The sequence below is a fragment of the Phocoena phocoena genome, chromosome 17 (genome assembly GCF_963924675.1).
Source record: "Phocoena phocoena chromosome 17, mPhoPho1.1, whole genome shotgun sequence".
NCBI lineage: Eukaryota > Metazoa > Chordata > Mammalia > Artiodactyla > Phocoenidae > Phocoena > Phocoena phocoena.
This window is the reverse complement of record NC_089235.1, coordinates 47,417,232-47,481,633: the sequence shown is the minus strand read 5'-3', so window position 1 is coordinate 47,481,633 and position 64,402 is coordinate 47,417,232. Positions and strand designations below refer to the sequence as shown.

Here is a 64,402-nt window from a genome sequence, read left to right as displayed (position 1 = left end):
TCACAAAGTTCAGACAATAATTACAATAACATAAGACAAGAAATTAAAGGGGCTATAGAAAGGCACAAACCAAACCTTGTGGAAACTCAAGGGGAGGAATGAGATAGCACATCTAGCCAAGGAAACCCACTGGTCCTAGCTCTGCTGTCTGGACTGACACTGTAGTTTCTCTTGTCTACTTGTAGAGCTTGACATAGTCTATAGACGAGTCCAAAGAGGCAATATAGTTGAGGGGCTTGAAGCTGGGTCTTGGGCATTAGACATCTTTGGACATGAATCTGGACCTTTTCTTTTTTAGCTGGGTGACCTTGAGCAAGTTACATAACCTCACTGTACTTCTGTTTTTTCATTTGTAAAATGGGCATAGTAAGACCTACCTGACAAGCTTACTGAAGAATTAAATAATAATATAAGGGGCTTTAGCATTAGTGCCTGGCACTTGGTGTATAAAAACTCGTAGATTTTGCTTTTACCTCTTTTTTATTTTCCCTGTTTTTTTCTCCCCAATTTATCTCTAATATTTTTATCACTCCTAATAATATGTTGTTTCTAGATCTCCTCACCTTTATGGCTATCCTCCTCCAAACTATCTCGTTTTCATTCTCCTGTACAATGTGCTACCTAGAACTTTACAACAATAAAAATTTCCCCCCAAAATGTTAACTTTTCCTGTTGGTTGGTTTCTGACCAAAACAGTAAACCAAACCACTACTTCCCTTCTAACCTGTACTTCTATTAATGCATTAATTTATTGAATGTTCAAAATTATTGCATTCAAGTTTTTTTTGTTTTGGTTTTGTTTTTTAGCAATTCCATACATGCCTTATCAGTTCATGGCAAGCTTGTGGCCAACTACCTTCTCTAGGTACTATTTAGATAATTAATGAACAATAGGTCTCTCCTGTCTTGTACTTGTGCTATTGATTTTTTTTTGGCTGGTCAGACGGTTTGTGGGGTCTTAGTTCCCCTAACAGGGATTGAACCAGGACCATGGCAGTGAAAGCACTAACCACTAGACCGCCCGGGAATTCCCGTGCAATTGATTTTTTTAACCTAAGTGAAGGTCTTTTCCTTTCACTCTCTTGTGTAGGCTTTGATTCTTAGTAGCAAGTAACAGAAAGCTAGTTAGAACTAAAAACTTAAGAAAGACAAATTTTTCTGTTGGCATAACTGAAGAGCAAGAAAAATGGGACAACTAGAATGCTGACTATCCCTTCTTCATCATGAGCAGTGGCTTCATTTTCTCACATTGCTTTCTACTGGGACCCTTATGGCAGCGGCTCCTGGCTCATTACTGTCATGACTTGAGCCATAGAAAAAATGATTCCCTCGAGAAAAAATGATTCCCTCGTCCATTCCTCCTCCCTCCAACCAAGGTCTGAATCAAATATATGCCAATCGTTATTGAGCTGCCTCTGCCCCCAAGAGAGGGTGAGAAGTTGTCAACCCTTAAACTGGTTACTTTGTCCCAGCAAGGCAGAAGGTTGAGAAGGTAGCAGTTCCTAGCAGAACTCAGGGTATGGCAGGGGAGATGTTCTCCCAAAGGGATGAGGAGTACATTTTCTAAAAGCAATGGAGGGGAATTCCCTGGCGGTCCACTGGTTAGGACTCTGAGCTTCCACTGCCAGGGTCACAGTTTCGATCCTTGGTCAGGGAACTAGTATCCTGCATGCTGCGTGGCCAAAAAAATTAAATAAATAAATAAATAAAAACAATGGAGGTAGCTTAGAATTAAGTGATTTAGACAAGTAGGACCTAGATGAAATGAAGATTCTCAAACTACTGTTGTTACAGACGGTTGAATGACCCAAAAATATTACTTTTGTGAAATCAAGTCATTTATGTTTCTTCTCCCTATTTAAGTAAAGAAGGAACTAATCTTTTATTGTCTTTACTGCATGGTCTTTCCTCCTTTTAGTTAGTATTAGGTAAAGCAAATTTAGATTGATATAAATGTTTATCCAAGAACTTTCAAAACTTCAAGTTAAATGACAAAGTAACAAAAAATTCTCATTAAATAAAATGTAGCCCACAGTTACTTATTAATAATCATTTAGGTGCTCAGATGACAGCACCTAGGCTAGGTTATTTATTTTAAAAAATAGAGTAAATCATAATTCAGACTGGACAAGAATAGATTTCAGAGCTCCGATCTTCTATATGCCCTGAACCAAAAAGTTTAGGATGTCTGCCAGGAAGTTGTTTTGAGACAGAGAGATACAAGCTTATCTTGCTATGTACTACCCAACAAACAAAACACTTATCAGATAATGCCTGACAGCAAAGTGAAAATGAGATTAATTTTCCAAGGATTTCCTAACTTCCAAGGATTAGAGAAAGATATGAGGGAGTAAACTCATGGGTCACGTCCATTGATTATTCTAGTCATGTATGTTACATTTCTTTTTAAAATTTTTATTTATTTATTTAATTATTGGCCAAGCTGTGTGGCATGTGGGATCTTAGTTCCCTGACCAGGGATTGAACTCATGCCCCCTGCAGTGGAAGCTTGGAGTCCTAATCACTGGAGCACCAGGGAATACTTGTATGTTACATTTAATTTGTAAAACTGGATTATTGCTTTGCCCTTTTACAGAGGTTTCAAAAACAGTCTTCTTAAATTAACAGTGAGTAATTTGCTATTTCTTGAAGTAATAAAAGACGTCAGTGTATTGCTTATGACGTGCTTATCTTAGAAACCATCCAAATCACTTGGGAGATATGCTGACCCATATCTAATGACATACGCAACAATTGCAATGAAAATAGAAAAAAATTCTTTTCCCTCAAACTGGGTTTGTATCTGGGCTCTCTCACCCTTTGCCTGCCAGGCATACCATTCTATAGTTCAAATTGTCCTGTGGACAAAGATATGGGTGATGGACATGAGCGATTTCAAATCAGTGCTGGGATGCAGGACACCTGGACTGGAATGCCACATAACCCCTGCTGACCTGATCCCTACATCTTGTGAGAAAAAGAAATTAAATATGACAATAAAAAGTCTCCTTCCAAATTAAGTGATTCCTCATCTGAGGTGAAAATCAACCTAGGTAAAGGAATTACAACTCTACAAGATTATAACAACAGATTCTTAGCAAATAAAGGATAGCACCTTATATCAATTCTGTTCAAAGAGAGAATGGTGTATAATCTGAACTCTGTGCTCAGCAAAGTAATTTACAGAGCAAGTGAGTAATAACTCACTTTTACCTGTCCGTAAAAGACATAGCACCAGATTCTTGATAAGCAAGTTAGCTTTTTCGAATATTATCAGTGCACAAAAAGATGTGGTAGACAACTGAAATATCATAACATATTAAAGTGTGAATGTTTTAACTATTCGAAATCTATATATTTTGCTTTTCTACATAATAAGGCATACTCTAAGAATGTACCTTAGCAATAGAAATTCTTATTAAGCTCTCTTTAAACATTCCCATTAAATTAGGATTTTCACTCTCAGTTATCACTGGACTCTTTATTTTGTCACATTTATATATGTGACTACAAGATATTTCTATTACAGGCTAGTAATTTTAGGTTTACCTATTGTTTTTTGAGTGACTTGTCTTTATCAACAATCTAATTCACTCAGTCTTTTATATCTACTGGCACAAAGGCAAACAACTTTGAATCAACAGACCAGTATGATCTAAGTGTGAATGGTATTATATCATTTTATCTTAAGGCTCTCTACTTAATGATAATACTTTCTCTGGCACAACCTGTGTTTTTGTGTATGTGTAACCTGACTTGGCAAAAAAACCCCAAACCTCAAACCCGAAACACAATTAAATATCCTGTTCTCATTAGGCAGCTATCATTCTGTTAAAGTTACATACTATGTTGTCTAGTTCATTGAAATACAGTTTTTAAGGCTCTATTGTATTCATTAAAAGCTAGCATTATTTAGATTTGAATACACAAATACTAATTGTGAGGGCACATAGTTTGAATGATAAATTGTTCAGTTGCTTCATTGTATAAATGATGTTGGATTAGGGTCTAATCCAGTTGAAAGGGTGGACATTCACTGACTTCACTTCAGCTGCTCCCCACTGGAACCTCTGCCATGTGTCTGTGCCTCCCACTCCACTGAAATTCAGTTAAAGGTCACACATAACTTGTTTTCAGGCCCTTATCATTCTCCTTACTGGATCCTTATAATAGCTTTCCAAGTGTTCTCCCTGCCACACATGTTTAGTCCTTTTTCTTCTCACCCCTACACTCTCCCCTTTTCTAAAATTCAAATCACTCCCATGATTGAAACGTTTTTGTGTTAAAAATCCAGACTTCTTAACCTGAGTTTGGAGTTGACCAATGACTTGCCATTTTCCTAAATCAGAACCCCTTTTCAGCCGTTTCAGGGATATGACATCCTGATCATTCGTTCTATCTTGAAACACCTTCCTTGAATGGCTTGACATCGTACTACTGTGATTCTCCTCCAACTCCTCTGGCTGGTCCTCTTTACTGGCCTATCTTCTCTCTGGCATTTCTCTAAGTCCTGTGCTTATATCCCTTTTCCTGTAGACCTTAACATTTCCTTAATTATCATGTCTGTAGGAGAGGCTCCTCAATTCACAGCCAAAAGGGCTCCAGATCTCCCTATTTCCAGGGGCTTTTGGACCTTTTTTTTTTTGCGGTACGCGGCCCTCTCACTGCCGTGGCCTCTCCCGCCGCGGTGCACAGGCTCCGGACGCACAGGCCCAGCGGCCATGGCCCATGGGCCCAGCCGCTCCGCAGCATGTGGGATCTTCCCGGACCGGGGCACGAACCCGTGTCCCCTGCATCGGCAGGCGGACTCTCAACCACTGCGCCACCAGGGAAGCCCTGGACCATTTTTACACGGATATCTCATCAACAGCTCAAACTATGCTCAAGGAAGGCTCATAGTCTTCCCTCCGAACTAGGTCATTCTATTTCTATCTCTGTTCATGATTCCAGAATTCTCCCTGTTGATTAGTTTCATATCTCCAAATCATTTGACAACTTCTTTCCCTTGACATTCAAGATTACCTCTACACTTTATTTGACTTTTCCCTCCCATCTATTCTGAACCTCCTGATACTCTTCTTAACTGCTATAAGAGTATCCTTCACTGTTTCCCTCTTCCACATTTTCTGTTTTCAATTCCACTGATGCCAGAGTAATCTTTTAAAAATATCTTTGAGTATATCATGCCCCTGATTAAATGGTTCCAGAATGAAGTCCAAGCTCTGATCCCTTCTTGATCTCACCCTAACCCACCTTTTCCATCTCATTTGCAACACGATGCCCTAAGTTGGAGTCACAAAGGTCACTCACAGTTCTCTGAACTGGCCCATTTCTGTGCCTTCTCTGACATAGTTCCCTTGCCTGGAATATCTGCTCTCAAAATCACTTATTTCCCATGTCTGGAATGTCTGCTCTCAAAATTTATCTCTACCTTTCCCCACCAGCCTTTCTCTCACTTAGCTGCAATCATTTCCCACTTCCACTAGGTTCCATGCAACATTTTATCTATCTGTCAACAATTTAGTTATTTTGTGTAGTTGTTTTATTTCCCCTGCTAGATTGTAAGCAAGATTTCAAGTGGGGTATTCATTTCTAGCCCTCCTCCCTCCACCAGGGAGGGGGTCTAGTAAAGTGCTGTGCTTATAAATGTTCTGAAGCGAAAAGAATTTTTATGGAATGAAAGAGAAAATCAAGAGGCAGCAGAGTGAAATACGGAGATATGAAAACAGGAAAAGAGTCCACAGCTCCTGATTTCTACCTAATACTTTCATCCCAGAGCCTACATTTCAGCGTTGCTACCGTGAACGTTCTCTCTCTTACTTTCGTACCTCATGATTTAGTAATCAACCACAGTGCAGCTCACAAAGTAAACAGACGGTCGGCAAGTACCAGAGGAAAAAAGTCTGGGTCTTTATGTCAAAGATTTTGGAGGGGTGTGTCAGTACATATTGAGTCTCAGTTGCAAGGCAATAGCACGGGAGGACTCAGGGTTTCTGATGAGTAGCGCGAAGACATGTTAAAAAGATGAGAATAAACTAAAAGGCATGCAGGTCGTCCTAGGTTCGCCAGTAAAAATAAGTTTGTTATGGAGTAGTAAAATTCAAATGACCGCGCAACGAGACGTAGGGGGTTAAAGTAATGTGCCCTTGTAACGTCGGTAATGCCCTCTCCGACACTGGTCCTTCATTAATAAGGACTGGGTCTGACTGCACCAACTCTTTTAAAAAGGAAGACATAAATGCCACTCCTTAAAATAAAAAAAAATTCCTACTGCACCACACTGCAACGTGCGAGCATGGGGACATTTCCACGCGGTCACGAGCCTCTGCAACCACCCGAACACTGGGCCGAGCCTTCCTGGCCATTAGGAACTCGCTCCCAAAAAGGAGCGCTGCATCCCGCGGGGACTGGAGCTTCACCCTGGGAGGGCAGTCCCCAGGCGCAGCCTACAGAGCCCTCCAAAGCGGAGGCTCTCGATGGGGGGAGTCTCCGGGGTGGCTGGCACGGACCTCTCTTTCACCCTTTCCAGGCAGTGCTCGCGTCGCGCAGCCCACGGCCCCGGACTGCGCTCGGCGCTGCGGCCGCCCGGCCCAGTTCCTAAAGCGCCCGGGCCCGCCTCGGGCGTGAGCGCAGGCGCCCAGGCGGCAGGGGCGCGGGCGATGCAGCGTTCTGCCGGAGCCACTCCCTTATCCCCCGCCCGCCCACGTCCGCGCGACGGTCTTCCACGGGCGGGGAAGCTGCCGAGGGCGGGAAGCTACCAGACGACCGGCACCTGCATCGCGGGGTCGCCCGGCCCCACCCCCTTTCTCTCCCTCCGCGCCGTACCCCTTTCTCTTCCGCCCCCTCCCTTCTCTCCGGGCTGCAGCCCCGCTCCGCCCGGCTCCCGCGGCGACCCTGCCGCTGCGACGTCACTAGACCCCGCCCCCTTTATATAAATAATGGCGTTTCTGGCGCCGCCTTCTCACACTCGCTGGCTCTTCGCTCGGTTGGAGTGTTTCGTTTCTTCGCCTTCTCTGCTCTTCTCATCCTTTCTCGCTCTCTGCTCTGCGGTGTGACGAGGCTGAATCCTCTCCGCACCCAGCCCTCGCCTTTCTTCTTCTGCCCGCGCTGTTGTTCTGTTTCTCTCCTTCGGCCGCCGCCGCCACTGCTGCACAGCTGGTGTCGGTGCCGCGCTTTTCCCCCCACGTCGTCCCCGCAGCCTATGGCCCAGGCCGCCTTGGGTATTTCTGCTCAAGGTAACCACATCCCTCTTTAAAAATTCCGCCTAAAAAGAGAAGACGCTTTACCCGACTCTTTGGGCCGTTATCTCACGTGAGTACCGACCCGAGGGGCGCGGCCGGGGCCGGGGCGCGGGGCGGCCTTGGGGTGCTGCCGGGTGCCTCCGGCTGGGCCCCGCCGCCCGGCCGGCGTCCCCGCAGCGCCCCGCGGCCGGCCGCCTCGAACATGGCGGATGGCGGCGTGTGTGGCGGCTGCCGGTGCTTTCCGCGGTGGCGGCGGCGCGGCGGACTGGGGCGGCGGGAGGCCGCTGGCCGCCGGGCCGAGCCCGAGCAGCTGCTGTTGGGGCGAGGGGGCGTGTGTGTGGGGGCGCGCGCGGGGGTCTCGCCGCCGGGGGTCGGCGGCGCCTCCGGGCGGCGTGCGGCCCCCACCCCGCTCCCGTGGTGCATTGCTGTTTCCGGGGAGGGGGACTGGTTGCAGTCCTGAGGGGCCTTGGTCCCGCCGCCCGACCCTGAGCGGCGCCGCGCCTTAGCCTCCGGGAGCCTGGCGGGAGCGCGACCGGTTGCAACCGCCGCGGCCTTAGGTTATGAATGGAGCGGGGCGGGCCCGGCGCCGGCCTCCTGTGACAGCTGCCGGAGGAGGACGGGTGCTCGAGGGTGCGGGGAGTGCGGCCCCCCTCTGCTGGAGGAAAGTTGACGCCGCAAGGGGCCAGGCGGCGGGGAAGCCCCGGTGTCAGGTAGCGAGCGAGAGGCCTTTGGCCTCTTCTGGAAGCCTCGGGGCTGCTGCTCCGCCCCCTGCGGCGCTCCTGATTGGGCCGAGTCGCCTTCACTCACCCCAGCCACCTCCTGGAGCCCGAGGATTAGTCACCATGGCTTCGTTTTCCCGGCCGCGCCACGATTCCAGGGCAGAGAGAGGGAGAGCGGTAGGCTTGGGTGGCTTATCAAGCACTGTTTTGGCAGTTAATGATGCTATTTTAACCCTTCCCCAGTGTATATCCTGAACGTGTGTTTCTTAGGCTAAGCTGCTGGTTCGGCGACCTGAAACGGTCGGGAACAGTTTACGGCCCCATGATGTTTCAGCAGATTTAACTGGCTTTTGTGGTTGCCTCGTGGATACATTAAGATGTTTTGTGTCCCGTCTGGTTTCCACCGTTGAACCCCCTGCTTGGATGGGAACCGGAGAACACTTCAGGATGTGTGATCAAGGAAAGGTTGATGTGGACGAGCCTGGCAGAAATACAGCTAATGATTATAGGGCAAGGCTCTAACAATCCTTTGATTTCTTTTGCAACCATAGGAGAGTACAGATGCTGGTTATGAAGGCAAATAAGCCCAGAAGAGTTAGAAGGAAAGATAGGCTCCTGATGATTATAGGTGATATGGTAGGTGCTGGAATCAAGTAATAATCAGTGCCGTCCCTCCTGCCACCCAGGTTTAACTTATAAATTGTCAAACATACAGAGGGAATGAAAGAATTGTACCCTCACCTACGTTCAAGTAAACACTTAACATTTTCCTTTATTTGCCATTCCACTGTGCATTCATCAGTCTTATTTTTCTTTGTATTTCAAAGTAAGTTGGAGACACCAGAACACTTCACCACCCCTCCAACTTCAGTATGCACATATCATTAAGTAGAGTTTAATAGGGTAAAATTCACAAAACAGCAGAATGCACAAATCTTAAGTATATCATTTGAGGAGTTTTGACAGAAATACAGCTGTGTAATCCAAACCTTTAACAAAGGTGAGAACATTGCCATCAAACCCAGAAAATTCTCTTTTGCCCCTTCAAACTCCATCCCTCACTACCCACAGAGGCAACCACTGTTCTGACTTTTTACTAACCATATAGATTAGTTATTATGTAAACCTATTCTAGAACTTCCATAGGCATATATAATGTATGCATTGTATTTTGTGAAAGGCTTCTTTAACTCAGAATGTTTTTGATATTCATCCATTCATCAGTAAATTGTTACTTTTAACTGCCGAGTAGTAGTCCATTATATGAATACCTTGCCTGATTTTTTTTTAAACAACTTTATTTTGGAATAATTTTAGATTTATGGAAAAGTTACAAAGATAACATGGAGTAACTTTGTACTTCTCACCTAGTTTACCTTATTATAAGAGGTATCCATAGTACATTTGTCAAAATTAAGAAACTGACTTTGATACATTACTGCCACTTAAACTCCAGACTTTCTTTGGATTTCACCAGTTTTTAATGTGCTTTCTGTCTAGGGGCCAATCCAAGATACCACACTACATTTAGTTGTCATGTCTTCCCCAGTCATCTCTGATTTGTGACAGTTTCTCATGTCTTTGACAGTCTAGAGAAGTACTGGCCAGATAACCCAGTAAAGTGTCCCCAATTTGGGTTTGTTTGATATTTTTCTCATGATTGGACTAGGGCTTGGGGTTTTTGGAAAGAATACCCAGAACAACTTGAAAAGTCATTGGTAAAGGCAATGTAAGTTGTTCAGAGAAATACTGATAGTTCGGGGGATACTAAGTTTCTGGGTAGTTACTGTCAAAGTGATGGGAGGTTTTTGGTGATTTATTGGCCAGCTGCTGACTCGGTTAACTCTAGTTTTCCCTGTGCTGTCTGCCAAGATAGTGTAGCAACGGACATTCTCTTCAAACAGTTAAGGAATTTGATTGCAGTGTTGTACACGATCCAACTGATAGAAACACCATTCTAAATGTGAAAAATTTACCTTTCCCTATACCTTCTATTTTTCCATATCTTTATTTTTTTATTTTTTTATTTTTTTTAAAGGTAGATGCTATAGGGCCAGAGTCCTGAACACTTTTATTTTTATTTATTTATTTTTTGTGGTACGCGGGCCTCTCACTGTTGTGGCCTCTCCCGTGGTGGAGCACAGGCTCCGGACGCGCAGGCTCAGCGGCCATGGCTCACGGGCCCAGCCGCTCCGCGGCATGTGGGATCTTCCCGGACCGGGGCACGAACCTTCGTCCCCTGCATCGGCAGGCGGACTCTCAACCACTGCGCCACCAGGGAAGCCCCATATCTTTATTTTTTTATAAATTTATTTATTTATTTTTGGCTGTGTTGGGTCGTCGTCGCTGCGCACGGGCTTCTCAGTGCGGTGGCTTCTCTTCTTGTGGAGCACGGACTCTAGGCGTGCAGGCTTCAGTAGTTGTGGCAGGCGGGCTCAGTAGTTGTGGCTCGCGGGCTCTAGAGCGCAGGCTCAGTAGTTACGGTGCACGGGCCTAGTTGCTCTGCGGCAGGTGGGATCTTCCCGGGCCAAACTCACATCCCCTGCGCTGGTAGGCAGACTCCCAACCACTGAGCCACCAGGGAAACCTTCCATATTTTTATTTAACCTCCTCTTATGGTTTATCTTGACTGTACGGATGAACATTCAGTTCATCCTGTATGTAAATGGCCCTGTACCCCTTTTATTTATATTAAAGGGTACCTTTCAAAGTTTAGAGTCTTCATTTCCTACTAGTATCTTTTTCATTAGGTGGAAATATTTTGAGATCCTGCTGAAGAACATTCTTGAATGTCTGAAGTGTAATGTTCTCAACATTTCACAGTACTGCTCCTGGGTTGCATTAAGCAGCAAAATAGCTATTGATCTGTAGCGGGTCGGGGTGGGGGGGGGGAATGGATGAAAATGTCTCAGCCAGGATAATTATCCTATTCCTTAGAACAGTTAAGAGTAAACTCTGTCTCTGTCTCTAGCGTGAGTCGGCTTTTAATTTACTTTTAAAATTACCTTGGTTTGGGAAGAATTGGAACATTTGTTTTGGAGTACTTAGTTGGAATCTAACGTGATGATATAGTCACTGTTGCATATTAGTATGGATTTTTGCCTCATTGTCCATAAGTGTCATTGAGCATGTGAGCAGGATACCCCTAGTAGATTGAAAGAACATTTTACCTCCCCTAAGGGTGCCTCTATGCTTAAGATGTGTCTAGAGTGCTTCTGAAATCTCAGATTCTTCTAATTCCTAAATTTCATTATTTTTCTGGTTCCCTTCTTAACCTATCTTCTAGCAGATACTGTCAGGTTGTATTACTTTAAAGTAGCAATCACTGAGTTACGAATAGAAGTATAGATGTAGCTGTTTAGGTTAGAGGTGATAAGTCTATCCTGTCAAATCATAATAGGTAAAAACCATTTCTAAAACTTATTTAGCATTTTGTAGCGTGCCAAGCACGTTCACATTCATATGTTGTTCTTAGTGATAGTTGAGTGACTTAGGTTGGGAATGAGGAGGAGGTAAACCTTAAGAGGTTACTTGTCGGATACGTAAGGCAAGTCTCAAAAGTTATTTCACATGTGTACTTAGTGTATTAGCTAAGTCACAAAATGTTTTTCTTTTGGATATGTAGTAGGATTTTATACTTAAGCAAAGAAGAACTTAAAATTTGGAGAGTAGAAAAAGGCTTGTGGGTAGTTTCACACTATTAGATATACATATAAAATCTTGCACACAGACCAGGTTAGTGAGGGCACTTGGACATCTTAAAATTTGAGGCCACTTAGAAGTTTGGGTTTTGGAGGACAAATAAAAGCAAAAATGAAATTCGGTGAAGGCTGGAAATTGAGTAGGTAGATAGAGTAACTTGATAAGATGACCATGACCTCAAATTCTGTCAGTTCTGTACTCTAGCAGCTTGGAAATGCTTACTACATAAAAAAGTACTTGGTACTGTGATAAACCCTTTGAAAACATCATTTTGTGTAATGTGCTTTAATGAAACACTTCAAACTAAAACTTCTTCCCGCACTTAATCTTTACATCAGTTTAACCTTCTTGAAGCGCCACCTAACATTTTTTACCACTGGACTTATATATTTTTATTTTCTTCTTTAGGGCGAACTTTCTGACCAAGTATACAACTACCCAGAGGGCCTAGGAGAAGTGCTGTATAGAGAGCAGTTCGACTTCAACGCTGAGCCACCTTGGGAACCTAGCTGATGATAGGGGGGTTCCATCTCCTAACTTGTCCATGTAAGTATTTTCACATCTGCAGAGTGTGAGGGAGGGTCTTGTAAAGTAGAAGTAAAGGAGAGTTCTTGTTGCTCAGTCTTTTTCAAAACTTGAAATTGTATTTACCACTTAACACCCCACCCCGCCCCCCACCTTTTTTTTTGGCCCAACTGGGTGGCTTGAGGGATCTCAGCTCCCCCACCAGGGCTTGAACCCAGGCCATGGCAGTGAGAGAGCCTGAAATCATAACCACTAGGCCACCAGGGAACTCCCCCACTTCCCTTAAAGTTGATTCAGTTGTATGCATTGTTTACTAGTGGCTGGATCCTTATTTACTATATCTAAGTACATACTGCAGGGTAAGTTTTAGGAAATCTTACTATTCCAGATTTTAATATAAGTTGGAGAGGTGGTTTTTTGTTTGTGTTTTAATGAGGTGTGGGTAGTAGTTTAGCACACCATTCAATCATTTAACTTGTTAGATTCAAGTATTTGGAGTATTCAAGTATTCAATACTTGAATTCAAGTATTCAGGCAAAAAATTCTGCTCTCCATTCCACTCAAACCTCTACCACAGAGCATGAGATATAAGAGGTGAATCTTAGTTCTTATTTTTCTAGTTATGAGCATCTTGCCAAACACAATGTAATTTCTAAGAGTTTATGTTCTTTTTCACAAAATGACTTTGTATAATACTCACCTGGTAGAAAAACTGGTTGTTTTTAGAGGTATTACTGAGAGATGATACATGTTTATCTCTCAACCGGCTACCTTCCCAAGATATTTTCAGGGATAGTTTTTGACTATACTTGATTATCTGTGTATGGATTTAACTTTGAATTTAAACCTCTGTGCCCAATGCAGTTCCACAGTAAACTGTTGTTCGAACTTGTGCTGCTAGATTTGTGTGGTTCATTTAAAATTTTTTATTATTGGTAGATTTCTTGCAATTGAAATTTGGGTTTTGGTGTTGAGGTTTGGATGTCTTTAAGTGGGCTAGAGACTTGGAGGGAGTAACATTAGAAAATTTCAGGAAAGAGATCTAATTGGAGGGTGTATGTTAAAGCAGACCTTTTCAACACATTTACTGTTAACCTCAAATTACAATTTTAGACTTCTTTTTTTAAGTCTAAAGAGAAAGGGGGGAAACAGTTTAAATAATATGAATTCTTGAAAGTTCTGCTGACTTGGAACCCAGGCTGGAGGGTTTCCTGTACTCCCATACTGGCTTTCTCCTAGCTGTGTGAATTTGAGCATATTGCTTGTTTTTTAAATCACAGCTGTAAAATAAAGTTGAACTAGAACAGTTCCTTTAACTGTAAATTGATACAATGATTTATCTTTTTTTGAGGGTTTTAATCGCCCTTTGTTAATGCAGTGTGTGTGGTCTTTGGAACAGTAGCATTAGCATAACCTAGAATAGAACTGCAGACTCTCAGCTCCACCCAAACCTGAATCAGAAATCTGCATTTTAACCAAGTGGCTTGTATGCATATTAAAGAGAAGTACAGTTGCCACCAGTTCACTGCCAAGCCAGTTATCTCTTTAATTTTTGTTAGTCATCTATTCTCCTTCCAGCATATCTGATGTTTTCTCCCAAGTTGGCTTAGAGATATAAAACTTTTCTGAGTGGGGTGTAGTTGACTCCATAGTTGAGAGGGGAATAGATTCTAAGTTGGAAGTTTCATAACAAGGTTCATGTTTTAAGCGCGACCATATTAAAGGATAAGATTTTTATTTCAAGTCTCTTTTTTTTTTTTTTTTTTTTTTTTTTTTTGCGGTACGCGGGCCTCTCACTGTTGTGGCCTCTCCCGTTGCGGAGCACAGGCTCCGGATGTGCAGGCTCAGCGGCCATGGCTCACGGGCCCAGGCGCTCCGCAGCATGTGGGATCTTCCCAGACTGGGGCGTGAACCCGCGTCCCCTGCATCGGCAGGCGGCCTCTCAACCACTGCGCCACCAGGGAAGCCCCAAGTCTCTTTAATGGAAACCTAACTTTGCATTATATTTTATATTTCTACTGGTGTTTCCTCTTAGACTTGAGAAACATATTAGCTCATACATTTATAAATGATTCTGCCAACTCAGGGAAAAGTCTTTAAGGTAATTAATATTGTAGAACTCAAAAAGTCTATAATTTCCGTGTCTTTTTTTGATTGTGGAGGCGTAGTGTATATAGGCACAGATAGAAAATGCTAACACTTCATTCTGAAGGTTCTGGCAGCCAAAGTGACTGACTTATTTATTATGCCCAGGTACAGTGTATATTATGTTAAGTGAAACTTTAGTTCTTGGTGCTTTGCTATAAAGCTACAGCCACAATCCCTTATTCATGTAATTCCAAAATCTAAAAGTTAAAAAAAAATTATATAGCTTCCTTGATGTGACCTAACCTGATTTGGGAACAAAAAGTTGACCTGAATCTGAGCTAATTTGAGGCTACTTTTATTTTGACTTATCCCGTTTAGTGCTAATATTCCTAATTCTGCTGCCTCCTGGAGAGCGTTAAATAATATATTAAACTTATATGTACTAAATTGCCATTCTAAAATCTGAGAAATTTTGAATCCAAAAAGATATCTTGACCCAAAGGTTTCTTGACTAGAATTAGTAAAGGTGGCAAGAGAAATTGTACATTCCAGAAATGTCCTTAGATATCAATATCTGTTTGCAATACTAGACATTGAAATCCTGGTATTTCCTGTGGAGCAACAATACTGTTTGGAAAATTAGAAGTTAAAGGATTTAACACACTGGCCTTCATGGAAAACACTTAGCACATAGCACTGCAAAATGTATAATTCCATGACCCATGTTATGCTTCCAGCACTCCAGTAGGATTTCTGTGCAGGTGGTCTAAGCTCTAGGATTTGGCTTCAGAGTTAGGTTTTCAAATCCAGGTAACCATCTGAATTTTTAGGTAGTTCATTTCATTAAGTATATTGAAACTATAAGCTGCTTGCATAGTAAAATTTTTTCTTTGGATATGTGTGCGGTGTAATGTGTGAGCACTGTAAAGATATCGTCACAAATGCTTAAGCTTAATAATATCTCAGATTACTGAAGGGCTCTAATTGTGGAAAAGTTTTTGTGTACGTTTTAAATTTCTTAGGCTCTGTGCTGCAGTAGTATTTTCAGTGGGCTATATTTTCAAGTTATTTTAGCTAGAGCTCCAATTATAATTAATAGATCAGCCTAATGGAAAAATTTTAAAGGCTGTTTCAGGAAACTAAATTCTCTTGTAACCAGCTGCTTTTATTAGCAGATCTAGTGATGATGTCAGGTTGAGTTAATTATTAACATATAACTTTTAATGTTTTGTTTCTAAGAATAGAAAAGGGATTCAATTAATTGATTTGTCTAAATGGACAAATTTTGTCTAAAATTTTAAATATTTAAATTACCAATATTTGGTAATTTAAAGATTGTGTGATGTAAGCAAATTCACAGAACTTTTATTAATGGTTTTTGGTGCTCTTTGACCACGAAGACAAATAAAACTATCATTGAAAATACACAGATTTAGGGACCAGTTTTTAAAGTATGTGTATCCCCTTGGCATGCAAAAAGTAGTATTTAGTGGTGCCTCATTGCTTGTGTAAAGTAGCAAAAAAGCATTCTATAGAAGTCCAATGGGAATAATAGGATGTTAATGGATAAAACGGTTTGGGGGACATGGTATTCTTTCTTCAGGCAAATTTAGGCTCTTCTGGGGGGCCAAATAGATTAGAAAGCAGTGTAGACCATTTTTAAAGGGAATAAAATTGTTCTTGCATTTATTACAGAAGATAGTGAGCTGAGAAAGTTAATAGTCACTACCAATCTGTGTATTCCATTACACTCCCTTTGGTCTTAAATTCAGAGTTTTTGAGTTTGGGGTTTTTCTTCTCTGCCCTCAAAAAAGCATTTAGAGACACTTAATTCTTCTGATTAGGAGTAAATAAGATATTGTGTAAACTGTACGTCATAAGCTATAAAATCTAGGTAAGTGGTAGGCTGCAGGTTTAGGCTGGCTATTATTCAGACCGGCCTAAGGAGGCCGTTGCAAGTGCAATGCTGTCGTGTTGGTAAGGCCTAGAAGACACAGATGCTTTTGTCCTTCACCTCCATTCCAGGGCCATCCATGCACACTGAAGCAGTTTGTCACAACCTAACCGAAACAAAGATTTGGCCATCCTTTTTTCTAATCTAGGGAATAATGTGAAGAACATGATGGCATAAGTAGAAAATATTTGTGCAGCGTACTGAGTTGCAAGGATTAGGCTGATGAAGTTCAGCCTGCCCAAACCATACCCAGCCACCATGAGGTCTTAAATGCCCGTAACTGAGTGAGTTGCAGCAGGAGTCAAGATGATAAAACCCTTTTGGGATGCTCTGCTCTAAACTTTGCCACCTTTCTTCATTATCTTATGTAAGCACACATTTCATTTCTCTAGGATTTACTTGGTGTGGAGTTTTGACCTTTCTTTCCTTTACTGTCTAGTTTTGTAAACGTGTGAATTGATCTTTGTTACCTTGAGCAAAATTATTTGGGGGTACGATGGTTTTCTTGTTTTTTTATCTGTGATGTGTGTGGACTTGATCCTTAGAAGTTTAAAATTTTTTATGAAGACAGCATTCTCTAGAACTGCTCTGTTCAGTACAGTAGCCACTAGCCAGGTAGCTATATAAATTTAAAGAATTCCAATCAAATAACATTAAAAATTCAGCTGTTCAGTTGCTTGGGCACATTTTGAATGCTTGGGAATTATATGTGGCTAATGGCTATTGTTTTGGACATTGACAAAGAATGTTTCAATCATCATAGAAAGTTCTGTTGGACAGCATCACTCTAGGATGATTGTTACTGTGAATGTGAGTGGTATTAGCCATATTAATCTTAAAATATCTATTAATAAGAATCATAAGAATTACACATTCTCTTCTTTCTCCTTAGGTTTGTCTAATAAACTGTTCTTGACTGTAGGGGCTTTTCATTTTTATATTCTAGTTGAATTCTTTAGTTGCCCAGCATGTTCTTAAGATCCAGCTCCCTGCTATACTTCATGTGCTCATACAGACTGAACTTAATATTAGGTTTACGTTGAATATATGACTTCAGATTATTTTTGATCTATTTCTTTCTTTTGGCGGGGGGTGGCTTGTGGGATCTTTGTTCCCCAACCAGGAACGAACCCTGGCCCCCTGCAGTGGAGGCATGGAGTCCTAACCACTGGACCGCCCGGGAATTCCCTATTTTTTGTTTTTTACTGCAAAGATACTGTGGTGCCCAGTTTATAAAGAGCTCCTAAATAAGTATAGTCTCTCCTTAGTTCATCATCTAGGTTCAGCATGGTTGGCATGTTATATTTGGCATGACCAAGAGTAGGATGGGATATCCTAGTATGTTGAACATGGATACTATAGCAAAATAAATAAAACTCAAAATGAGAGAGATTTGCTATCCCGAATTCATGAAGAGCTCTTATAGGTCAATAAGAAAAAGCAAAAAACATGTAGGGAAATGAGCAAAAGGCTTAAAAACAATTTTTTTTTTTTTTGCGGTACGCAGGCCTCTCACTGTTGTGGCCTCTACCGTTGCGGAGCACAGGCTCTGGACGCGCAGGCTCAGCGGCCATGGCCCATGGGCCCAGCCGCTCCACAGCACGTGGGATCCTCCCGGACCGGGGCACGAACCCATGTCCCCTGCATCGGCCGGCGGACTCCCAACCACTGCACCACCAGGGAAGCCCTTAAAAACAATTTTTCACTAATAACGTAGCAGTTTCACTCCCAGGTATGTGGCCCTAGACTGTAGCACACTGCTTGGTTCTTCATTTGTGGATCAGCTAGTTTGCAGACCACAACTTGAGCAGTGTTCCCCTTGGGTACATAAATAACAGCAAGAAATTATATTATGGTGTTTATAAACAGTATAGCAAAAAAATGGGACAACCTATAGGTCCTCTTTGGATAAATAAATGTTGTACATCTACAAAGAATAGTACACAGCAATGAAAATTAATAGATGGGACTCCAGTCCCATCTATCTGTGTGAAGGAATTGAAATTATAAAGTTGAGCAAAAGACGTCATAGTAGGAAAACAACAGTGACTCCATTCATGGTTCAAAACCAGTAAAGCCGATGTTTTAGAGGGCAGATAGAGGAATAAAAAGATTAAATAACACGGGAATGATGATTGGAAAAGTCTGAACATGCTTATTCTAGAGGAGATGCAACCACTGCTACCTGTAAAGATGTTTAGGGGCTTCTGAGGTATTCAGTCTTCCTTAACCTGGTGTTTACTGCAGTCATTGTAATGGACACATGCTTTATATAATAAAAATAAATTTTCCTCTTGGTGAGGTGGCAATGAGATCTGCCGTAGGGTAATCAAAATAGTAGTTAAGTGCATTTATTTAAAAGGTTATTTCCTGTGCTGCACCAGGAAAACTAGAAAGCTTGAAATAATATGGTTATGTATTTGCTGCTATTCATGTTGCATTATAATAGTTATCTGTAATGTTATTACATTTTAATCACCATAGGGATTTATATATTTCACTTATGTACAGGTACATACTTGCTCCAGAAGAAATTTAGTCTTCACATCAGATAGTCAAGACACATTTTTTTTTTTTTTTTTTTTTTTTTTTTTTTTTTTGCGGTACGTGGGCCTCTCGCTGCCGTGGCCCCTCCCGTTGCGGAGCACAGCCTCTGGACGTGCAGGCTCAGCGGCCATGGCTCACGGGCCCAGCTGCTCCGCGGCATGTGGGATCTTCCCGGACCGGGGCACGAACCCGTGTCCCCCGCATCGGCAGGCGGACTCTCAACCACTGCACCACCAGGGAAGCCCAAGACACATTTTTTAAGAGAGCCTGATCTTGTCAATTTCACTTGCAAAAGTATATTGCTATGAAAATCCTGTATTTCCATTTTCTCATTTAGATGTATTTTAGAGTTTAATGTGAGGCATTTCATTGGGCAGCCTTTACCCAAGCATTTCAAACTTAGCCTGTTGGGCTCATTTCCTTTAGAATTCCCCCCACCTTTATGTATTTCCTATTCATCCTTGTTCTTGTCTGTTTTTTTTTAAAATAATTTGTCAGCAGTCACCTTTAGTGTTCTTCCTCTAGAGTTAGTTTTTTTCAACCTTATCAGCTGAAAAATAAACTTAAGGGTGTTTATTGCCATTATTGGCTTTCCTCTTGCTGTCAATTAAAGCAACCCCTGTCCTGATGATCCTAAGTACTCAGTGTAGGCTGTTGTTGTTATCCATCACTTTTGGTCCAACATGGCAAAAGTTCATATGGTCTTATGATCACACAATTTATTGGAACTTCTACCTACTAGTTCTGATATGTAGCTTCCTGGAACTGCCTTCCTGGAGGCCTGCTCCAGACCTCATGTTTGTAGTACCAGTGTCATCCCTTCTGGCCGATTATTTCCAAAGGTATTCTCTGTGGTAAGTAACATTTTTCTGTGGGATGTAGAATGCAGAGGTGACTTTGACAGCATTGTGTCTGTCTATTTTTTTTTTCCCATTGTGTCTATTTTTAAAGCTGTGAGCTGAGTGCTAAGTCATCAAATGCCTATGTAAAAGTAATAATAAAAGTAGATTAGAAAACTACAGGTGGAACTACCATGTGGCCCAGCAGTCCCACTGCTGGGCATGTACCCTGGGAAAGCCATAATTCAGGGAGAGTCATGTACCAAAGTGTTCATTGCAGCTCTATTTACAATAGCCCAGAGATGGAAACAACCTAAGTGTCCATCATCAGATGAATGGATAAAGAAGATGTGGCGTATATATACAATGGAATGTTTCTCAGCCATAAAAAGGAACGAAATTGAGCTATTTGTAATGAGGTGGATAGACCTAGAGTCTGTCATACAGAGTGAAGTAAGTCAGAAAGAGAAAGACAAATACCATATGCTAACACATATATATGGAATTTAAGAAAAAAATGTCACGAGGAACCTAGGGGTAAGACAGGAACAAAGACACAGACCTACTAGGGAATGGACTTGAGGATATGGGGAGGGGGAAGGGTAAGCTGTGACAAAGCGAGAGAGAGGCATGGACATATATACACTACCAAACGTAAGGTAGATAGCTAGTGGGAAGCAGCCGCATAGCACAGGGAGATCAGCTCGTTTGTGATCGCCTGGAGGGGTGGGATAGGGAGGGAGATGCAAGAGGGAAGAGATGCGGGAACACATGTATATGTATAACTGATTCACTTTGTTATAAAGCAGGAACTAACACACCATTGTAAAGCAATTATACTCCAATAAAGATGTAAAAAAAAAATAATAATAAAGGTAGAAATACCCTTAGGCTTCTTCAGAATAATAGTAGTAGTGTGAATTTCAAAATATCTTAAGTTCTCATTTTTAATGAGTAAAAGTCCTTTTAGAAAACTGGTCATGTGTTAAGGTTGGGTTTCCTGCTTAGATGTCTCTGAAACAGTACTCTCAAACCTTCAGCTCTCCCTGTTCTACTTCCAGGGAGGTCTTCACTTCAGAAATCCAAGACTCATATTCATCCAGCTTGGTGTCAAGTGGGCTGTTGCTGCCAGAATTATCTTGTGATTATTTGAGAGATGTATCAGTTTCTTCTGAAGTACAATCAACTGTAGAAGCCTTTGTAGCAGGTGTGTAACAAGGCAAGTGCCCAGCTGCTGCAATCACTCCTCTTGGAGCTACCCTGTCGATGACTTGAGGACTCACGACCTCATGAAAGACTCCAGGGAGCAGTGTGTGGTTCTTGGGAGCCTTTTCTTTCCTTGGCAGCTCTTCCTGAAAAATGTATTATAAAAAAACACCAATATGAAGGTGTAAATAAGGAATGTTAAACATGCTCTTTTCTTCCCAGCTATGATGTCCAAGAGGAAATTATTTCGTTTATAAACATAGTATTGTGATTGCAGCAGTTGTATTAGTGTAAAATAAGCTGAGCTTTCTTTCACCATATATTTAGGTGTTTGGTTGTGAAAATAGCTCAAAGGCTCTTGTGAGTAGAGAACACATTTTAGTGTCTATTGATAAAAATAAACTTGGGAGCTTTTATTAAAAATGGATTTGCTCTTTTAAGTTTAATTTAAATAAGTCAATGTCCAGCAACACTAGACTGTAGTATGTAGTGGTCTATAACATGTTGGAACCAATAAATCAGTCCTGTTTCTGATTTATACACCTTTAAAAAAAAAATGGTACAGTGTCCGTTGGGAATTATAACCAGGATTAGATTGGAACATGGGGGAAGTTTGGCATCATCTGGGTTTGAGTCTGCTGCATTCCTTTTTTTTGGCCGGAGCACTTTGCAGGATCTTAGTTCCCCAGCCAGGGATTGAACATGGGCCCCCTACAGTGGAAGTGCAGAGTCCTAACCAGTGGACAACCAGGTGAATTCCCTGAGTCTGCATTCTTAATGGAGAGATCCCTGGAAATTCCCTGTGATGTGGATTAACTTGGTGGATCTGGCATACAGTATAAACTCTGCTCACCCCCAACACATGCACAGTTATTTTCATTCTGACTCCCTAGGACATGCTGTGTGTCAGATTTTTGGTTTAACAATACCACCAAGTAACTTTAAATGCCTCTTGAAAATATTTTACTCAAATATTTCTTTACTTTAGTGCCTTGTAAAGCAGAAATGTAGAACATGAACCTTTCTGCAACAGTGAAACTTTAAAGTATTTTTGCTCACATGTTAAGAAAATTGCAAGCATAGGCTTCTGAGGGTATGGTTATGAACTGCTTTTAGGACTCTTTCAGTGAGATCGGGCATAGGAAAGACTCAAGAATAGTCTATGCTTAGCCACCAACTTAAGCCTTTTCAATTGTTGGAAATACTGGGCTTCCAAGTGAACATTTCATTTAAGCACAGGGTTTGTGGCTCAAAATGTGTTAGAAACCCTCTTTCCTGAAGGTCTTTGTGTTTTGTGGATTCTTTTGAGGAATTAGTTTTTCCTGGGCATAGCTTTTAGTTTTTAACTGACAGTTGAGCTTTGCAGTTACATGTGGGTCACTTGTATATCAAGGTTTTGGGCTCCTTTTAAGGATGTGAAAGATGGACCTCTTTTTCAACACACTTCAGGGAGTTCTTTCCTGTCATCACCACAACGCTTAAGTTTCAGAACTCCCCATTCTTAGAATTGTCCTTTGTCCATCTTTTCTCAGCACCTACTCTGGGCTAGGAAATTATGGAAATCTTAAGACCTTCCTAGGGAGTATCTGAGAAGATAAACCAAGATAGAGCTCACTTATCTCAACATTTACCATCTTTTATGTATAGACGTTATTAGTATTGGTTTTAATCAACTATTATTGCAGTGCTTGGTGTAATCACGGAAGTAAAAAAATACTACGTTTACATCTGTCTTAGTTGTTTCAGGTGTGTTGGTCCCAAAATCCTTTTTGTCAGGTCCTGCCAATATAGCAAATTTTATTTTATTTTTTCTGTCACAGTCCTTTTGTGAGTAAGCTAAGGATTGGTAAACTAACCCTATGGTTACTTCAGAAGTCAGAGTTCCATTTCAGTGATGGTAATAGAGCCACTCTAATGTACTCTCAATCTTTCCTTTAGAGCAGGGCATGCTTTAACATATCTTTATTCATGTTGGTAGTACATTTATTTGTCAGATGTTTTAGTTTGGCCTTTACTGTTTAAAATTATTCCACTTCACAAAAGTCTGTAGTGACAGAAAGCAGATAAAAATGGTTGCCTGAGGTGGACAAAAGGGACATGAAGAAATTTATCTTTATGGTAGTGCTGGTTACAATGGTGTATACATTAGTCAAAGCGTGGGTGTACATTATTGCATGTAAACTGTTGATAAGATGGATGGAAAAGAAAAAAATTCAAATTTAGAGTTTACCTGAGAGTTTTAGACAAAAGATATAGAAGGAGCAAGGTTGAAATGTAGAAACTAGTCATAAAGAAAGGTTTGAAAGGCTATGAGAAGGCATGATAGGATGTTTTGGTACCACATGTGAATAAACTTTATTATACAGAGGTTTAGGAACTATGGGAATTTATATGTCTGAGAAATGGTTAATTGATTATGGGGGTGTCATTTAGTCTATCAAAGAGACTGAGAGTTGTGTTTGGTTTCCAAAAGAGGGATCCCGTGTTTTCTAGGAACGGGACTGCTGGGGAGACAGAGTTTTCCTTTTAACAGACAGGCATACCTTGTTTTATTGCGCTTGGCAAATACTGCATTTTTCACAGACTAAAGGTTTGTGGTGACCTTGCTTTGAGCAAGTCTATTGGTGCCATTTTTCCAACAGCATTATTTTTTAGTTAAGGTATATACATTGTCTGTGTTTTTTCGGTGTGTGTGGGGTTTTGGGGTTTTTTTTTTCCACACTTAATAGACTAGAGGATAGTGTAAGCATAACTTTTATAGGAACTGGGAAACTGAAAAGTTTGTGTGACTCGCTTTAATGCAATCCTCACTTTATTACAGTGGTTTGGAACTGAACCTCCAAGGTATCCCTGTTAATTTGATCATCAGCATCTCTAGAGCTAGCCTAATTAGTTCTGTGCCTCAGTGTCTTCATCTGTAAAACAGAATAATACTGTCATAGTGGGGTTTTTAAAATATTTATTCATTTATTTTTGGCTGCATTGGGTCTTCGTTGCTGCGCGCAGGCTTTGCGCAGGCTTTCTCGAGAGTTGCGAGTTGCGGCAAGCTGGGGGCTTCTCAGTGGGGATGGCTTCTCTCGCTGCGGGGCACGAGCTCTAGGTGCGTGGGCTTAGTTGCTCCGCGGCGTGTGGGATCTTCCCGGACCACGCTTCGAACCCGTGTCGCCTGCATGGGCCGGCGGATTCTTAACCACTGCGCCACCAGCTAAGTCCCTGTTATAGTGGTTTTAAAGGTTAAGAGAATATTGTATAAGTACTTGGCACACTTATAAAAAATGTCTGCTTTTAGATTTAAGCTAGTTTAGCAGGCAGTGAGAGTTGAACCTGTAGATTTTATAGTTTGATAGTTTGAAAATAGTTGGAGCAGCTGCCGGCTCCATCTCCAGAGCGCCCTTCAACTGTCCCCTGACCTGCTTCCGAGTGCCAGTGCAGCTCGAGCCCGCCAACCATGCCTGCGGGCGTGTCCTGGACGTCCTACCTGAAAATGTTCCCCGCCAGCCTCCTGGCCATGTACGCCGGCGCAGAGGTGGTGCACCGGTACTACTGGCCAGACCTGACAATACCTGAAATTCCACCAAAGCCTGGAGAACTCAAAACAGAGCTTTTGGGACTGAAAGAGAGACAACATGAACCTCAAAATTCATCTGCCAAGAACTCTGTGAATAATATTATGAGAATTAAATACATATTTTTAGGAAAAAAAAGAAAAAGAAAAAATAGTTGGAAAAAATTTCCTATCCCTATGACCATAACCTTACTTAATCTAGAAAAATTTCTGAAGAATGTGGGCATTCAGCAGGTAAGACTGGATTGAATGGGCCTGATGTTTGTGCAGCTGTTTAGGATCCTGATGTTAGAGGAAAATTAGCCTTCTTGTAAACACTAGATGTAGGAAATTGAGGTTCATCTTGTCCTGGCTTTAAAAGATAGACTTTACATTTGGTAGCAGTTGCCTGTGATGGTCAGTAATTGATAACTCAAGGTTCCCAGGTAAATACTGCATAGAGTCTCATGAGTGGAAATACTAGGCTAAAGATCTTGATTAAGTATTTTTCATCATTAATAGAATAATTGATCTTTTTGAATGAGTAGGTTTTATCTGTTCTGTTGCTTTAGTGCATAGTTGAATATCCCTCTAAAATTGATGTTCCAGCTGGTCTTACATTGCTTAAAATAAACATGTATCCTCAAACCTAAAATGTGTACTTTCTGGGTACAGATTTAAATCATTTCTGGTATCATAATCTAAGAGATTTGCTCAGCTAAACTGAATGTAGTTGAGTTCTTGGAAATAAAATTGTCATTTTTTAAATACTGCTTGTATTTTATGAAATTTGACTAATGCTCTGGCTTATTGATGAGTTTGTTTTGGTACAACCAAAAAGCCGACACTTTTTAAAAAATTTTATTTATTTAGTTTATTTTGGGCTGCATTGGCTCTTTGTTGCTGCACGTGGGCTTTTCTCTAGTGCGGTGAGGGGGAGCTACTCTGTTGTGATGCGCGGGCTTCTCATTGCGGTGGCTTCTCTTGTGGAGCATGGGCTCTAGGCACATGGGCTTCAGTAGTTGTAGTTCGTGGGCTCTAGAGCGCAGGCTCAGTAGTTGTGGTGCACGGGCTTAGTTGCTCCGTGAAAGCCGACACTTTTGAGAACCACTGAAATGGAGTATATTTTTAGGACAAGGGCCGTCACCCATGGTGAACTCTTGCATAGAGCAGGGAGAGGGGAAAGGAAAGGGGGCAATCAAGGATGTAGGAAAAGCTGTGCAGGTTTTAAAATAGGTTGCCAAGAGCTGGTCTATGTCTGTTATAGTTAATGTGGCAACCAGAAATCAGTCCCAGGCAATGAGTAGCATCCTGTCTAGAGGACTTGTTTTGTTTATGGACTTTATATTAAAATAAATCTTTGCCTAAAGTAATGTAAGGACCAGTGAATTCAGCAAAGAACATAAACTTATTGTGTGTGCTGCTCCAGAGGACAGTGGGTAATTTGGAGAAAGGGAAACGTTATTTGATTGGGGAGGGGTTGGATTTAGTCTGATGCCCTTTTAAAAATCAGAGTTCTTAGTAAATAAATGGTTTAGGATGTATAATAGGTTCCTAGCTTATGCCTAGTTTCAAATTATGATGGCATTTTTGTATTTCTGGCAGTTGGTGACTTAATTTTAGCTCTTCCGAGTCAACACTTAAACAAGCGATTTTAATTTTGTTTTTCATAACCATCTTTTGAGGAAGTAGTTAAGGTAGTTAACTGAAGTTGACCTCAGATTGCGCAGCTATTAAATGACACAGCCAGGACTAGGTCTGCTGACTTGTAGTCCAGTAACATTTTCACCAATCAGCTCACCTCATAAGAGACTTAACATTGTTAACTTGATTTAACTAGTCCATTTTAGCTTGTGGTGGGATCTAGATAGTGTGTATCAAAACTACGGATTGTCCCCTAAAGTTGGCCTCCACTTTCACTCATTCCTATTGTTGATATTTACACATCACCTACTCTAGAATTTTACTTAGAAGACATTAATCTGCAGTTACCTGGTAGCACACTGTTATGTGGCTGGCAGTGTACTGAAGTTCAGACTGTTTTGATTTCTTAGCTGCAGACATTTATTCCGCTAGCTTTCTTTACTTAAAATGAGTAAAATTGTGTGTGTGATGGAGGAATCACGAAACAAGATGAATAAAACAGACTGGCTCTGCAACTCTGTATGTAAGGTGACCATGTTTACTTGTAATATTTTGTGCATATGTGTCAATTACCTTCTCAAGAAATTGTCATATTAAGCTTATTTTTTTAATGTATAAATTCACATTTATTTGCTTTAAAATGGGCACTAAAGGAAAGGATATTAGTGATCTAGTATTTCTGAAAGTGTTAAGTGATCACAGATTCTTCACTGAATTGGGTACTTCTTATTAACACACTCTCATTGACAACTCATACATTAGGTTTGACTAATGAAATAATACAGACCTGGAAATAACTTCTATTTTGACAGTTTGTTGCATATTCTAAGGACCCAGACGTAAGGCTTGGTGGCCCGTCTCTTGTTTTTCCTGGTTTATGACTTTCGGCTTTGTGGAATACGGCTGAGATGAAAGGATTTATTGACGATGCAAACTACTCCGTTGGCCTGTTGGATGAAGGAACAAACCTTGGAAATGTTATTGATAACTATGTTTATGAACATACCCTGGTAAGTGTGTCATCTCACATTTCTGAAAACAGTGTTATAAATTTCTGAAATATGAAGCATCAATGCTTTGTTTCCAAGGTCTTAATATAATAAAAGTACTTTGTTCCAGGTTGTCTTGACTTGACAACCCCAGTTCCCCTTGAGAAGTGATGAGATTTTCTTTCTAGCTCACATTAAAAAAAAAAAATGCTTCCGGACAGCCCTTTCTCTTCTGTGCTTTATAGCACCTGTTTTGTTGGGGTTTTTTTGCGGTACACGGGCTTCTCCCATTGCGCAGCACAGGCTCCGGACGCGCAGGCTCAGCGGCCATGGCTCACAGGCCCAGCCGCTCCGCGGCATGTGGGATCTTCCCCCTGCATCGGCAGGCAGACTCTCAACCACTGTGCCACCAGGGAAGCCCTGTATGTTCTTTTATTTTCTTGATATGTTGCCAGCTATCCACTTAATCAGTACATGGCTTCTTACCCATTTTTCTCAACTGTGTACTTCCGTAGATTTTAATTTATATTTCAGATAATCTTGGTTGTGTATGTTGAATGAGAATTTATACTGAATGCTTACTCTCCACTGCCCAAGTGTCAATTTCTATAGAATCATATTTATTGCTACTTAAGATCATTTTTGTTTCGTACTTACTGATAGAAAAATTTTGTTTACTGCCTTACTGATAGAATTTTTGTTGAAGCTAATTTCCCATATTCCCCAAATTCGAAGAATTGTTTTTGTGTTACTGGTGTTCAGTAATAGGATATCCAAAAAACTTTCTTCTTCTCTTGACCTTTACAAATGTGCTTAAGTCTTCTCACACACCAGCAAAATCCTGTTATTTCTCTCTTCTGCCATCAGAATTCTTTTTGGGGGGTGAGGAAGAGTGACACTTGTCCTACCGTTCAGTCTGTTCTATAGCTAAGTCATTCTACAGTTAATTCTCTGATGTCACTAGTCTTAGTCACTTTTACAACACACTTCCTGGGGATGGCAGCATTTTTTTTTTTTTTTTTTTTTGGGCAGCATGTTTTTTAAGGATGGGGTAACTTCAGTACAACTGTCCTATATGTGCCACCCGTAACCCATAATTTCTGGTCGTGTCTGTTTCTTGGTCAGTATGTTCCAGTAATGTATATCTTCAAATAATGTGGACTATAGAAAACAGTAATATCTTCATGGCTTTTCATGTTGTATGATTTTAATATTATTTTGTCTGCTGGGTAATTTATGCTCTGGATGACATGCATAGTCATCTCTCTACCCCTAGAGTAGCCCCAACTTTGAAATCATTACACATCTCTCCCAATCCCTAATTAAAATCTGTTTGTTTGTTTGTGTCACACTGTGTGGTTTGTGGGATCTTAGTTCTCCAACCAGGGATTGAACCCAGGCCACAACAGTGAAAGCGCAAGTCCGAACCACTGGATCTCCCAGGAAATCCCCCAGTTTTCTTTCTTTTGAGGGAAGACTATCCTTACTCAGATTTATCTGACATTTGGTGTACTTCTGTATTTTTAAATTCAAGTTTGCCACCTATATGCACACAAACTACCAACTTTATCTCCTTAAAAATTGGTTTCGTTTCCTTGTTTTACTGTCTTTAAGTGAAATTCATAATGGAGATACAGCTTTTTGTTTAGTTTCCTCATTCTACTCACCGTATTAGGAAATTAGATTCTATACTGCTAAAGTAGGTTTATTTTAAACGGTTAAGGAAAGCATGGAAGGAAATAGGTAGTCTTCTTCCCCTCCACTCCCCAAAAGTAAAGTTGAGGCAATTCTGAAGTAGAAAGTCACTATAATTGATATATATTTTTTTATCGAAGAGAATATTTTCTATACCAGCATAGCATAGCACAGCACAGAGTCAGATTTAAAAAGAAACAAGCCTTAAGTGTGGTAGTATGTAAATGTTTATTTTGGCTCATTTGTGGAGGAAAAAGGAGTTATTTTCTATTTATGATACTCTGTTTTCTATAGTTTTTTATGTTTTTCTTTTTCATAACCATAATAGACAGGGAAAAATGCATTTTTTGTGGGAGATCTTGGAAAGATTGTGAAGAAACACAGTCAGTGGCAGAACATAGTGGCTCAGATAAAGCCATTCTACACAGTAAAGTGCAACTCCACTCCAGCTGTACTTGAGATTCTGGCAGCTCTTGGAACTGGATTTGCTTGTTCCAATAAAGTAAGTCATTTTCATTACTTTATTACTAAACTGCAACATTTTAAAATTGACTAATTTTTGGTGACCCACAGCAGTAGGAGAACAGTTGCAAGGAAGTTTTGACTTTTGAATGTGTTTCCTAACTCTTGTTTAAATTTGCAGTTTAATATTGGAAATTTACAAACTTTCAAGTGTACCTTTCAAGGAACGTTTCAGTGAGATGAGATTTTATAAGCTTTATTTTTCTTTAATCAAAAACTGTTATTCCTCATTTTTAGCCTAGAGCTAGCTTGACCAAATTACTTCTTATGACAGCAAGATAATATCCTAAACTATGAGATTTCTCTGATGGTAATTACAGGCGTACCTCAGAGGTACTGCAGATTGTATTCTAGACCACTGCAATAAAGCGAGTCCCATGAATATTTTGGTTTCTCAGTCCATATAAAAGTTATGTTTATACTATATTGTGGTCTATTAAGTGTGCAATAGCATTATGTCTAAAATATAATGTACATACATCAAATAAAATAATGCTGTTGAAAAAATGGTGCCAGTAGACTTGCTCAACACAAGGTTGCCACAAATCTTCAATTGTAAAAATGCAGTATCTGCAAAGTGCAATAAAATGAGATATGCCTGTATACCTTTTTTTAAAAAAATAGGATCAGTATTTAATTTTAATTTTATTTTTTGGCTGCTTTGGGTCTTTGTTGCTGCGTGTGGGCTTTCTCTAGTGCAAGCAGGGGCTGCTCTTTGTTGTGGTGTGCAGGCTTCTCATGGTGGTGTCTTCTCTTCATTGCGGAGCATGGGCCTAGGCGCACAGGCTTCAGTAGTTGTAGTTGTGGCTTGCGGGCTCTAGAGTGCAGGCTCAGTAGTGGTGGTGCACAGGCTTAGTTGCTCCGCAGCTTGTGGGATCTTCCCGGACCAAGGCTCGAACCTGTGTCCCCTGCATTGGCAGGTGGATTCTTAACTGCTGCACCACCAGGGAAGTCCCTGTATACCTTTTTAAAAGGTTTTTAACAGAGTACAGTATAGTAAGCATTACCGGCATCTAAACTATGACATACATAATCCTAATTTAACCTTATATAATTTGAATTTAACCAAAAAATAAAGGTATGGGGTAGTGATTGAAAAGTAATAGAAAGCTTGCCTTTTAGATGACACTGTTTAAAATCTGTTTTTAGACTGAAATGGCTTTAGTGCAAGAATTGGGTGTATCTCCAGAAAACATCATTTACATAAGTCCTTGCAAGCAAGTGTCTCAAATAAAGTATGCAGCAAAAGTTGGAGTGAATATCATGACATGTGACAATGAAGTCGAATTGAAGAAAATAGCACGTAATCACCCAAATGCCAAGTAAGTGTAAAACTAGGCACATGGGAATATTATTACCTAGGGTTTGGGGTTGTCTTTAGCCTGGGAAAAGGGGGCATTTATGTAGAGCAGTGGTATATGTTGTGATTACTGTGACTTATTTCAAGTTCCTTTATGGAAAATGCTACTAGCATTTTATTGGCTACTTCTGATCCTTACTGTGGAGCTGGAATGAGATAAGGGCATTTTGGGATATGAATTTATAATCTTTAATTCAAGGAAGAGAATCTGGTTGGTAGGATAATCAAATTAGAGCCACAGCTATATTTTCACAATTACATTAACCATGCTAGTTATTTGTCATATTGGGAACAGGATGTGTTTTGGTCAGCTTTTTTTCCTGGTTAGCTGAGGGTTTAATCTGCCCTTAGATGTGGTTTCTTGAATGGTTGTCCTTTGTGTCAGTGTCTCAGGAACCTAGTCCATAGATTCCTGGGATTTCTTGAAGGCCCTTCTCCTCAAACAGGAAGTTTAATGTTTTTACTTGTACCTACATGCATCCCAAGAGTTACTTTTTTAACTAAAAACTTCACTTTTTAAAAGCAAAAAAATTTAAGGCAAAATTAATATTGCCGTGAATTGGTATATCAAGAGGATTTTACAATATACTGAAAGTATATTAGTACAAAATTGTTTCCTTTTTAATAAGTTATTGTGTATGTTATATGTTGCCGAAAATGTGTATCATATCCATATTTCCCTTGTATTCATAATTTTCTTACTGACTTTAATGGTATTCTTAGAAAGGTATCCTGACAGGATTTATTACTCTGAAAACCTTTGTTTTGATAAAGGCCAGTTTTTTGATAAAGTGGTTCTAGGGAACCGCTTGTCTCTCTTAAAAGTCTTCTGGGGGCGGTGGTGGGGGAGTCTTCTTTTTCTGTGACCTGATTTGGGGTGTTTACTGTATTAGATTATAAATGGAATGGTATATTCTTGATAGAGCTGGTTCTAATGGTAGGTAGAATAATTTTGCTTTTACAAACAGCATTTTTGTATAATTGCATTTTTTTAGTGGTTTGTAATTACTTGGAGATTGCCTGATAGTCATGATCATTTTGCCTTGGTAGGCGTGGTTTGGAAGGAGATACCAAATAGATTTGAATCAGCAGTCTAAAAGGCTGCTGTTGAGATACGTAAAATAACTTAGGACTTCCTAATTTTTTTGTTAGATGTACAAAATTAATGGGAGGAATGTTCAGAATAAGTGGTAGAAGGTTTGCTAACTAGAACAATTTAGGAAATTTGGAATTTTTAAGTCCTGATCGTTTTTACTGAAAGACAACGGTGGCATTGCTACTCAATTTAGTCTTTCTAGGTGGATTTATGGACTGATGGACTTGATTTGAAAGTAATGTCTTTCATTACAGAGCCCAACCGACTCTTGATGCTACAACAGAGTCTTAACTTCCTGCATTTTCCAAATTCCCATCCTTGTAAGCTTCATGCTTTAGGCCCTAATTGCTAGTTTTTTCTCTATACAGGATTGTTTTTCATTAGGTTCACTTGATTCATCCGACGCTGGATTTTGGAGCGCTGACAACATAATCAACACACTTCCTACAATCTTCAGGCTTCACATGTGCTGATGATGATGTAAACCAACTCTGCCCCAATCATCTTCCCCTTCTCTTAGGGTCTTACTACATATTGCAACAGAAGATAATATTGGAGGTGAAGAGGGTAACATGAAGTTTGGCACTACCCTGAAGAACTGTAGGCATCTTTTGGAATGTGCTAAGGAACTTGATGTCCAAATTATTGGGGTTAAGTGAGTATTTGTTTTAAACTTCATTTTGTGATGATAATCTTTGTCTTTATGTTACTGATTTAGAATTTCATTTGCATGAACTCTAATAGATTCAACTTTGGGTTTAATATACACATTTCCCTTAGTTCAGGAAAGCAACTAAATATGCTTATCCTTCATACTATTTTGTACCTGTACCTTCCCCTCACCCAGTAAAGAGAGAAAATAGTAAATAACAATTCAGTTAGTAATGTAAATCACCTCTTTTTAAATTGAATGGAGGGATTTACTAGAATTCTAATGAATACCAAAATGGCATTCAGCTTCTAAGTTGTTGGAGATGTCATTTCATTTTTTCTTTTTCCTATCCTAAGACTTTTTCTCTTCTTTTTAATTCCTCAGGAGCACTTCAAAAAATCAGTAGACTTTATTTTACCCTCTCTGTTTTCTGTGTGAGGAAACTAAGACCCAGAGAGTTAATGATTTTGATCATAGTTTCAGAACCATGATCTGAATCAAATTTGGAGCAGCTTAATGCTCCAAATTTTAAAATTGCTCATAAAGATGGATAAAGAATCACCACTGTTAAGCTTAAATCTACCATACTTGATAATATTAACAGTATTGGAGAGTTTTCATAGTTCAGCTAAATTTTATTGTTAACACACAGGAAAATTGATTTGGGGTATATTCTTCTATGAATTTTAACATATTTTTGTAACCACTGCCACAGTCAGGGTACAGAAAGAACCATATTTCAATTCATTTTATTTTATTTTTTGGCTGCACCATGCAGTTTGTGGGATCTTAGTTCCTCAACCAGGGATTGAACCTGGGCCGCCTGCAGTGGAAGCATGGAGTCCTAACCACTGGACCGCTAGGGAATTCCCTATTTAAATAGTCTGAATCATTGATAAGTATCACTGTTAATGAATACTAACCAGTATCAGTACTACTCAGCTGAATTAATGTTCACTTGTATTTATTTCACAGTAGATACATTTTTATATTTTTAGATAAAATTGTGCGTTCAAATTAAAGGTTTTGTAGGGTGATGCTTGTTACTTTACCATATATGCATAAAAAGCATGTCCCTATCTGATAGTCATGAAGCATAACTGATAACTTATAAAAAATTGTTTATAAAATTATAGTATTATCCTAATATTGGATAATACTTTTCTAAAAGGCTGGTATTGTAACTTGGATGATTAGAGGCTCGTGCTTCTAATGCTTTAAATATTTGGTAAGGTTAATGTGAATATTTTTTGTGTCAGTATGGTGAATGAGAAAGGACTTACAGGAAAGGCCTCTAAAACTTGGAGCAGCTTCAAATTTATTACTCATTTCTTTCAGATTTCATGTTTCAAGTGCTTGCAAAGAATCTCAAGTATATGTACATGCTTTATCTGATGCTCGATGTGTATTTGACATGGCTGTAAGTTTTTCCCTTAAATTATTTTGATATTTTAAGCCAGGATGTTATCTAAGATTCAGTGGTTTTCTACCTCTGAAGTACGCTCATTCATTCTTTTTTATGACATGCACATTTTAAAAAATGGGTGTGAAGGGATTAAATAGTAATTTACTTGCATATGTCTAAAGATAATACAGAAACATCAGGAAGACAATATATATAACATTGAATGAATCTGCTTCTGTTAGTAGAAAGCAAGAAGTTTACTGTACTAAAGGTTAGAACAGAGATTATTTACCTCCTTTTTTTTTTTGAAATGTCCCTATATGCATTACAATTTGGAAAAGCATTTAAAGATTTTCCCCCCTCCACATCTCTAGGGAGAATTTGGCTTCACAATGAACATGTTAGACATTGGTGGAGGCTTCACAGGAACCGAATTTCAATTGGAAGAGGTAAACCTTGTTCAGTGGGTAGACATACTGGAATAATCTCTCATTCTTTACTACTTACCTGGTAGATTTGTAGACGAGAGTTTTTACAGCAGCAACTAAAGGTGTAACATTGTTTAAAATTTTATTCTAAGAAAATGAATAGGCAATGAGAAGATAGCTTAACTTTGAAAAGTTTAAACTCTATAGCATAATTTTATCACAGAAAGTTTCTATTTTCAGTACTTGATGGCACAGATGAATTCATAACTTGGAGAGCTTGCGCTATTTTATCCAGATACACACCACTCCTCACCTTCCTAATATATAGAAACTGATTTGAAATTTTGTTCCTTCATTGATAGTGATTGAATATAGAGACATGACTTTAAACAATCACCAGTAGCCATTTGCCATTGGAGTTAAGAAAAATTTTTTTATGCCATTATGATAGTTAGAAAATAAACTTTGATGACTTGAAAGCCTGCTTTATCACAAAGCTTCATGGTCTATAATTCAAATACTTAATTTTCCTAGAAAATTTAATAGCTATCAGTCTCTTAATATTGTGAATTATCTAATCCAATATTAAAACCATAATGTGGGGTTTTAAATCCATAGGTTAATCATGTTATCAGCCCTTTGTTGGATGTCTACTTTCCTGAAGGATCCGGCATTAAGATAATTTCTGAACCCGGAAGCTACTATGTGTCTTCTGCATTTACACTTGCAGTTAATATCATTGCAAAGAAAGTTGTTGAAAATAAGTTTTCCTCTGGAGGTAAGTTAAAAAGTTTATAGTTTTGTTTCTGTTAGTAGGTAATTCCAGTTAGTTCGAAGACGAGTTTATCAGATACTACTCAGGTATAAATTTACTGTAGGACATTTCATGGATTATAAAGTTGTGGGTGGTCTTCATCCATCAGTAGGCAGCAGCTAGGGAGCTTTTCAAAATGCCCTAGCCAAGGTCCCATTCCATAATAAGACTTTCTGAATCCAACTCTTCTTGATACTGATGTTGAGATAGGCTTATTTTAGATAAACTTACCCACGTGATTGATTCCCCTTAAGAACCAGTACAGTCTTAAATGTATGATTTGACAAGTTAATGAAGGCTTACACTGTCATCTCTCAAGCTACAAATAATTTTCGTATCTTAAAGTTTTTTCTCAGTTTTGTTCCTTTGCCAGATAATCACTCTGATTATTTTTCCACCACAGATTAGTTTGGGCTGCTCTTGAACTTCATATAAATGAGGTCATATAACATATATTCTTCTGTTTAAGACAGCTCAGTATAATGTCTGAACCATTTTGTTTTACATTTATTGCCAATTAATATTCCATTTTCTGAATGAATATACATTGTATATTCATTGTATCCATTCTCTTGCTGATGATTATTTGATTGTTCCCAGTTTTTGGCTATTAAGAATAAAACTAGGGCTTCCCTGGTGGCGCAGTAGTTGAGAGTCCGCCTGCCGATGCAGGGGACACAGGTTTGTGCCCTGGTCCAGGAAGATCCCACGTGCCGCGGAGTGGCTGGGCCCGTGAGCCATGGCCGCTGAGCCTGCGCATCCGGAGCCTGTGCTCCGCAACGGGAGAGGCCACAACAGTGAGAGGCCTGCGTACCACAAAAAAAAAAAAAAGAATAAAACTATTACTACATTCTTGTACTACTGGAATTGTGGACATTTTTCATTTCTCTTAGGTAAATGATTAAGAATAGAATTGCTGGGTCACAGAGTAGGTGTCTGCAAAGATTTCAGAATGGTGTTACTATTTTGCCCCTCCAATGACAATGTATATATGCAAGTTCTGGTTGCTCCCCACCTTCACTGACTTTTTGTGGGGGGGGTGTCAATGTTTTAAATTTTATCCATTCAGTAGGCGTATGGTGGTGGTATTTCAGTGTGTAGTTTTAATTTGCATTTACCTGGTGACAAATGATGTAGAGCACTTTTTTCATGTCTTCATTGGTTATCCTCCTTTGTGAAGTGTGTTCAGTATTTTAGGCTAACAGTTTTAAGGTATGTCAGTATATATATATCGGTGTTTATGTTTTGAGGAATGTGAAACCTACGAGTCAGTTCTGTAAATACTAATTCAGACTTTAATACACCTTTTAGATGTTTTACTCTAAACTCATCTTTACTTTTCCTGTTTCATTTCAGTAGGAAAAACCGGAAGTGATGAACCAACCTTCATGTATTATATGAACGATGGTGTTTATGGTTCTTTTGCAAGTAAACTGTCTGAGGACTTAAATACCATTCCAGAGGTTCACAAGGCAAGTTTTATTACATATAATATAAAAACTGCTTATATGGCAGTTTATGAACGAGCTGTTATTTTTAAGATACATCCCAATTTTTGGAGAAATATTTTAGGATGGGGGAAGGTTGCCCCTTTTTTGAGGATTTGCATATCTCTGGCTGAGTTCCTTTAGTTGCTTCCTTAGATAGAGTTAAGGAGCATCACTGCCGCTGGTTCTAGGCCTTTCTTCCAGGGGCACATTTGATCTGAGATAGTGAAAAAATGCTCTTATCCACCTTCAAATTCAGTGCCTGCCTGAGTAAAAACCTAACAAAACAACACCTTTTTTTTCCCTACAGAAATACAAGGAAGATGAGCCTCTGTTTACAAGCAGCCTTTGGGGTCCATCCTGTGATGAGCTTGATCAAATTGTGGAAAACTGTCTTCTTCCTGAGCTGAATGTGGGAGATTGGCTTATCTTTGATAACATGGGAGCAGATTCTTTCCATGAACCATCTGCTTTTAATGATTTTCAGAGGCCAGCTATTTATTATATGATGTCATACAGTGATTGGTAAGATGTTTTTGTTTTAAAGCAGATTGGGTATTTGAGGTGACAGAACGTTTGCTAATTTTAATTCTGTAATGAACGCACAACTTAAAAGTAATAGCAAAATGATCTTTTAAGAGTAATCGGGGGACTTGCCTGGTGACGCAGTGGTTAAGAGTTCGCCTGCCAATGCAGGGGACACGGGTTTGAGCCCTGGTCCAGGAAGATCCCACATTACTGCGGAGCAACTAAGCCCGTGCACCACAGCTACTGAGCCCGTGAGCCACAACTACTGAAGCCCGCACACCTAAAGCCTGAGCTCCGCAACAAGAGAAACCACTGCAATGAGAAGCCCGCGCACCGCAATGAAGAGTAGCCCCTGCTTGATGTAATTAGAGAAAGCCCGCGTGCGGCAATGAAGACCCAACACAACCAAATAAATAAATGAAAATTAAAAAAAAAAAAAGAGTAATTGGAAGACCACTTATTTTACAGTCCTATTTCATTGTCCATTTGTTACGTGGTTGTGTGCTCTTTATCCTTAAATTCAAATTTTCTTTTTTCTTATGTAGGTATGAGATGCAAGATGCTGGAATTACTTCAGACACAATGATGAAGAACTTCTTCTTTGTGCCTTCTTGCATTCAGTTGAGCCAGGAAGACAACTTTTCCACTGAAGCTTAAGCAGGCATTAACGCTTTTTTAGATATGAAGTTGCAGGTTAAGCTTGTCTGGTCTACATTCCAGTGTGGAAAAAATTTGAACAATCTTATTCTGTTAATTCTCTTGGAAACAAAAACTACTAGTAATAGCTGTTTGGGACCAGACAAAATTAGCTCTCACCTATAATTCACTGGGGGTAATTGGGAGATTAAGATAATGTATCCACATTTAAACTTACCAGTTTGCCCCACCCCTTAAGCGTTTAAAATAAAATATGCAACAAAATGGATGACTTAGTGGAGATGGAAGCCCATTAATTGGGTTCCCCATTAAACCGTTTACATACAAGTACACAGTTTTTATACTAAGGATTCGTGTTTAAAAAGTCTTGTAAAGTTAATGTCTTTCACCCAGATATATCAAATGTCAGTGGAAGACCAGTGTGATTTCATTAGATACGTTTAGTGTATTTAGAATGTGTAAATTTGTGCTTTGAACTGTAGTTTAATAAATGTACAATTGCATCATAGTATTTGTTGTATTTGACCTAATGTAACCCTTGTATGATTGCAATAAAATTTTGTGTAGATTTTACTGTTTTTTCAGGCTAAAACTGGGAAAGGGGCTAGCTAGCAAAAGTAGTTTCGAAATAGATGTGTATATGGACTGTTTAGAAGGTTATTTTCCTTTATAGCCCATTTAAGTTTAGTTTGGCTCAGTACATTTTTCAGTTATTTAATTAGTAATTTAAGTAAAATGGTAAATCATTGTGAAGTTGAGATTCATTATGGAGAGTTGATGTGCAGTAAGCATGTTTAACAATTTTAACACCAAAAATGTTAATCCTTCATAAACCAATTGTAATAATTAATAGGTGTTTCTGTACAGATAGAATGCATAGAGTACCTTAGTAAATCTTTGAATCACAAATCTTTTGGCTGAAATGGAACATTCTCTTAAGTACCTTGAAAAAACTTTGGGAGAGGGAAATAAAATTGCAGAAAACTGCAGCGCACTAAATCTTAAAGAAGGGCTACATCTATATCCAGAAACCTGATGCTCCTTTGCACGGAATATTATTTAAATTGAAAATTGTGAGGTGGGGTGGGGAGAAGCACACCTATTTTCAGTTTCTCAATTGCAGTGATTTCAGACTTAGGGTTTGTTTTGTTTTAGCTGTTCACTTAGCTTCTTGTTATTTCCCATTTGTTCAGCTTAGTGTAGTTTTAATTCTTTTCATACTAAAATTTTATGGTGATTGGGGGAAGTGAGTTAGAGTCACTAACATGACAGTTGTTGCCAGGAATTCGCATTGTTCACTGCTAGTATATTAGTTATCCTAGATCTCAGAATCACAATAGTAATAAGCAACAGGGGTCATTTTTTCCTAACTTACTCTATGTTCAGATGTGGAATTTCTGTCTACCAAGAGGAAATGTGACTTCACTTTGGTGCCAATGGACAGAAAATTCTACCTGTGCTACATAGGAGAAGTTTGGAATGCACTTAATAGCTGGTTTTTACACCTTGATTTCAAGGTGGAAGGAAATTGATCATGAATCTCTAATAAATTTCAATCTCTTAAACCAGTAGGTGCTTAATATTTTTGATTTGATTAATTCCCATTTGAATTTTGTGGGTCCTATTAAAAAAAAAGACCCCAATCTGTTGTCATCTAAATTACCCTTGGGCTTTTCCAAGATGTAATGTGGGGTTTTATGCAAAATTCCAAGCTACCATGCAACTTTTTTTAACTGTAATGAGGAGGAATTGTTCCTAACCTTCTTTACTTGTGCTTTTTGGTCCAGAAATGCCAAATCTTTTAAGAGATGGTACAACTTTGAGTCATTGGCCTGACTATACAACTTTGAGTTTCATGGCGTGTCGATTTTGCCATATTTATAGGAGAGCTATTCTGTGTATAAACAGCTCAGAGTTGCAAGTAAGACATGAATGATACGGTAACTTTAAGAATACCTGTGTTGTATTTGAAGACTGTTTGCCATAAATCTGAAGTTTGAACTTATGTATTTCAATTTGGTTTGCTTAAAATAATGTTAACAATTTTTTTAAACTATTGTAATCTCAGTTCAGAATTTAACTGAAACTATAAAACCCAAATGATTTCTATATAGTAAATTGAACTGTAAAGGTAACTTGTGTGTGATTCTGAATACACAGATAAAATGTTTTTATTCCTCCTTACCTTTTAGTTTTGCTTTGCTTTGGCTTCTGTCGTGAAAGAGTTGTAATTTTACATATCAGCTTTGTGTGTTAACTTGTAAGCATTCTTTCAGAATCTTGCTTTATCACATAGTAACAAATTGAATCTGGTAAAATGATTCTGGATATTACATTCGGAATACTGAAGGCTTTGATAAAGTCCAATATATATGTGAGCCCAAAGATTTTTCTTTGGGTCACATATTCACCAGCTTCCTAACAGGTTTAAACTTACACTTAAATAGTTCTGTATAAATTAAGCTAGATATTCCTTCCAAGTAAATGTGGGCGCTGATATTGAATGCAAATTTGGGTTGAAAAAGCCACACCAGTTTTTTGTTTTGTTTTTTTTGTCTCTTTTTGGGGAGTTACTCTTGATTTCCTCACAGTAGTTATTAGCAACTTGAGCAGTAATGTAGTAAAGGATGCTTGCTTAATTGGCTTGAAAGTATGAAATCAGAAAAAAAAATCTTAATCTTGCATATTCAAGTTGTGAATAAGTCTTACAAATACTTTAATCCCTGCCTCATCCATCCTGAAGTAGGGATAGAAGTATGGTATAAAGTGTTTGCAGATGGCAGGCTTTCAGGGGAAGAAACCTGGCCTAGGGGGGTAAGAAACAAAAACTAGTTCTAGTCTAGCTTTTGCTGGAGGCTGATCTTTACCTACTTAAAGGGATAAGCTACCAGCTTTTGTGTGTTGTCTTGGAGCAGGTAAGCACCATCTTTCTTACTCCTGAATTCCATGACCTATATTGGCTTCAGTTTCAAAAGCAGTTCCATTTTAATTTTTGAAATCCTGATTCTACCATAATACCGCTTACGCCTGTCAAAACCCTTTGTAGTTGATGGATTAGGAAGAAATTTAGCACTGGGTCAATTATGGGAAAGTGCAAAGTTAATCCACAGCTGGCTAACAGACGAAGTGATCATGTATTGGCAATAGAAAAAAGGGGTTAGGGCTTCCCTGGTGGCGCAGTGGTTGAGAGTACGCCTGCCGATGCAGGGGACACAGGTTTGTGCCCTGGTCCGGGAAGATCCCACGTGCCGCGGAGCGGCTGGGCCCGTGAGCCATGGCCGCTGAGCCTGCGCATCCGGAGCCTGTGCTCCGCAACGGGAGAGGCCACAATAGTGAGAGGCCTGCGCACCGCAAAAAAAAAGGGTTGCATGAGAGTGCAAGAGAAGAAAGATCCTTTGGTTAAACCAGCAGGGTCTTACTGTGATTAGATTCAGCCCCAGATTCCAGTTAGAGTTTTTCCTAAATGACGGTGCCAGACTTCATCCTGTTCGCCTGTGCTTAGAATTCTGTCACCACTTTTCTTTTTCTGTCACCACCACTCAACTTGAGTGGCCCCTTTTTATTGTCAACACTAACCTCTCTTCCCGCAACTCAGCCCCCAGACGGCCATCACCCACTTTGCTGTAGCTCACCTCTCCCGCCTTCCGCCTGCTGACAGACCACCCACACCACGTGACCCTGAAGATCAGCAGCCCCAAACTACCCCAACGCCACGGCAGGGCCAGAGTCAGGCTAGAGACCTGGTTCTAGAGCCTTGCCTCCTCTCTCTGACCTGGACTATTTCAATGGTTTCTAACTAGTCTCTCTGCTACTAGGATCTCCCCTCGAGCCACCATCCTTATGGCTGCAGAGTGAGCTCCTGAACCGGGTCTGATGAAATCACTAATCTGCTTTGAAGTCTCCCTTTGTAGTCCTGTCTGGGATCTGTGCTTTTTGGGCCCTGGTCGGCCTTCAAACGGAAGGTGTAGGGACTTCCTTGGTGGCGCAGTGGTTAAGACTTTGTGCTCCCAAAGCAGGGGGCTGGGGTTCGATCCCTGGTCAGGGAACTAGATCCCACACACATGCCGCAATTAAGAGCCCGCATACCACAACTAAGGAGCCCACATGCTGCAACTAAGACCTAGCACAACCCAAATATTTTTTTTAAAATCCCCAAAGGTGCCATCTTGCTACTCATCCAGTGAGATCCCGCAGCACCTCTCAGACAGCGTGGCTTCTTTACAGCAATGCCCGAGGGTGAGTTCAACCTTAATTAATTCATTTCTTTGCTTGTTCATTTATTCTCCAACAAATATCTTTTGATATTTCCAGGCCAGGGACTATTCTAACACTGGGACAGCAGTAAACAAAATACCCCTAAATCCTGGCCCACGTGGCACTTCCATCTCAGGAGGCCTTTTAGAGGCTTTCAGCTCATTTCTGGATTCTGAGGGATGGACCTGCCCCCACTTTATCTTTCGGCCTGCTACAGTAAGTGGTCTGACCCTTCAGGGTCCCCCGCATCCCTCATCCAGGATGCTGGGCTGGACAAGAGTCAGCAACTGTGTAATATCCACACAACCTCAATTACACACCAACAACTGCAGGTGGTTCTGTGCCACACAGCTCAGCTTGTGAGTTCCTCTTTCAGTCTGCGACCCTGAAACAAAGCTTTTCTCCATTCTGGCCTCGGCTGCTGCCTGACTCAGAGTTCATGAAGCAGCAGTAGAGCCTAGTGGTTAAGAACGTGGACTTGGGGCATCGTAACTCCATTTCTACCACTTACTGGCTGTGTGACCTTGGACAAGTTAACTTCTCTGATCCTCAGTTACCTCTTCCATGTATTGATGTATAACAAATTGCCCCCAAAATTTGAGCTTCATTTCTTCATCTATAAAAAATAGGATTGTAAGAATTCAATGAGTTTTTACATTTAAAGTGCTCAGAAAAGTGCTCAGCATGTAGTAAAATTTCAGTATGTGTTTGCCATTATATCTCCTGGGTTCCTGCTCATTGAATCTCCCTGGGGCTTAGAACCCTCTTGCTCCTGATGACTCCTGAATAAGATGCTTTGGTAATGGAGACTGTGTGGAATTACTGGTGACTCTATCTTCTTCCAACAATTCTTTGAAATATCCTTCATATAAGATAGAAACTAGAGGGGACTTCCCTGGTAGTCCAGTGGTTAAGAATCCACCTTGTAATGCAGGGGACACAGATTCGATCCCTGGTGGGGGAACTAAGATCCCACATGCTGACGAGCAACTAAGCCCACAACTACTGAGCCTGTGTGTTCTAGAGCCCGTGCACCACAAGGAAAGATCCCATGTGCTGCAACTAAGATCCAGTGCAGCCAAAAAAAAAAAGAAACTAGATAAGAATATGGCAGTTGGGCTTCCCTGGTGGCGCAGTGGTTGAGAGTCCACTTGCCGATGCAGGGGACGCGGGTTCGTGCCCCGGTCTGGGAAGATCCCACATGCCGTGGAGCGGCTGGGCCCGTGAGCCATGGCCGCTGAGCCTGCGTGTCCGGAGCCTGTGCTCTGCAACGGGAGAGGCCACAACAGTGAGAGGTTTTAAATTTTGCTTACCGCAAAATTTAAAAAAAAAATATATATATGGCAGTAAAGTGGAAAACAACTTTAAATATTAGGTAAAACTGAGGCAAGGTTAGTCCAAAAGTGACCATCACAAGGTGCTGCTAAAGTCTGACCATGCTTTGTCTCTGAGGTTCCTAGCAGCCAGAGTTAAAAGGGAAACACTTTAAATTCAAATTTTAAAAATGTTAACAAAATTCAAAGCATCCATAGAATATGAGTGAAGCTTTCTTTCCACAGTGCAGAGCACAGTGCCAGGGGCAATTAAGCTCAAAATGCTCTTTCTAGCAAGGGCCCAGATGCAGATGGCTGGCCTTCCCTGTTGGTGGAAACAGAAGACATCGCTGCCACTCAAGGGCTCAGGGATTGGGCGGCAATGGCCGATCTTCCCACTAGATGGCGCTCGTGGATTATCTTTGCTCATAGTGCCTCCTCGAAGTTGCAGCAAGCAATTTCGGTTTTCTTAGTTGATTTCACGTAGTATTAAATTCTTATGTTCTAGCATGTTTCTGAACGTCACACAAGCCTCCGCCTCTCTGTCCCAATCCATTGTTACAGTGGGTTTCGAGGTGGGTCGGAGCCAGGAGGAAGAGGGGATTCTGCCTCACCTTCCTTCCCCTCCTCCATTCACCCACCCCCATTAGCAACAGCTTTTGCCACTGCAAATCCCAGAGTACAGGTTTGCAGTGACCATGACAACTGCTGGAGCTGAGCCCACTGACAAGTTACCGTGACAACTCTGAGCCCAAGGGGGACCCTTGTTCCTGGGTGTGAGACAATATAACCAAAGGCTAGAAGACCTGGGCACTCAAGGAATGTGGTGGTTAAACTTTGTGGCTTTTTCCAGGTGCATTTTGAATTCCAAGTTGGGATGTCAGGTCCACCAATGACATACCTATGGCCACACAAAACCAAGTTTACATAGCTTGATGCATCCAAGGAACCCAAACACCAGGCAAGCCTTTGGACCCTCTCAGTCTGAAGGTCAGGTTGGGCTTTTTGTAGGATCAAGTGGTTGAGGCCAGCTCAAAAAGCAGGGAATGATTAGCGCTGGTGGGTTGGGAGAAAAGGGACTCTTGCTGATTGGATCTGTGGGGAATGTTTTCTATGTGACTATGGCTTTGCTAGATCCATGAATCAGTTTTTGTGATTTAGAAGTTAAGATTTTGAAGGCAGTCAGTCAGCTGGTTTCTCAGTCTGCCATCTTCCAGTAGCTCTTGAGGTCATGGCTGTATCTTTTTCATATCCCCAAAGCCCGGCACATAACAGATGCTCTTTGTTGGGTGGGTGAATGAACTCACAAACACCACCTCCTTTCCGGGGTTGTCCCAAGATGGGTGAGCAGACAAGATAGCGGATTCATGGAATACATATTCAAGAAGTACTGACTTTATGCCAGGCACTGGGCCAGGTGCTGGGAACACCATGATGGGCAAACCAGACAGGACCATGTCCCGAGGGAATCAACAAATACATGCAAGACTACAAAAGAGTCAGCTTTGAAGGAACAGCACTGATGCTAAAGAGCAGATGATGGGGCACTTGGCTTGGTCAGGAAGATTTCCTGGTGAAATGATAGTTGCACTGAGATGTGAATGAAGAGTGGAGTTAAGTAGGTGAAGAGATGGAGAGAGAATGTTCCAGGCAAGGAGTACGGCCAGTGTAAAGGCCAGGAGATGGAAATTCAAGGGCCTGAGGAAGAAGGTCAGTGCTCCTGGAGGATGGAGACTCATAGCACAAGCATTGTATAGGATGCCCCAGCCCAGGCAGGGCTCTACCGGCCTTTTGATGGATTTCTATTTTTATCCTAAGAAAGATGGGGGTGGCGTTACTCTTTTTATACCTCGAGGTGGGCTGTGTTTCAGAGCTGTCAAACGATTCTGCAGAAATCCTAGGTGAAGCCATAAACATTGGAGCCTCTCCTGGTGGTCCTGTAGTGTATGTGAAGTAATTGAGCTTATGTTTGAAGGGATTTGTCTGGCTTCATTGTGGAGAAAGGACCTGAGGAGGGCAAGAATTGGGCATGGCAGCCTGGTTAGGCTCTGGCATTGGGACCAGATGGTGGTGGTGCAGTGAAGGGCTGCTTCAGAGGTAAATGGGCAAGACGTGGTGAGTTGGATATAAGGATGGAGGAGACGGAGGGGGAGGATGCCTCTGAGTTTCTAGCTTGTGTAACTGGATAATGGGCTCGGTCACTGACACATTGGCCACAAGAGAAGAGGACCAGGTTTTGAGGGGAGGCTTGTGAGTGTGGTCTTGGACATGTTTGCATTTGAGGTGACTTTGGGGTGGGGATATCAGTGGGAGGCTGGGTACTCAGTTTGGAGTTCAGAGAGAGGCCCAGCCCAGAGGCTGCGTATGGTTCTGTGCATGTGGTAACAGCACAACCAAAGAATGTCAGCCGAATGACATGCCCTTTTGGAGAAGTTACTGTTGTGCCCCTTTGGTCATAGGTGGGTGTGGGTGTTTTGGGGGACTTCGGCTCTCTTCCAAAATCCCCAGGTGGGGTCCACTGGGACAAGCGTAGCCCTAGAAGTGAATCCAGGAGGAAACAAAGGCAACTACACAAGTGGTGACGTCCATTGGTTTGAAGGTGGCAGCCTGGAGTAGAGAAGGAGGTGTGGCCACATCCAAAAGTCTAATCCAACCATATCCTACCCTTTCACATGGCACCCCACATTCACTCACATCTCATCAGCTGGCACCTCAATTACCTGTGATTACCGAGCACAGACTGAGGCAAATGGGAAAACAAGTGCACACAGCAGAGACTCACGTCTTCAGACCCTTGTACCTGAGGTTAGTGCAGTCTCTTCAAATTCAAAATGTTCTGGAAACTCAAGTTTTTTGTTTAGTTCGGTGCAAACTCATTTGGCCTCAAAACCTGCCTGAAGGGACATGAAGCTGTTTATAGTGTTTATTTATCCTAGTTGGTGCGAATAGTCACACATTTTGCTGCAGGAGTGTGGTGTGTTTGATTACGGGGTGTTGTGCTGTTCCAGAGCCCGCAGCTGGTGGTGATGGTGTGTGGGGGGTGGTCACCTTATACAGATACTGTGAATAATTCTAAATTCCAAACACATTCCTTCAAATTCTAGAAGGGGGCTAGTGGACCATTTTATCATCAATCTTTTACTACTCAGGGGAGCATACAAGAAAATTTAAGCATGCTAAAAATGATGATCTTGAAAGTGTGAAAAGCATGATCCCATGTTGGTAGAAACAATTGTTTTTTGAGCACTCAGAACACTGCTAAACAGTGTTCTAGACACTGAGGATGGTGCAGTGAACAAAACAAGGCCTATGAGTTCACAAAGCTGACAAAATTGTACTTTTAAAATTCTATAAAAGATGCACACACAGATTTGCAGATATGAAGTACTGAAGGGCAGACAGTAAAATTCTAAAACAGGCATTATGAGTAATTTGTTTTCTTTTTTTCTTCTCCACATTTCCAAATTTTCCTCTAATGCTCAGCACTCGTTTTGGAATTATTATTATTATTTTTTTTTCAGTACGCGGGCTTCTCACTGCTGTGGCCTCTCCCGTTGCAGAGCACAGGCTCCGGACGCTCAGGCTCAGCGGCCATGGCTCACCGGCCCAGCTGCTCCGCGGCATGTGGGATCCTCCCGGACCGGGGCACGAACCTGTGTCCCCTGCATCGGCAGGTGGACTCTCAACCACCGCGCCACCAGGGAAGCCCTATTATTATTATTTTTAAAAGAGAATGGAGATCTTTAATTAACTAGGAATTTCTACTAACCTACAGCAGGACCGGAGCCCTCCTCTGCCTCTGCAGTCGGGTAGTTGCTGTAGATGCGAGGGGAGTCTCCGTGCACTTCTGAGGCCGCACCAGCAGAGAGCGCCGCGCTCACGGGGCTCGGGGCGGGGCCGCGGCCGCGCTTTTCTCCCCAGCAACACCCGCCCGCGCGGCGCTCGGGAGGCGCGGCCCCCGGCTTTCCCCGCCGGGCCTCCCCACCCGCCCCGCCCCCCGCCCGCAGAGCACCCAGCCGGGGCGGCGGCCTCGCTGCTCGGACCTAGCCAGCGCCTCGCCCCTAGGTCCGGGCCAACCCTGGCGCGGTGGGCGGTACCCGGCTCCTCGCAGACCCGCCCGCGCAGCGCGGGAGGGAGGAGGGGGTGCAGCGCGCGGCCCCGCCCGCCCGGGCCGTCTTCCCCCACTCCGCACCCGGCGCCGCCCTCCCTCTCCCTGCCTCCGCCCTTCCGCGGGGTTGGCCAGGCCGTGGCTGACTCGTACTTTGGAGCCGGATGGGGAGACGTGACTGCCGAGATACGGGCTGCGCCGGGAACAGGCGCGGGGGGAGGGGGCGGAGGCCGAGTTTCTGGGCACCTGGCGGCCGGGGCGGATGGGGAGGGCAGAGGCTGCCCCCTCCCCCCGCTCCGGGTTCCCAGGGGAGCGGGAAGGGAAATGCGCTCCTCCCTGGCGCTCGAGGGCCCCCGCCCTGGGCCTCGGCGTGTGCGCGTCGCGCCGGTTCCGTTCCTTCTGCTCTTCTGCTCCGCCGCGCCCCGGGCCGCCCTGCAGCGGGGAGAGTCTGGCCTGGGAGGGCGGCCAGGTTAGCAGTCGTGTCCGCCGTAGGTGGTCAGTCCTCTCTCAGGAACGAGGGAAGGAATTTATGCAGTCAGATCCAACCAACATTGAATCCCAGCCTCGGTCCAGCTTAGTTTCCTAATCTGTGAAATGGGAAAAGGAATACCTAACCTCCCAGTAGGCCCGCAGGTTTCACACCAGGAACCTTGTGACGCCACGAGATGTGCCGGGGAGAATTCTAAGGGAGGGAAGAATTATCCATTCCTAAATCCAAGAAAGGGCCATCTCGTGGCGTCTCTACTGCATTTCCCAAGGCCTTCGACAATCTCTTGTTCGCCCTCATTTTGCCCAAGAAAGACCTTCCAATACACACTAGTTACCCTTCATAGAGTTTCCTCCTCCGTAATGGGGATTCAAAGGGAGAGGAGTGCACAAGTATTTCAGTGACACACTTTCTCTTTGGGTTAAATGCGTCAGCCCTAGGATTAAGTTTGGCTTTTCTAGGGCTCTGATTGCAAACAAGGCTTGAGATGAAAAACTCAAAATCCCAAGATCTTAGAGTCAAAAAGCGGGGTCGGGGGAGGTCTTGCCCCACTATGCTTAACTGCTGGTCTTTCACATTTCAGTCACTGCTCTGCCACTTGCTGGTTGTGCCTGCTTCACCAAGGTACTGAATGTCACTGTCTCAGTTTTCTCAGCTGTCAAATGGGAACACAACACTGCTTGGTGGTGACAGGCTCAGGTATCCAGGATGGATCTCTGACTTTTACAAACTCTCATGAGTCCTTTAGGCAGCATTGCCATTTGTCAGGAAATTCTTCCTAGTTGTAGATCCTCCCCAAGTTCAAGACCATATTTCTGCTTCTCAGTCCTGGGAGAGGACCGTTGGTTCCCCCCTTGTTAATGTCATTTCCCTTGCAGCAGACAGGCCACTGCCAAGCTCCTCAGCCTGACCTTCCTTTACCCCTGGCTTCAGATATGGTTTCGGGGTCCTCCCCAAATCCTGTAGATTGGGGAGGTGCGGGTGGACAAATGCTGAGAGAGCTGAGAGGCCCAGACATGGACATTTTTCCTAAATTTGTGAGTTACTAGCAAAACAGGAAGAAAAGAATGCTTACTGAAAATTACCTCCACGCTGGGGTGATTTATCTCAGAGCCCTCATAAGAACCTTTGAGGCAGGAAGCATCACCTCCTTTTTGCCCGTAAGAAAGCAGAGGACTTGTTGCCCAGGTCCCCAATCTGTCCTTAGCTGGGTCCTCCTCCACCTCTGAGGACAGAGTGTTACAGGTGGTGCCACCTCCACCTAGGGCCCCTTCCAGGTATGCCTTGTCGACAGGAAATGGCTGCAGTTCCTACTGATGCCTGGTTCTCCTGCCAGTGAGGTTCATGGTCGTTATCACTGGCTTGAAAGGCCAGTTGGCTCTTGGGAAACAAACAGAAGCCTCACCCTCCCTTCCTGTTGGAAACTTTGGCCTCAGCTGCAGAGTGGATGCCTGGGAAACACGTTTCAACTCCAGCCTTGGGGAGCCCAACTGCTCCTGGAGATCTGCCAAGGCTGCTCTCGGGGGAGGTGGGGGGTTGTTGGAGTTGGGAAGTCTGAAGGCCAGGGGGCCCCCGCTCTGGGAGTGTGGGCCTCATCTGGACACTCTTGATGGTGACCATCTGCATCAGTGGTTCTCATTCCTGGCTGCCCAGTGAAAGAATGCTGACGCCTGGGCTCCACCCCAGACCAGTGAAATTACCTTTCTGGGAGGGGGCCCATGTGTCAACATTTGTGATTTCTAAAGCACCCCCAGGTAATTCCAGAGTGCTGTCGCGGTTGAGAAACACTGAGGGAGATCAGTACAAACAGACAGTGGTCAAAGGACAGAATGGGAAAGCATTTGATATCTGAACAAAGGAGGATCTGCGTTAGAGACCAACTAATAAAAGCTGTCCGAGGCAGGAAGGCTCCTTCGGCTGTGGCTGAGCAGGACTGTGGAACACTTGGAAAGAGTCCACCCGTCTGGGAACTGGCATGACTCGGTGTCCAGGGACAGAGGGAGGAACCCAGCGTGACTCCAGGTCCCTCTGGGCCACTGTGCCTGCTTCTGAGATCCACGTTCGTGTTGCCGGGAGAGGCCCCTGATGCTCCCGTGCGCCTCAGTTCTTCCAGTCCAACTGGATTGCTTGCCGTTCCCAGAACTCCCCCTGATCTTTCCCCTTCTAGGTTTTGGTTCCCGGCATTTGATTCCATCTGGAATGTCCTTTCCCCATCTGTTGAAATCCTTCCTCTTCAAGGTCCCTGCCCTAATGCCAGCTCCACCAGGAAGCCTCCACCTTCTGGAAGCGCCTTCTGGAAGCGCCTGTACCCCCTTCCCAGTGTCACTGCCCGGGTGTGCTCAAGGTTGTCTCCCTGGCCAGGCTGTAGATGCAGGAAGGGCGGGGACGATCACACTCCTCTGTGCCTCTTCCTCCCCCGCCTGTCTCTGGGGGTGGGGTGGAGGCGTCTTGTGTGGAGGAGCCCCACGCTTTTCCTGAATGCTACAGAATTTGTCCCTGTTCCAGGACAGGGTGGACAGCCACAAAGAGAAATCCTCTCTGCTCATGCCCCTTCCTGATAGTTCTCTGGACCGTCCGCTCCATTTCCGGAGTGTCGGGGGGCTTGTGGTTAGCAGGCAGCGACAGGAAAGAGCTGAGGCCAGGTCTTGACCCAGCACGTGGTGTCCGCAGCACCAGAGTAGCTTCCCCTGGGGAGGGACGGGTAGAAAGACTGAGGCAGGGGATGAGAGCGTCGAGTCCCTGGATGCTGGCGCAGTCTCTTCCCATAGACAGACCCAAAGTCTTAAAGGGAGGGGTAGGACCCCGTGACCTCGGGCGCCGCCGAGGTCAGTGCTGGAGCCACGGAACCGCCTCCTCCCGACAGCGGGGCGTCCGCCAGCCCGCGCCGCAGGTGACCCCGGTCGCTGCCAGTCGTCCCCGCTCCCCGCCGAGCACCCCCAGCGCCCCCGCCGCAGCCGCCTTCTTGGGGTTTTCCGGCTCGTAGTGCCTCAAACGACCTCGGCAGCCGCCGGCCCGGGCCGCTCCCCCCGCCCCGCCCCCCGCCTTGGCCGCGGAGCAGGGCTTTCTGATGAGTCAGCGGGAGCCGGGGAGCCTCCAGCCTCCCCGGGCATCTGCTCCGGTGACGCACCGTGACTCACGGGCGCCTGGGCAGCCGCAGCCGCCGAGCGCGCAGCGCGGAGCCGGGACGCCGAGCGCAGGCCCCCGCCGCGGCCGAGCAGCCCCCGGGAGGGCCCGGCTCCGCGCCCCGCGACCGGCGTCTGGCTCCTCCCGCGCGCCCAGCGCCTCCCGCCTCCCGGCCTCCCGCTCCCGCCCGCCTCCGGCACCCTCCTCCCCCGGCCCCTCGGCTCCCCTGGCCCCAATCCAAGCTGACATCAGACGCTGGCCGCCCGGCCACCCTCTGAGTCAACAGTTTCCGAAGCGGAGCCCGCTGCCAGGGGCTGGGAGAGAGCGCTGCCTCCGGGGGAGGCGGTGCGGGGCTGGCCGGGGCTGGCAGCCGCGGGAGGGTGGAGGTGGGTGGGGACCAGCGGAGCTTTTTACAAGAAGTCACGGGGGGTAGGGGAACCGAGAGAGTGAAAAACGCCCTGCGGAGCTGCCTGGGCGGGGAGGGAACCTGCGCCGGGAGCCACGTGCTGGAGCCGGCGCTGGGTGGGTGGCTTGGGGAGGCGTGGGGGAGGGAGAGGCCCTTGCTGGGAAAGGCCCCAGGCCACGTTTCTGGGGGAGGAGAAGAACCGCGGGTGGACACGCTCGGCCCCAGGCCACCAGGGAATGTTCGTGTCTGGAGAACGCGGCCCAGATCCCTTTGATGGGAGCAGCTCTGGCCAAGCCTGGAGGGCTGGCGCTGCCTGCTTAGGGTTGGACCTGAAGAAATGCACTGGCCTAACCCAGTGGCCTCCTCTGACCTCGGTGGGATGGGGTTAGGGCTGAGGCACCTCCACCTCCCACCCCTCAAAGAGGATGTCTGTCCAAGGGTCAAAGAATTGGAGAGGCTGAGTAAGTTGACGGTGGGTGGCTGCCCAGTGAAGGCGGGGGGGAGTAGTAAGAAGGAAGGAGGCGTAAAAAGAAGGAAGAAGAATTTTAAGAACATGCCAAGGACATAACTGCAGTCCTTGGAAAGGTGAGTTTCCTACTACCTGAGGAATCAGGCCAGAATCCTCAGAGGAAAGAAAATGGATTCGCTGCAGGAAGGAATGTGGAGACTGGGCTTCTTCCTCTGAGTAAGAGGCTGGAGCCTCTGGGTACTCTGGTCTGCCACTGTCCGTGTTGAGCACCCACTTTGAGAGGCTGCCTCCTGTGGCTCTAGGATGCTCAAGAAGGGCAAAAGACCCTTTAAAACGTACCCACCTGCAGTGGCCTAAGCGGCACCTAGAAGCTTCCTTAACCCTGACAGTTTTCTCTGCCCTTGTCAGAAGGGAGAGGAGCCAGGAAGACAGGCAGCAAAGCTCCACAGGCACCTGGCCTAGTCTCCCACTCCATCCCACCTCACCCCACCCTCCCTTGACCCCCAGGATGAGCAAGACACAACTGCCGTTAGTGGGCCTCCAGCTGCAATTTATTCTCAGTCTCTTTCCGGGATTTGACTTGCCGTTCTTTCCAAAGCCACGGCTCGACAAGTGATGCCAGCCCATGGAGGGGGTGTTGTGTCTCATCTTGCAGGCAGAAGTAGCACAACAGCTGGGTGAACCAAACCCATCCAGATCTGTCCAGAGCTGTTTGTCAGTATGGCCTCACAGGACCACGTGAGCTGCCTCTTGCCCCATGTGACCCCCATTCAAACTCAGGCAAAGCAAGAGCTCCCGGCCCCCTTCTCCTTGGGCAGCCTTCTCCCAAGTGTGTGGATGGGTGGCTCATTCCTGCCAGGTCAAAATAACATTGAGCCAGACTTCTGGGAAGCTCTGTATTCCAGGCCTCTGTAGAAGAGTTAAAAATAACAGCTCTTGGGAAGCCAGGGGGTCTAGTTTGCTGAGGTGGGACAAGATGCAGAGCCCTGTGACATCAAAGGGCAGAAATACTGGCTGGGGATCTGTATGGAAAGTGTTAGTAGCAGGAGGTCCTGGGCCCTGTGTGGTTGCCCTTCGGGGAAGTTGGTGGGCTGGACCAGTGGGGGTTATCCTAGGAGGCTAAGGCCAGGTGCAGAATGGGGGCTGTGGCCGGATACTTAAGCCACAAACACTGCAACCCCCAACTTCCACTTTTTTTTCATGCTGAGAACTCTCTTGGTAGAGGCTGCTTCCTCCAGTGTTTTAAATTCTGATTTCTCATGTATCTGTCAGAGAGACAGTTATCACGATCTGCGTGAAGCTCTTTTCTGCCATTCCACAATCTGTGGACTTGCAGCCCTCCGCACCTGCACGTAACCCTTACCATGCTTTGCCTGGCCTGAGAGGTTTTGCTGTCTTCAACTTCCCTCTCTACCTGGAGGCCTACTGGGAGGCCCAGAGTTTCATCTTTGCAACTCCCTCTTGGTGGAACTCATGGGGAAGTGAATTAGCTGTCAACTCTGCCCTCCTCTGCCCCACGCTTGGCCCGATAGCCTCCTTTGTGTCTGAGGGCACTTCCTGTTTGCTGTGTCTGCTGCTTCCACAAGAGCTTCATCCTGGGTTTTGACCCAACCTGCTCTTTGCCTGACAGTTCCGCTCAGCCTTTGGGACCCTGGCTTGTTATCCTGACTGACACCTGGCAGCTGTTCAGCAGGGAGAGCTTATGCATCTTCCCTTAGCAGTTGGAACTAGGGCAAAGGGTCGATGGAGCCTAAGTGTACTTCACTAAAGCCAGCCAACCTGTTGCGTGTGCCTGCACATCCAGGAATGCAGGTGGACCTAACCGAAGCTAACATGTCGTGTAAATCCACAGTCATACAAAAAATAAGGGCTGCAACCCTTCACAAAACTTTTTTCAAAGCATACCATTAAATATGAGATTCCTGGTATGTATTTAGAGGGCTCATTTTCCTTGCAACTTCTGAGGAATAGATATATTGAAAGTGAGATACAAAATTAGGAGATGAATTAGCAGAGATTAGACTATTTTCAGGGGTCGTGTAACAAAGTCCTGTATTACTGCAGATGCCAGAAAAGTTGGAGATGAAACTGAGCCGAATGAGGAATATCTTGCCTCAAAAGATTTGGCGTAACTCCTCAAAACATCTGGCATCCCTTGGTAGCATTTATCACTCCATTGAAAAGTTGACCTTCTTCAGCCATCCTTGACCACACGATGCAGCAGAGAGTGGGGCACTGTGTGTCAGAAAATCTGGTTCCGTCTCTGGCTCTGCTGTGTCTGAGCTCTGCTACCTTGGGCCACCTGCTGATCTGTCTGTGCCTTGGTTTCTTCTCCTGTAAAATAGAGATCCTTATACCTACCTCTTAGGGCTCTTGTGGGGACCAGAGGAGGTAATTGACACTTGGTGGGTGCTCAGTAAAGGGTAGCTTACAATGTTTTAGACTTTCTAACTGTTGGGATAACAACTTCTTTAAGTGTATAATCTTCTCCATTGGGATTCTTTAGGTTTAGGGTCAAGAAGAATTGGGATTCTTCTGTCCAAGGTCAAGAAGGTCAAACAGAGAGCATTGAGCTCTTTTTCAGAAGCCACTGGAGCAAAGACCAACATCTCTAGGAGAGGTAAGGAATTTAAGAGCAGCACAATCTGCTAGCCAATCGTGGGTTTCAGGCCTGAGAGAAACCTGATAATGAATCATTCTGAGACCTAATCAGTGACAAAGATGACCTTTGCCCAGACACTGGCATGTCTGAGCTGCTGAATGAGCCTTTAGTGTAGGAGGTGTTGAAAGAGCCTTTATTAGGCTTATACTTACTCATTGAGTCAAATCCAAGAGTTTGAAGACAAGTGCAAAGTTTATATTTTGTGTGCCCCTTGACCGTGTGAGATGTTACCCTGAGGGAAAACACTAAATCAGACCCTGCTCTAGTGTGTGATGGGTCCCAGAGCCACATTATCGGGGCCCTGGACTCTTGCTCCTGTGAATGGGGGGAGCAGGTAATGTTCCCAGGAAGGACAGATTAATGGGCTGCATTGGACATCCGTTGGAGAGGGAGTAAGAACTGTCCTTTGCACCTCACCTCAGCTCTTTTTGACCCATCTGACACCAATCCAGGGAACATATGGTATATTAGTCTCCTAGGACTGCATAACCAAGCACCACAAACTGGGTATCTCGAAGCAACAGAAATGTATTTGCTCAGAGTCCTGGAGGCTGGAGGTTTGAAATCAAGGTATCAGCAGGGCCCTGCTCCCTCTGAGACTCTGGGTGGACTCCTTCCTTGGCTCTTCTTCCTAGCTTCAGATAGCTGGCAGTCCTTGGCATTCCTTGGCCTGCAGCTACATCACTCCAATCTCTGCCTCTATTAGCCTGTGGTGTTCTGTGTGCGTCTTCATATGGCAATCTCCTTTTTATTAGAACCCCAGTTATACTGGGTAAGGGCCCACCCTAATAGCCTCTTCTTAACTTGTTACACCTGCAAAGACCCTGTTTCCAAATAAGGTCACATCCACAGGTACTGGGGGATTAGGATTTTATAATATGTTTTTTAGGGAAAACAATTCAACCCATAACATATGGTAAGAGTGATACCTTTGATAAACAGGCTGCCGCACAGGCTGAGAAGGTCGTCAACATGGGCATTCTGCCCTGTGCCAGCAAGGGGGCAAATTGGGACAGTAAGTTGGCAGTCCATCTATCAGGAGCCTCAGAAACATTCATATCCTTTAATCCAGTGATTCACAATTAGGAATCCAGCTGTAGGAAGTCATCAAAAATGTTGATAAAGGACTTCCCTGGTGGCACAGTGGTTGAGAGTCCGCCTGCTGATGCAGGGGACACGGGTTCGTGCCCCGGTCCGGGAAGATCCCACATGCCGCGGAGCGGCTGGGCCCGTGAGCCATGGCCGCTGAGCCTGCGCATCTGGAGCCTGTGCTCCGCAACGGGAGAGGCCACAACAGTGAGGGGCCTGCGTACCACACACACAAAAAAAATGTTGATAAAACCTTATGCACAGAGGTATTCATCTCAATGTTGTTTATAATAATTATTAGAAACAACTTCAATGTCCAGCAGTTAGGGATGGTTATTAAAATAAGCCACATCTACATGAGGGGGGTGTTATATAGCCTTTAGAAATGATATTTCCAGAAAAAAATTTGTAACATGGGAAAAAATGAAATAAAATGATATATTCTATATGTTGTCAACTTTATAAAAAATATACAAGGAAGAAAACATCAACATAATGTTAGAAGTCTCCCCCCTTCTTGTGAGAGATTATGAGTGATTTTTAAAAATTATTATTATGGCATTATATATATTCTCTGCATTAGCTTTATAACCAAGGAAAAAAACCCCTAATGTTATTTTTAAAATAGACATATAAATAGTTTCCTGGAATATACATTCCAGGGAAGTTCTGGCTGGGAGGAGAGTAGCAGATGCTGGGTGTCCAGCTGATTTCTGTGTTTATAAGCCATAGCCGTAACCCTCTAGAGTTTCTCAACATGTAGTTGGATGGCTCCTTGCCTCAGAATTACCCATGATGCTTATTTAAAAATGCAGAATTCTAGGCCGAACCCTAGGCCTACTAATTCAGGATCTCTGGGCGCAGGGCCCAGGAATTTGCATTCTTATAGGCTCTGCACACTTGAGTTTGAATTCCCCTTGCCTTAGAGGCTGTGGACAACCCACTCATCAGTAATCCAGCATGGTTTCTCACATCAGTCACTTTTGCTTTGAAGAGAAATTATTCTTTTTATAAAGTTCATTCTTGGTTGTGCCTAAGACAGGAAGCTGCAAAACATATACAAAAGAATAGAAAATTCATAATTGTATTTTATTTTGGAACTCAGTAACAGCAAGTTGTGTTTCCTAATTTACATTAGGCTAATAATTAAAACGAGTTAACATTCCCAGACTCTACCCTAGGTTGGAATTGAGTAGCTGCAGGAGGACATCAGCCCACAGGGAAAGCTTTAGCCTATTAACAAGTGGGTATTCCACATGCCGTTAGTTGAGAATCGTAATTATAGACATGATTACTTTTAACTCACAACCTGAGGTGTCCTTTATTGATTGGTTTAGGGGAGCGCTATCAGAGGACAGTAGAAAGTTCTCCACTTTGAGGTGTGTGCTGGCTCAGGGCAGGTGCTGGCTGAGAAAGCCCTCCCAGCCCTCTGGGGCTGTGACTTGTCCAGACCCAGGGGAGCTGTAACTGCTGGGTTGGGGGAGGGACAGCAGCTGTGCAATTTCAGCCATCTCTTCAGTAGGTGAAACTCAACACCGCAAAGAGGCAATAGTTCAGGGTATTAGTCCACACTTGTTGCTTCCAGAGTTGGTCACAGCCTCCTAGGAGAAAAGATGAGCCATCCTGAGAATGAAGACAGCTCCAGGTGGGAGCTGTAAGAAAAAAGGGCATCTTGCCTCCTGGCAGGGACCATATCCCCCCTCTGTGCCCTCTCACCCTCTCGTAGAACAGATGGCTTCAGGCTGCAGGACCCCACACCTGATCCACGCTGTTTGGGCGGGAAGAGGGCCACAGGAGGTGGGTGAAGTGCGTGGCCCCTTTTAATAACACCTTCCATTTGTGCTGTGTCATAATCCCCAGCGCTCTGGCAGTACTGGATCGCCCCACGGTGGGAAATGAGACCTGGATGGGCAGGGCTGTCGTTAGCTCACCAACTCAGGGAGGCCCCGAGCAGTGGGGCTGAGAGCCGGGCTCTGGGGAGCACAGGGCAGGAGGTCAGGCCAGTTGTGCCTTCTTCCCTGCCGCATGGGGCAGGAGGGAGCAGAGGAAGGCAGCCAAAAGGGTTAGGACCCATCAAGGAGAAAAAACTGTAAAAGGAAGCCCTGTAACTTTCATACAACATGTAATTAACTCTCAGCAGAAGATGCCATGGATTCATAATGGAAGCCGACAGCGGGGGAGGAAGGCTCTGACAAGCATGAGATTTCTTGGGGTTTTTTTTAAATTTAATTTTTAAAGGAACACGAACAGTTGCAATTATAATCATGGACCTTCCGTGATAGTGTCTCCCCAGCAGCAAGCCAGCTCATGCTGTCTCCCACCCTACCCAGGCAGGATGAGCAGGAAGGGCTTTTCTGCCTGGAGCTCTCTCCGGGCTCCTGGTGCCCCAGGGTGGGTCTGTCAGCAGCCCCTGCTCTGTCAGCCTGCCCGGCATGTGAGTCCATCCCAGAGCCCTCTCTTCTCCGTGACAGCTGTCCTTGGAGTCACCCTGGTCTCCAGCCAGGGGCTCCCAAGGTCGCCCTTCTGGCAAAGCCCAGGCCTCCTCCCTAGTGCCCTGCCCTCAGTAGGGTGGCCGCACCCCATGAGGAAGGGAAGTGCAGCTGGAGAGGAAAGGCAGGGAGCCCCGGGGTGGGATGGCTGCAGGTGGGCAGTGCCTGGACATCCGCCAGAACAAACGGGGCCAACGTTCTCCCAGGCACAAAGGGCACTCTGTGCGGGACACACCCAGCTGCGTGTGCAATCTGGGAGGCTCACGTTTCCTAACACAAAGGAGGCCCATTCCCAGACAGTCCTGGGTGTGGCCCGTAGGCTGAACCCTGCTGGGCAGAGCCCCGTGACCCATCTGGTTGGGTGACTTCAGTCCTCATCATGCCCTGGTCTGCACATGAGGATGGAGAGAGGCCGCTTAACTCCACAGGACGTTGGGCAACTGCCTTTTCTTCCTCTGGGAAAGAGGCTGTGAACTATGAAGAGGACATTCATTTTTTTTTTTCCTTAAAATTTATTTATTTATTTTTGGCTGCATTGGGTCTTCGTTGCCGTGCGTGGGCTTTCTCTAGTTGGGGCGAGTGGGGGGCTACTCTTCGTTGCAGTGCACGGGCTTCTCATTGCGGTGGCTTCTCTTGTTGCGGAGCACAGGCTCTAGGTGCGTCGGCGTCAGTAGTTGCGGCACGCGGGCTCCAGAGCGCAGGCGTCAGTAGTTGTGGCGCACAGGCCTATTGGCTCCGCGGCATGTGGGACCTTCCTGGACCAGGGCTCGAACCCGTGTCCCCTGCATTGGCAGGCAGATTCTTAACCATTGCACCACTAGGAAAGTCCCGAGGACATTCATTTATTGAACATATATTTCTTGGGCACCATCTAGGTGCCAGCAAATAAAACAGACAAACTTTCCTGCTCTTAAGAGCTTACGTTTGACACAGAAGCATAGGCGCTTCTCCTCTGCATTCGTGTCCTAGGGCTGCTGTAACAAAGTACCACAGATTGGGTGGCTTAAGCAACAGAAATGTATTTTCTCACAGTTCTAGAGATTAGAAATCCAGGATCGAGGTCTGGGCAGGGTTGGTTCCCTCTGAGAGGCTGTGAGGCCTGTAAGGGCAAGTCTGTTCCAGGCCTTTCCCCTCACTTCTGGTGGGTGCTGGCAATCTTTGGTGTTCCTTGGTGTACAGCTACAGCACCCCAACTTCTGCCTGCATCTTCACATGGTGTTCTCCCTGTGTGTCTCTTTATCCAAATTTCCCCTTTTTATAAAGACACCAATGGTGCTAAATTAGAGCCCACCCTAATGGCCTCATTAACTTGATCATCTTTGGAAAGACTTTATCAACAAAGGTCACATTCTGAGCTACTAAGGGTTAGGACTCCGACATGTCTTCTTTTTTTGAGGGTGGACATAATTCAAGCCATAACAGCCTCTATGGAGAAGTGCAGGAAGGTATGGAGGAGAGTCATTTGCCTTTGGGGTGCCTGCAGGCTCCTGCTTCCTCAAAATCTCTCGTGAATACATCTGATTGGTGGAACCTGGGTCATGAATCTGTGCCCCACTGCAAGGCAGGCTGGGAAATCGAGTTTCTGGCTTCTTACCTTGGGGAGGATGGACATCTAATGTGGGATCTTACCCAAACACGGGAAGCACATTCAAAGGATTCATGCAAAGGTGGCCACAAAGCACAAGAGAAATCTACTATGCAGGTGCTTTCAGATTTTCTTCAAGGGGACCCAAAAGCATAGAATGAGAACAACAGCATCAATGTCTCATCTGCCCTTTAATGCCTGGTATTGTGTGCTGCCCACTGCAGAGACCAAATGTGGGTGACCACAGAGGACATCTGGCCAGTCTACATAATAGTGAACAACTAACATTTAGTAAGCATTTACTATGTGCTAGGAAATTTTCTAAGCTCCTTACATGCATTGCCTCATTTAATCCTCACAACAGCCTTATGAAATAGCGATGATGATTAGCCCCTTTCACAGATGAGAAAACTGAGGTACAGAGAAGTTAAGTAACTTAGCCTACTAGGTGAGAGGGCCAGTATTAGAGCCCAGCCATTTCAGTCTGAGACTGAGAGCTTAGCCACCGTACTCTCTAAGGGCACAGTGATGGAAGAGGATGATGAGAGATGGAAGCCAGGCTTTAGGGCAGGTGGGTGAGTGCTATTAAGCCATTGCCCAGATATCAACCTGGGAGCTCACTGGAGCCACCCCTGGGTGGCATATACATTGTCTCACACTGTCTGAGCCAAGGTGGGTGTGATGGCCTGAGGCACCCTGACAAAGTCCTCAGGAATCCTGGGAGAGAGGCGTGGAGAGAGGCAGGAGGGAGGGGGAGGGGGGAGCCTGCAGCTGGGGTGCTGCAGGACCGGCCCAGAAGGCCCTGCTTGGCGTGGCTGAGGATGGCCTACATCCAGGATGCAGGGGGCTGGGCAGGGGCTGGCTCTCCTGAGAGGCAGGGAGAGCCCAAACTGGGCCCTTGCCAAGGTACTGCCTGGAAAGGGCCAGATGTTCCCAAAGGTTCTTCCCCAGTGACCTGAAGGAACAGCTGGGCCTTGGAGGGGCCGGGTGGCTGCCAGGGCCAACCCTCCGTGTTGAGGTGCATTTGGAAAGTGGTTCAGGTCCCTGACACACAGCCAGAGGCAGAGACCTGGGACCTCTGTGCCTGCCCTGGGGGAAACCTTGGCCACGCCCTACTCCTGCGACTCTGGATGTTGGAACATTGCTGTTTCTAATACTTTGGGGGGGGGGGGGAGGGCGGAAATGTGGGAAAGCGGGCAGGAGGAGACAAAAGTGAAGGGGACATATTTCCGCAGCCCCAAGCATGTTCAGCTGGTGACCTTCTGAGGCCCTGTCCCTTAGGATTGGGCCTTGAACCTCATACACTCCAATCCAGAGTATAATTTCAAGGGTGTCCGTACACCAGGGGTATCTGTCATTCACCAGTCAGCCCTCCTCTCGAGAAAGCTGGGACCAGCCTAGCAGCTTCCCTTTCCAAAGGGAAACAGGGGACAAGGTGGTAGCTGGGCTTTTCTTAAAAGGAACAGAAGACAAAGGTAGAGTATTTTCCTCAACAAACGTGAAGGAAAAGAAATTTTCCACTAGAGGTTTTTATTTTCATTTTTTTTGGAGGTTTTCATTACAGTAGGTCACTGTGAAATACCGAGTTAATAAGATAGATCAGCTTCAGAAATGTATGCAAACATCAGTAGTGTTCCAGAGTTTTAAAACCAGGTTAATATCTACAATAACATGAAAAATACCAGTGCCCCGCATGTGCCCTGATGTTCAGTTATCTTCCCATAGATAAGAAGCAGAGAAGAGGGACATTCTTAGAATTTAAAGAATGAAGTGAGGCCAGGGTTGCCAGATAAAATACAAGATGGCCTGTTACATTTGAATTCCAGATAAAACAACGAATATTTTGTTAGTATAAAACCATGTTCTGAATATTGCATGGGACATGCCTCTACTAAACAATTATTTGTCATTTATCTGAGATTCCAATTGAACTGGCCATCATGTATTTTCATTGGCTCAATCTGGCAACCTTGTGTGGGCCTCCATCCACCCGAGTAGGGGAAGGCAGAGAAGTGACTTCTGGGAGAGTCTGGCAGGCATACGCCTCATGTCGGGGACTCCAGGGAGACCAGGCCTACAGCTCCAGGGCTACCGTGTAGGGCCCTGGGAAAAAGCCCTGAGCCTCTTCTCAGAGATCTCCCTGGAGGGAACAGGCAGGGCCCAACAGCTGCAGAAGGAAGCCTTGAAAACAACCTGGAAACAATTCAGCCTTCTCCTGGCAGCTGCCAACACATCTACAAGTGCACCAGGGCTCCCAGACCACACGCCGGGCCACCTCTCATAGTCTTGAGAGGTCACCCTGACCCCCCTGGGGTATAGTAACACTGAGCCACACCTGAGCTGACCCCGGGAACGCCCCAGCCTGCACTGACCTCTCCTTCAGGTCTGCCTGTGTCAGCCCTGCTCACGCTGGCTGAATTTCCCCACATTCTCTGGGGTTGAGGTCATCGAATACCCATGGGCCTTTCCTGCAAGGAAAGGCCAATCCCTGGGCATTAGCTGGGTGACTAGTTATTTGTGTGCTGTCCACAGGTAACCTAGGGAGGGGAAGTGTGGGCACCTGCTGCCCAGGAGCCCTGGGAAATCACTGGGTGAGAGAGTCCAGCAGTCTCTCCCCAGAAGGTGAGTGGAGCCTGCCTGCCTGAGGGCTCTGGGCAAGCTGCAGACCCTCTAGCCTCGCAGGCCCCCTGCTATGCTAGCTCTGCTGAGGGGCAGGTCTCCTCGTGGCTTTCCTCCCAGGGCTGTGTGGCAGCTGTGCTCCTGTCCTTTCCCAGAGAACAGGGAGGGAAGAGGGAAGGAGAAAAAGGGGCAGGCCTGTCCTGGGAAGTTTCAGCTTGAATGTTGGACCAGAGCACTCACTGGAGTGCTGAGAAAGGAAGGAAGGAAGGACAGCCTGTGAGCAGAGCATGGCTTTGATAAGCATCTCTTGTGAGGTGTGTTTAGTCCCATTTTCACAGAAGATGAAACTGAGGCCCAGGGAGTTTGTGGAACTTTCCTCAGGTCACACAGAAAATGCTAGAGTCAGAACTCACAGCCAGACCTCTCTGATTCTTTTTTTAAAAAATAGTTATGTATTTATTTATTTGGCTGTATCGGGTCTTAGTTGCGGCACGTGGGATCTTTCGTTGAGCAGTGCGGCTTCTCTCTATTTGTGGTGTGTGGGATCTAGAGCGCGTAGGCTTAGTTGCCCCGCGGCATGTGGGATCTTAGTTCCCTGACCGGGGATTGAACCTGCGTTCCCTGCATTGGAAGGCAGATTCTTAACCATTGGACTGCCAGGTAAGTCCCCAGACCACTCTGATTCTTAAACCTGGGCCCATTCTATTGCGCTTTGCTACCCAGGAGAGTCCTGATCTAGCTCAGGAGGAAACAGCTACTGTCAACTCTGTTATTCTACTATGTCAGGTTCCAGCCCCCTCCACTACCCCCAAGCTTGGCTCATGACTGTGAGATTTCCACTAGCAAATGCTGAAAGGAAACAGCTGTACTTCTCTGTGACACGCCAGGACCCCCATCTCCTGGGCTTGTAACCTTCCTGTCACGAAGCTGAGTGAACGCGCTGGGTGAGGCTGTGGTGCTCTCGGCAGCACGTTGGGAATTGCCCCCAGTCCCCACTCTCCTGGGGCTCACTTGGTAATTCGTGACAGGCTGAAAACCAACCTCTTAAACCCAGCCTGTGTGCTTGGTTGAGCCTGGTGAAACTGGAACATATAGGCCCCCATGATGCTCCCACCCTTATCCCCAGGGGTTAGTCTGAGTTGTCCCTGCCCCCTTAGCCCTACTCTGATGTCTCCCACAGAGGGCTCAAGCCTTCCTTATCTTGGGCATTTCTCATGTCTCTGGCGCTCCTGTCACCTTGGGTCACTATTCCTCCCCCTCAACACCTCACAGAAATGTCTGCGTGTGGTAGGGAGAGTGGGGGCTGGGAGGGAAGAGAGAGAGCTCTGTTTCCTCTGATCATGAACTTCCTTTTTTTATAATTTAATTTTTATTTTATTTTATTTTTTAATAAATTTATTTATTTATTTTTGGCTGCTGTTGGGCGTTCATTGCTGTGCACAGGCTTTCTCTAGTTGGGGCGAGCGGGGGCTACTCTTCGTTGCGGTGCGCGGGCTTCTCATTGCGGTGGCTTCTCGTTGCAGAGCACCGGCTCTAGGTGCGCAGGCATCAGTCGTTGCGGCACGCGGGCTCCAGAGCGCAGGCATCACTAGTTGCGGCACGCGGGCTCCAGAGCGCAGGCGTCAGTCGTTGGCGGCACGTTGGCTCCAGAGCGCAGGCATCACTAGTTGCGGCACGCGGGCTCTAGAGCGCAGGCTCTAGTCGTGGCTCGCGGGCTCCAGTCGTGGCTCGCGGGCTCCAGAGCGCAGGTTCGGTAGTTGGCTCAGTAGCGCACGGGCTTAGTTGCTCTGCAGCATGTGGGATGTTCCCGGTAGGGCTCGAACCCATGTTCCCTGCATTGGCAGACGGATTATTAACCCCTGCGCCACCAGGGAAGTCCCGAACTTCTTCACTGACTCATGCGTGTGTACTGGCTGGATGCGGAAACACAGGAGGAGATGGAGACTGGATGTGGTAGTACCGGCCAGGTCCCCACACGGCCCAGGCTCTTCGCTCAAAGCCTGTTCCCAGACATTCGTTAACCAAATGACGTTAAAAAGGACTTCCAAGCTCTACTTGCACCTCCCCTGCTGAGGATTGACTCAGTAGCATTTCTCAGAAGCACCTTTCTTCTGTCACATCTTGCAGCTCCTCTTAAGACTCCAGAAACGTCCAGC

The 64,402-nt window shown here is 44.2% G+C and overlaps 1 protein-coding gene across 3 annotated transcripts; it reads left to right on the top strand.

Annotated features, from left to right (window-relative positions):
• The first annotated feature begins 6,953 nt into the window (after window positions 1-6,953).
• On the top strand, window positions 6,954-40,019 carry AZIN1 (antizyme inhibitor 1). 3 transcript variants are annotated; one of them, XM_065895114.1, is made up of 13 exons: window positions 6,958-7,311; window positions 12,071-12,208; window positions 20,677-20,822; window positions 26,822-27,019; window positions 29,022-29,195; window positions 30,365-30,537; window positions 32,192-32,326; window positions 33,662-33,743; window positions 34,103-34,177; window positions 34,775-34,934; window positions 36,327-36,442; window positions 36,768-36,982; window positions 37,531-39,824. In XM_065895114.1, exons 4-13 carry the CDS (start codon window positions 26,918-26,920, stop codon window positions 37,640-37,642), a joined length of 1,344 nt encoding a protein of 447 aa, XP_065751186.1. In that variant the 5' UTR covers window positions 6,958-7,311; window positions 12,071-12,208; window positions 20,677-20,822; window positions 26,822-26,917; the 3' UTR covers window positions 37,643-39,824. The 3 variants fall into 3 exon arrangements, with proteins under 3 accessions (XP_065751185.1, XP_065751186.1, XP_065751187.1); XM_065895113.1 differs by lacking the exon at window positions 20,677-20,822 and having other exon boundaries at window positions 6,954-7,311; window positions 37,531-40,019; XM_065895115.1 differs by lacking the exon at window positions 20,677-20,822 and having other exon boundaries at window positions 6,959-7,311; window positions 36,330-36,442.
• Window positions 40,020-64,402: the final 24,383 nt, after the last annotated feature.

Excerpts from the sequence above, each read along its gene's own strand:
- AZIN1 (XM_065895113.1), top strand. The coding sequence starts at position 26,918 with ATGAAAGGATTTATTGACGATGCAAACTACTCCGTTGGCCTGTTGGAT. Across the intron at positions 29,196-30,364 it reads GATTTGCTTGTTCCAATAAA|ACTGAAATGGCTTTAGTGCA; the intron begins GTAAGTCATTTT and ends ATCTGTTTTTAG. Across the intron at positions 30,538-32,191 it reads CGTAATCACCCAAATGCCAA|GGTCTTACTACATATTGCAA; the intron begins GTAAGTGTAAAA and ends CCCTTCTCTTAG.